A 72089-nucleotide genomic window follows, 5' to 3' on the forward strand; every position below is an offset into this window, starting at 1 on the left:
AAGACCTAAATGTAAGGACAGACACTATAAAAATCTTAGAGGAAAACATAGGAAGAACACTCTTTGACATAAATCACATCAAGATCCTTTTTGACCCACCTCCTAGAGAAATGGAAATAAAAACAAAAATAAACAAATGGGACCTAATGAAACTTAAAAGCTTTTGCACAGCAAAGGAAACCATAAACAAGACGGAAAGACAACCCTCAGAATGGGAGAAAATATTTGCAAATGGGGTATGGCCATTTAATCATGCTCTCCTGACAATGTTTATGCAAGCTAAAGGTTGAGAATTACTGTAAGAATAAGTGTACTCTTTCACACTGTATGACTTCTCCAGTGTCTTCTATAGTTGTTGCTCTCTAAATTCTACCACAGTAGGGAGACAGGGAATGTGCCATATGAGCAAGTTTATCAGAAAATACTGAGACAAAGCGCTCTAGATAGACAAGTTAATGAAGGTAAAACCAATGGGAAGAGACTTGATTTATGCTAAAATAGAACTTTCTAATAAATATATCTACGTAATATTTGCATAAATGTAAAATAATGGGGGGGGTGGCTAAAGAACTGAATAACCACATGCAGTATGATCTAGGATATACCAAACAGCTAGGTATCCCCAGAACTGGATAGATCAACCTGACATCATTGATTTCACTCTTCTCTTTCTTCAATAGTGCTTTCTCATATACCAATTCATTTTATGCTTTACACTCTCGATAAGCTATTAATATAGATAGTGATATAGGGCATTGGAAAGCACTTGGAAATTTTGCTCAGGAAACTCAGGTCAAACTTAACTAACTTAACTTTCATATAAAACACACACTGACCTTTGCAGTGTTACAGATATCCTTTGTCATCCACATTCACATAGTTGCCAATGTTGGCACTACAAAAGAGAAGGGCAAGCTCAAATTTAAGGAGTATTCCTTGATACCTTATTTTTTCGTTTTATTTTTTCTTTATCAGATGGTAAGAAAATAAAGTAGTGCGTGGACCTCAGAAATAGGAAACTTAAATAACCTTTAGAATTTAATTTTATAACCATGGGTGCAGAGTTGAAGGATATTATTCCCATCTCTTTCTTGAAAAAAAAAAAAGCCCCATAGTTGATGGGAATATAGACAGAATATCCATTATTGTAATAGACAAGAAACACCTTAGTCAATCGGGACATGTTCCCTGGGACCTCAAGGGAAAAGGAAGAATTTCCTTTGTGTATTTTTCAATCATTTTTCTTATGAAAAGAGGATATGTGTAAATATAAGGAATGGAGTTGCATTTTTTACACTTGCTGAAAAATTACTAAGAACTCCATTTCGTCAACTAGAATCTTAGCTTAGGTTCACTTCAAATAGCACATGGTAGCAGTGCTAAGATGGTTCAATCAGGTAGTCAGAAGTATCCTCACTTCCTTTTCAGAAGTTGCTTCTGACAACACCTGACCTCATCATACTTAACTTCTGCTGCCCATTACTCCTCTCCTGCTTTACCCCAAGTAAGTCCACATTTCCTGGGCAGTGACCTATGCTCTCAAGTCTAGGTCTTGCTCTGCACAGCAAAATTGACCCCAGAAGCCATATCCTAAATTCACAGACAAGCCTAATCCAAATGCTTGGTGTGTAGTTTTGAAAACGAACCTGAGGGTACATCTCAGTTCAGTAAAGGAGGAGGTAGCTGATCAGTGATGTCTGACAAAAGGATAGGGTGGGAGGACGGCAGGCCTTGTGTCATGTTTTAGTCATCTATTTCAAAAATGAAGACATAATAATATCTTAGTTGTTAACTATTATTTATGTCTTAGCCAATAAAATTAGTATCTACTATGAAAAAGAGTGTTACTGATGATTAAGATAAATAAAACTTTTTGAACTATTACTATAGGACTAGTTTCTGGCTTTATCTATCTTTATATTTGCAGTAATCTTTGAGATAAATATTTTTCCCTCTTATAAAGATGAGAACACCAATTTACACAAAAATGCTAGATATCGACTCAAGTTCACACTCCTATCACAGAGTTGGGCTTTGAAATTCAGAGCTGAGAGACTCCAAACCTGTCCTCTTGAAGAAGGCTAACCTGATAACTAGTATATCATTAGAACAAATGAGACGGTCCTTCACGTATTTACCACACAGTGTAAGTCACAGTATGACAGTAATATACCAAGTAAACAGAAGTATCAGTGAGATTTATTTATGACTATTTAGAGATATAGTGATATACACGATACGTTCAGAGACCCAGAGAGAATTCTGATTGTCATTTAAAAAAGAATGGAACATTGATTCAGTAGGAATACTCAACAGGAAGACGGCCTAAGATGATAGGAATGTTCCTACCATAATTTTATATAGTGCATTCAGCAATACAGAGCACTTGGAAAAATTAGAGAACAATATCACATAACGTGTCAAGTCTGTCAAGGAGCAATAATGTATGTAGTGTATATTTCTGATCTGTAGCTGTCTAACATTAACTTGTATAATTTCTATTTTAACCTGGTATCATTTTGCAAATATTAATAAAAAGAGATGTACAGACATGTGGCATTTGTATCTGGTATGTGCTTAAGGAGGTTTCCTTCTCCAGCTATCTCAGACAGGCTGTGTCCCTTATAACCCATCAAGTCTACAGCACATTCAGTGAAGTGCAAAGTGAAGGATCAAAGTTCTTAATTATGAAGCAGTATTTCAGGCACAGTGAGTGAAAGTGGCAAGAAAGGGCTTTTTCTCTCCCAGACCTACTGATAAAATGGAACAAGAATGTAAAAGACTGTTTCATCTTTTCTTCTTTTATTGTTGTGTCATCTTGACTGAAGCATGTTCATTTAATGATCATATCTTATAATTGTTAATTTGAGGTGAATTGATAGCGATATCAGAATCACAAATTTAGTTCTTGACAGAGAAAAAAACCTAGTATAATTGGATACTATCTTTTGGTGGAAATTCAATGAGAACAATTCAAGTGTAAAATTTAGATTATATGGGTTATTTGTATTTAATAACTTGGTGTGCTCATAAAATCCTTTATCAAACTTTTATCTGAGAATGGTATGTCCTAAGACATATTAAATGAGAGCTGAAAATAGATGAAAACCAGTCCCTGTTACCAGATATCAGCACTAGGTATCAAGAAGTAAAGAAGGGAACTTCAGGCTTCCCTGGTGGCGCAGTGGTTGAGAGTCCGCCTGCCGAGGCAGGGGACACGGTTTGGTGCCCCGGTTCGGGAAGATCCCACATGCCGCGGAGCGGCTGGGCCCGTGAGCCATGGCCGCTGAGCCTGTGTGTCCGGAGCCTGTGCTCCACAATGGGAGAAGCCACAACAGAGAGGCCCGCGTACCACAAAAAAAAAAAAAAAAAAAAAAAGAAGGGAACTTCATCCTACCTTCTCTGGGATGATGATGGTAGAATCATATTGATTGACCTGGCCAGTCAACATAAAGACATGATGCACATATAGATATTCTTCGTCATCACAGTCACAGATCATGAGTCTTTGATTCATAACATTGCAAATGAGCTTCAGTTCATAAGTTTCTTGAGGGTCTGGACCTTTGCTTCACAATCACTGAAAGTAGCATCACGTGCCGGAACCCAGCACACTGCCTGGCAACATAATATGCTCCATGAACAACCACTATCTTCCCCTTTTAATTTACATCTCAGGTCCTAGTGTACAAATCCTAGTCTCATACATGGCATGTGTCCAATAAGATCTCTTTTAAAAATTCTTCTATAAAACATGTATAATCCATAAACTCACCATTTTAACAATTCAATGCTTCATATACACAGAAATGGCCAAAAATATGTTGAATTTCCTTTAGAATAATTAAGGAATTTATTAATTGTACCATATGTAAGATTAGTAAGAAAATGCAAGCTTTATTTCTGCATGCCAGTAACAAATTTTCAAAAATTGTAGTTTATAAAATATATAATTTATAATACTGAGTAAGATTAAAGCAATAGAAATAAAATGTATGATAAAATGTACAAGACCTTTATGGAGAAAATTATCAAACATTATTGAAAAACATTATAGGCCTATATAAGTATCTGGGTATGCCACATTCCAAGGACTAAAGCATCAATCTCTTAAAGCTATTGGCTATTTCCCAAATAATCTATAGATTAAATGCTTTCCAATCAAAATCCCAATAGTATTATTTAAAGAACTTGGTAATCAGATTCCAAAGTTTATAAGGAAGATCAAATGGCTAGGTCTAACTATGGCATGCCTGAAAATGAGCAAGATGCAAGCTTCTTCTACCTGATACTCTGATTTACTATAAAGTTATAATTAATGTGGTGTGGTATGGGTATAAAGGCAGGTAAATTGAGATGTCAACTATACATACATTTGTATGTGTGTATATATACATATATATATATACACACACACATATACAGTTGCCCCTTAAACAACCCAGGTTTGAATTGTGTGGGTCCACTTATACGCAGATTTTTAAAAATAGTAAATGCTACTGTACTACATGATTCGAGGTTGTTGAATTCATGGATGTGGAGGAACTTCATTTACTGAGGGCCGACTATAAGTTATATGTGAATTTTCAACTGCTTGGAGGGTCAGAGCCCCTTACCTCTGCATTGCTCAAGAGTCAATTGTGTATAGATAGAGAGAGATATATACACATATATGCACATGTATTTGAAAAAATTTATATGTGGCAGAGGTTAACATTTCAGATTAATGGGAAAAGTATGAACCAAAGTAAGTGGTGTTTGTGATACAATTTTACACTATACACAAAAATAAAGCCCAAATGAATTAAAGACTTACATTCAAAAGATAAATCTTTAAAATTTTAGAAGGGAACATAAGAAAATATCTTTATGATTTGTCATATGAAAGAAAATATTTGTTAAATGAGCCATAAAACATGTATAATCTATAAACTTCACAAAAGAGGAATTATATTGAAATCTAAAAATTTGACTCACTAAAGATATAGTAAAAGAGGGCACAAACACTGGGAATATATTTGTACACATATCATCAACAAAACTGAAGTTCTGTTTACAATTTAGATAAAGAAAGCCTAAAGCTAGATAAGAAAAACTCATCTAACAAGATAGGAAAATAGGCAAATGACATTTAAAGATATTTCATAGAGAAAGAAATTCATTTCAAAAGGCTCAGTTTCATCAGTCATCAGGAAAATACAAATTAAAAATGATAGGGAGAAACTATTTCACACCTATAATATTGAATATAAAAAGCCTGAGTTCAAAGATTTTAGAGCATAAATGGGTAATAACTTCCATATGCTTTAGCTGGGGATGTTTTTAATTGGTATAGTCACTTTGGATATCAATTTAGTGATATATAATTGGCCACTATACAGGAATGAAAATGAGTATGTTGAGGAAAACAAGCAAGTCACTAAAGAATATGTATATTTCATGCATTTTTATGTGAATTTCAAAGAAACAAAATTATTGGGGATCCCTTCACACGATATAAAAATAAAATGACAAGCAAAGAAGTAATAAACAAATTTAGGATAGATGTAATTGGGAGGCGGATAGTGCAATCTGAAGGGACTTAGTGTTGGTTCAAACTTTTCACAGAGGGTAGGGTAGAATAGTTTACTGTGCAAAGAGAAAATTACCTACTTGCAGGAGGAAGAGAGCAGAATGCTTGTGTGTGAATAAATCTTGTCTCCATCACAAAAGCAAATACTTAAGTGATCCCTGTCTTCTGTAGGATTTTCTATATTTCGTAACTGGTATCACTCCTACTCTTCCATTTCAATAATTAAAAAAAATTACTGGATGAAGGGTTGCTACTGCAAATCTCACTACCTATCTTCAAATCTCTCTGTCCACGCCAAACTCAGTGCTTCACTGATTCTTTCTCGCAGGAGTTTGATTATCGGTTCATACTGTGACTCTAAAAAAAGCCATCCTCAAGAAATGTCTGTAGTGAATTTTAAAATTTCCTATCAGTATGCATTTTCCAAAAATGACGGTGGCATTTCAGTATAGCATTTTCTTAATAAAAGCACTTGCTGTCTATTTTTACTTGTCTTCAAATATCATTTAACTCAGATGAAACTACAGAGATTTATTCCTCTATAAATTGTATATTATTTGCCTACTAGAGAATGTTTATTAGGCATTATAGAAGAAGGATACTAATTCAACTCAGAAAAGCAACAGTAGAGGGAAGACTTTCTACAGGGGGAAAAAAATCACATAAGTAAAAAGCACATGATAAAAAAATAAGACAGACACAGAGGTAAATCCTTGCTACACAAATAAATAAATTTGTGACATTGCATAAACTACCAAACCTCCCAAAACCCAGGAGAGCTTTATACTACATCACATTATTTGGTTGTCCTAGACCTGGTTTGGTATTGGTGTTAGAGATATGTGAAACTCTCAGCACAGTTCCTAGATAAGACAAGACAGACAATAAGCCATACTATTATTATGGAGAATATTGGTCTGTACATGCTAGAAACAGTTGGAAATACATATTTAATTAAAAGTTATTTGACATTTTCTTTGCCAGAATAACTTGCATCCTGAAATTGCTTCCATGTGTTAAAAATTAGTTTCAACATGTTACGAGAACTAAAAAGAATACTAGTTTGAAGGCTAGCTTCTGTAGCTAGATGCAACTGCAGAAAAGGCTAGCTTTTTGCAAGCTGTATAACTTTAGTATGAACAATTGCCTCTCTTTTCAATGATACTGAAAAAAAATAGTAAGTATAATATGATTTTTCAATTCAGCTAAGGCAATTTGCTGATGTGAACCTCTGTGGACAGCTCTTGTCAAGAGAGCATTAGTCTTTACATTAAAATGATATTCATTTCCCTATGCCTCTCATCCTTCGCTTTTCCTCTACCTGCTGGTTCTATTAATTCTCACATATTCATTGATTCCTGTAATACCTACTGGGCACTCACCATTGGTTAAGAGAACAATTCTCTCTCTCTTTCTCAGGACAATTCTTCAGATACTTTAAGACAGCTATGAAATTCTTGCTATCCCTCTTAAGCATCACAATTCCATTTCACTATCATTCCATAAAAATTTTTGCATCTTCCTCATCCTAATCTCTCTCTTTTCAACATTTTTATATCTCCTATAATGCATGATTATAACTGGGTGAAAATTCTCCCTTTTTGTTATGTAAATTCCATCTTGCTCTTTATACAATATTATCTTAAGACATGTTTGATAATTCTACATTTACAAATGTACTTACTGGGAGGAGGATCAAGATGGCAGAGTAGGAGGATGTGGAGCTCACCTCCCCCCACAAATACATCAAAAATACATGTACATGTGGAACAATTCTCACAGAAAACCAACTGGAAACTGTCAGAAGATCTCTCATACAGCCAAAGCTGTAAGAGAGATCTATGAGAGATCTCCACATAACCAGGTAGGTTGGGGAAAAAAAAGTCATCAGCATGAAACTGGCACCCCTGGGAGGGATTTGTGAAGAAGGGAAGGTCCACATGGGCAGGTCTTCACCCTGGTGGAGGCTTGCCTGCTGTGAGGTCCACTGAGACAGATAGACGGCCTGGAGGAGCCTGGACTCTGCCTGGGAGTCTGCGTGTGTGCCGGCTTGCTAACAATCAGAGCAGAGATTGACTGGCACTGATGGCTGCCACATCACTGCACCAGGCAGAGCTGCTAGTACAGGCAGCAGCTAGGTGCTGAATTTTTGGCAGACGGGCCCTGGGAGAGAACTTGGTCTAGCTGAGTAGAGACAGCCTCGAGGGTCTGGGATGTGGTCCCGGCCAAACCTTGGAGTCCACTGTCAGCATGAACGGCAGGGGAAGGTCCAGTTGCAGTGGACTTTGTGGGCATTCACACAGAGGGGACGGGGCTGGCTTTGAGCCCATTTTCAAGTGTGAATTGCAAGGGTGGGTCCAGAAGTAGAGGATTTTCTTGGCAGGAACACCAGTGGCACCACAGAAACATAGGTTTCTGGTGAACATTCCCTGGGGAGGAGTATGCAGAAGTTCATTCCCCAGTGGGGGTGCTTTGGTTCCACCCACCCCACCCCACAGCTTTGAGCCAGATCTGGGGCAAACAGGTCTTGGGAGAGACATGCCCCATAGGTAGTCCAAGTCCCAGGCAGCTGCACAACTGCCTCATTTCTTGCAACCACAGCACCTCAGTCCCCAGGACCAGCCTAGCATTAGGTCTGGGATGAACACACAGAGAAAGGGATGCGATGTTGGGCTGCTTCTGGACAGAACCACAGATGCCTGTATGAGTGCTGCATAGGTTCACTGTGACCACCTTGGCCTCACTAGCTTCAGCACTCAACTCCTTGGAGACAGAGCACTCACTCAAGGGCAATGAAGCCTTATCAAAACCAACCCTCAGGGCTTCTACTCCAACAACTGGGGAGCTGATCCAACTCCCGACAGGGCTGTGATAGCCATGGAGCCAAGAGATGGTCCCACCCAACATCCAGTGCAGACCCTGGACACTATAACACCAATAATACCCACTATCAAGGGGATAACGGCCAGCACAATCTGAGGAAGGATGTGGCTGGCATCCATAATAAAAAGAAATCTTGCACCAAAAATACTGGACTCACACAGTCTACACAGGGATGATTCCACATGAAAACACCCCTTCAAGACCACAGTAGGTAACTGTTTCTCCTAATTCGTAGAGACAGAGAAAGTTAAGTAAAGTGAAAATGCAGAGGAACTATTCCCAGTTAAAAAACAGAGACATCCCCTGAAAGAAAAAATATTGAAACAGACCTCACCAGTCTACTAGACCCTCAGTTTGAAAAGGAGGTAATAAAAATGCTAAAGGAATTGAGAAAGATTATTGATATAAATGCAGATACTTGTAACAAGGAACTAGAAACTATAAAGAGGAACCAATCAAAATTAGACAACACAAGGGACTTCCCTGGTGGAGCAGTGGTTAAGAATCCACCTGTCAATGCAGGGGACACAGGTTTCATCCCTGGTCTGGGAAGATTCCATATGCCACAGAGCAACTAAGCCTGTGCTCCACAGCTACTGAGCCCATGTACCACAACTACTGAAGCCCACGTGCCTAGAACCTGTGCTCTGCAACAAGAGAAGCCACCGCAATGAGAAGCCTGCGCACCACAATGAAGAGTAGCCCCCACTCACCACAACTAGAGAAAGCCCACGCAGCAATAAAGACCCAACGCAGACAAAAATAAATAAATAAATAAAATAAAAAATATTAGACAACACAATTAGCAACATAAAACCCAGTCTAGAAACAATGAATAGGAGATTAAATAATGCAGAAGAATGAATAAGTGATCTGGAAAATAGAATAAAGGAAATCACCCAAACAAAAGAGCAGACAGAAGGACAAATGGAAAAAAAAAATGCAACACACATGATCTATGGGATAATATAAAGTGTTCCAACCTACACAAAAGAGGGGTACCAGAAGGAAAAAAGAGACAGAGGGGATCGAAAATGTATTTGAAGAAATTGTGGCTGAAAACTTCCCAAACCTAAAGAAGGAAACAGATATCCAGGCACAGGAAACACCACGGATCCCAAATAAAATGAATCCAAACAGACCTACAGCAAGACATATCGTAATTAAAATGGCAAAAATGAAAGATAAAGAGAGGATATTAAGGACAGCAAGAAAAAAAGTGTCAGTTACAAGCGAACCCCCAAAAGACTATCAGCTGATTTCTATGCTGAAACTGTGCAGGCCAGAAGGGAGTGCATGATATATTCAAAATCCTGAAAGGGAAAGACCTGCAACCTATGATACTCTACCCGCAAAATTATCACTTGGAATGGAAGGAGAGATAAAAAATTTCTTATATAAGCAGAAACTGAAAGAATACAGCAATACTAAACCTATCCTAAAAGAAATGTCTTTTCTTAATAGAAAAGAATCAAAAATCTATAGAAAAGCAAAAATCACAGTAGGAAAAGCAAATATATAAAAGGACTTAGGATCACTTAAATAAGCAAGTACATAGCCTAATAAAACAGTCAAAAAATTTTGGAAAAGCAATTATAACTCAATTAAGAGCAAAAGGATAAACGTGAAGATGCATAATATGACATCAAAATTACAAAATGTAGGGCTTCCCTGGTGGCACAGTTGTTGGGAGTCCGCCTGCCGATGCAGGGGACATGGGTTCGTGCCCCGGTCTGGGAGGATCCCGCATGCCGCGGAGCGGCTGGGCCCGTGAGCCACGGCTGCTGAGCCTGTGCGTCCGGAGCCTGTGTTCTACAACGGGAGAGCCACGGCAGTGAGAGGCCCACGTACCGCAAAAAAAAAAAAAAAAAAAAGAAAATGTAGGAGAAGGGGAATCAAAAATGTAGAACTTTTAGAATGTGTTTAAACTTATATGACTAACAGTTTAAAGTAAGTAGATACAGGTCAATATACTTGAAAACCAGGGTAACCACAAATCAAAAACATACAGTAGATTCAGAAAAGTCAAAAAGAAAGGAACTCAAGCACAATATAAATGAAAAGCGTCAAAATCTACCCAGACATTGTTTAAAATAAGTTGGATTCCAGATCCGGATCTACCAACTCGGAATTTCCGAGGACCAGGCAGGTCTTCACTTTCTCAGATGGCAGTTTGAGAACCAGAAACCTAAATGCAGCTTGCCCCCCTCCCAATCTGCACATCAGTTCCTTTATTCAGCTTGCATATCCATGGACGACTTTTATTTCCTTCAGCCCAGGGTTTTGGGGAAGGGGGATTTCCAGTCCCCACTGTAAACTCTCGCCCCACAGGAAAAACTTCAGGCCTCCCTGAGAAGCCACACCTTGGGTTATGTGAGGATCCGAGCTGGGTGTTTTAGGTTCCTTTTCTGGACCCAGCAGTGGCGCCAGAGGTCTGCAGAGAGAAAGATGCCACTGTGCGGAAGTGAAGGGAATGGAAACCACATTCAAAGAAAGTCAGAAAAAACGAAAAGGCAGAGGACTATGTACCAGAGGAAGAAACAAGATAAAACCCCAGAAAAACAACTAAATGAAGTGGAGATAGGCAACCTTCCAGAAAAAGAATTCAGAAAAATGACAGTGAAATGATCCAGGAGCTCAGAAAAGAATGGAGGCAAAGATCAAGAAGATGCAAGAAATGTTTAACAAAGACCCAGAAGAATTAAAGAACAAACACCTAGAAGAATTAAAAAACAAACAAACAGAGATGAATAATACAATAACTGAAATGAAAAATACACTAGAAGGAATCAGTAGCAGAGTAACAGATAAATGACCTGGAAGATGGAATGGTGGAATTCACTGCTGTGGAACAGAATAAAGAAAACAGAAGGAAAAGAAATGAAGACAGCCTAAGAGACCTCTGGGACATTAAATGCAACAACATTCGAATTATAGGGGTCCCAGAAGGAGAAGAGAGAGAGAAAGGACCAGAGAAAATATTTCAAGAGATTATAATGGAAATTTTCCCTAACATGGGAAATAGCCACCCAAGTCCAGGAAGTGCAGAGAGTCCCAGGCAAGATAAACCCGAGGAGAAACACGTCAAGACACACAGTAATCAAACTGACAAAAATTAAAGACAAAGAAAAATTGCTCAAAGCAACAAGGGAAAAATGACAAATAACATACAAGGGAACTCCCATGAGGTTAACAGCTGATTTCTCAGCAGAAACTCTACAAGCCAGAAGGGAGTGGCATGATATATTTAAAGTGATGAAAGGGAAGAAACTACAACCAAGATTACTCTACCCAGCAAGGATCTCATTCAGATTTTACAGAGAAATCAAAAGCTTTACATGCTAAGAGAATTCAGCACCACCAAACCAGCTCCACAACAAATGCTAAATGAACTTCTCTAAGTGGGAAACACAAGAGAAGAAAATGACCTACAAAAACAAACCCATAACAATTAAAAAAATGGTAATAGGAACATACATATCAATAATTACCTTAAACATGAATGGATTAAATGCTCCACCAAAAGACACAGGCTCGCTGAATGGATGCAAAAACAAGACCCATCTATATGCTGTCTACAAGAGACCCACTTCAAACCTAGGGAAACACACAGACTGAAAGTGAGGGGAGGGGAAAAGATATTCCATGCAAAAGGAAATCAAAAGAAAGCAGGAGTAGCAATACTTATCAGATAAAATAGACTTTAAAATAAAGGATGTTACAAGAGACAAGGAAGGACACTACATAATGATCAAGGGATCAATCCAAGAAAAAAGATATAACAATTATAAATATATATACACTCAACACAGGAGCACCTCAATACATAAGGCAGCTGCTAACAGCTATAAAAGAGGAAATCAACAGTAACACAAAAATAGTGGGGAACTTTAACACTTCACACCAATGGACAGATCATCCAAACAGAAAATTAATAAGGAAACACAAGCTTTAAATGACACGATAGACCAGATAGATTTAATTGATATTTATAGGACATTCCATTCAAAAACAGCAGATTACACTTTCTTCTCAAGTGAACACGGAACATTCTCCAGGATAGAATCACATCTTGGGTCACAAATCAAGTCTCAGTAAATTTAAGAAAATTGAAATCATATCAAGCATCTTTTCCAACCACAACGCTATAAGATTAGAAATGAATTACAAGGAAAAAACGTAAAAAACACAAACACATGGAGGCTAAACAATACGTTACTAAATAACCAAGAGATCACTGAAGAAGTCAAAGAGGAAATCAAAAAATACCAAGTGACAAATGACAATGAAAACAAGATGATCCAAAACCCATGGGATGCAGCAAAAGCAGTTCTAAGAGGGAAGTTTATAGCAATACAATCCTACCTCAAGAAACATGAAAAACCTCAAATAAACAATCTAACGTTACCCCTAAAGGAACTAGAGAAACAAGAACAAACAAAACCTGAAGTCAGCAGAAGGAAAGAAATCATCAAGAGCAGAAATAAATGAAATGGAAACAAAGAAAACAGTAGCAAAGGTTAATAAAACTAAAGGCTGATTCTCTGAGAAGATAAACAAATTTGATAAATCTTTAGCCAGACTCATCAAGAAAAAAAGGGAGAGGACTCAAATCAATAAAATTAGAAAAGAAAAAGGAGAAGTTACAACGGACACCACAGAAATACAAAGCAGCCTAAGAGACTACTACAAGCAACTCTATGTCAATAAAAGGGACAACCTGGAAGAAATGGACAAATTCTTAGAAAGGTATAACCTTCCAAGATTGAACCAGGAAGAAATAGAAAATATGAACAGAAAAATCACAAGTAATGAAATTGAAACTGTAATTAAAAATCTTCCAACAAACAAAAGTCCAGGACCAGATGGCTTCACAGGTGAATTCTATCAAACATTTAGAGAAGGGCTAACACCCATCCTTCTCAAACTCCTCCAAAAAATCTGCAGAAAAAGGAACACTCCCAAACTCATTCTACAAGGCCATCATCACCCTGATACCAAAACCAGACAAAGATACTACAAAAAAAGAAAATTACAGACCAATATCACTCATGAATATAGATGAAAAAATCTTCAACAAAATACTAGCAAACAGAATCCAACAACACATTAAAAGGATCATGCACCCAGATGAAGTGAGATTTATCTCAAGGTTTCAAGGGTTCTTCAATATATGCAAATCAATCAATGTGATATACCATATTAACAAGTTGAAGAATAAAAACCATATGATCATCTCAATAGATGCAGAAAAAGCTTTTGACAAAATTCAACACTGATTTATGATAAAAGCTCTCCAGAAAGTGGACACAGAGGGAACCTACCTCAACATAATAAAGGCCATCTATGACAAACCCACAGCCAACATCATTCTCAATGGTGAAAAACTGAAAGCATTTCCTCTAAGATCAGGAAGAAGACCAGGTTGTCCACTCTCACCGCTATTATTCAACATAGTTTTCGAACTCCTAGCCATGGCAATCAGAGAAGAAAAAGAAATAAAAGGAGCACAAATTGGAAAAGAATAAACCAAAATGTTAAAGACCTATACGCTGAAAACTATAAAACATCGGTAAAGGAAATTAAAGATGATTCAAAGAAATGGGAAGATATCTCATGGTATCTCATGCTCTTGGATTGGAACAATTAATATTGTTAAAATGGCTATGGTACCCAAAGCAGTCCACAGATTTAATGTGATGCCTATCAAAATACCCATGACATTTTTCACAGAAGTAGTACAAATAATACTAAAATTTATATGGAAACACGGAAGATTCAGAATTGCCAAAGCAATCCTGAGGATAAAGAAAAAAGCTGGAGGCATAACCCTTACAGATTTCAGACTATACTACAAAGTTACAGTAAGCAAAAGAGCATAGCATTGGTACAAAAACAGACATATAGACCAATGGAACAGAATAGAGAGCCCAGAAATAAACCCATGCATGTATGGTCAATTAATCTTTGACAAACGAAGCAAGAACAGAGAAAAGACAGTCTCTTCAACAAGTGGTGTTGGAAAAGCTGGACAGCCACACGTACATTAATAAAATTAGAACATTCCCTAACACCATATATAAAAATAAATTCAAAATGGCTTAAAGACTTAAATATAAGACAGGACACCATAAAACTACTACAATAGAACATAGGCAAAATATTCTCTGACACAAATCGCATCAATATTGTCTTAAATCAGTCTCCCATGCAAAAGAAATAAAAGCAAAAATAAACAAATGAAACCTAACTAAACTTAATGAAACCATCAACAAAGCAAAAAGAAAATCTACAGAATGGGAGAAAATATTTGTAAATGATGTGACCTACAAAGGGTTAATATCCAAAATATACAAACAGCTTATACAACTCAATTTCAAAAAAACAAACAACCCAATCAAAAAACGAATAAAAGTCCTAAATGGACAGTTCTCCAAAGAAGACATACAGATTGCCAAAAGGCATGTAAAAAGATGCACAACATCACTATTAGAGAAATATGAATCAAAACCACAATGAGGTATCACTTCACACTGGTCAAAATGGCCATCATCAAAGTTTACAAATAATAAATGCTGGAGAGTGTGTGAAGAAAAGGGAACTCTCCTACACTGTTGGTGGGAATGTAAATTGGTGCAGCCACTATGGAAAGCAGTATGGAGGTTCTTTAAAAAACTAAAAATAGAGCTACCATATGACTCAGCAATCCCACTACTGGGCATATATCTGGAAAAGACCCAAACTCTAATTTGAAAAGATACATGCACCCCAATGTCCATAACAACAGTATTTACAATAGACAAGATGTGAAAACAACCCAAATGTCCATCAACAGATGATTACTTTAAGAAGATGTTTATATATATACAGTGGAATATTACTCAACCATAAAAAGTATAAAATATTGCCATTTGCAGCAACAAGGAAGTAACTAGAGAATATCATCATAAGTGAAGTAAGTCAGATAAAGACAAATGTTATACTATATCACTTGTATGTGGAATCTAATAAATAATACAAATGAATCTATACACCAAATAGAAACAGACTCACAAGACATAGAAAACAAACTTATGCTTACCAAAAGGGAAAGGAAGGGGGAGGGATAAATTAGGTTTATGAGATTGACAGATATAAACTACTATACACAAAATAGATGAACAACAAAGATTTACTGTATGGCACAAGGAACTATATTCAATATCTTGTAATAACCTATAATGGAAAATAATCTGAAAAAATATATTAAAAAACAGTGTTTTTACTGCATCTACTAGGTTATTTTGTAATTGATTTAGATCATTGTTTCCTAATTTCCTTGGAGTTAAGTATCCCTTGTGGAACTTATTTGTATATAGATCACTAAACCTCATTGTTGGATATTTTCATTCAGTAATTCTGTGTTGGGTCTGATTTTCTTTTTGTTTCTTTTTTTTTGTCATTTTGAAATAAGCCTGCAGGTGATTCTTTTCTCCAAAAAAGTTTGGAAAACATTGGTATAGTGTATTATAAATATAATCATATTGATTATAATCATTAGTAATACTTATAAAGATTAAAACCATTCACTGGTTTTGTATACAAAAACATGGATTTTACATTAATGCTATATTGAATATTTCAGAGTGTTCACATCTAACTCAGTGGGCTTTAGAGGCAAGGCCTTTGAAGATACAAAAGTCCTAACCTGATTCTGTCACTGACTGTGTAACCTTACCAGCCACTGCTTTTCTCTTAGACTCTTTTCCTTGATCCATTAACAAAACAGATAGTAATACTTTTGTATATATTTCACTGAATCTTTAGAGGATAAAATGAAATAATATGGTTATAAATGTGTAATGGGATAAAGCTTTATATAAATTTAAGACTGTTATTATGTACTCTCAGTAACACTTCCAGATATTAGGTAAGGCACGATGACTTAATTAAAATTAGAGTTTTCTAATTTCTTTTTGGTGATTACTAATATTTGACATTGTAATCTTATACACATCCTTTTCTTAAGAAAGATTATAGACTAACTGGTACCAACAATGCTGATATTATTAAACACATTTTACCCTGCTTTGGAACAGGTTGAAATACATACAACTATTTGTAATATGTCTGTCAGTCAAACTGAGGTGTGAAGTGTAATCAGATCTAAGTCTTTTGTGTTGATGAAGCCAATCTAAGAATCAAGTGCACTTGACACTCAACAATGCCAAATCTAGCTATTACATATGTTGAGCAAGTAAACAGGTTAAGGTCTTCTGTGTGCATTAATAAATAATCAGCTCTGCAATTTAAATTTTATTTCAATATTCTCAGTGGAAAAAAACAACCAACACCACCCAGTTGTTTTCTATGACTTATTTGTTTTACCTTTAAAATTTTTCTTTGTGCATATCCACTTCCCTTCTTCATTTTAAGCATCATAGAATAAAATGTTGTACTTTTTAGTCAATCTTTTTTTTTTTTAATTTTCTCAAATTTTCATGGAAGAGTAGTCGTTCGTATTTCTAGCTATGTTGACAGTACCCTGCCACATCAAGGCTTTTGATTAGTGATTCACGACAATAATCAATGGTATAATATTAACTAGATTTTTCTAATTCATTCTAAAATAAGAATGAATGGAATATACTGATAACCTCACAATCACTGAGGTATCTTATTGAGACATTCACTTTGGATATACAGTTTTAGGCAACTTGTTGTAAACTGCAATACTCCACCTTGATTTCAATTGTATTAAAATGCTAGACTGGCAATTACATCACAAAGATAAGGCATAGACTATGAATTATTCTAGGGACTTATAAAGTAAGAAGATGTTCCTGTCTTGGAAGACTTCTTAATCTAAAAATAAAGCAAAACAAAAACTGTGGTTTTTTTGTTATCCATTAAACCTATATTTAACATCTTTATTCTGAATTCTTCAAATAGTGATAATTACCCAAATATGAGAGATAAACAGAAGGAGTGATGTTATTTGGAAGAAAGCAAATGGTCTGGAAAGTCAGAGCCAGATGGATTCACCCATGAATCTGGTACCTACCAACTCTGGCTTTTTTTTTTTTTTTTTTTTTTTTTTTGCGGTATGTGGGCCTCTCACTGTTGTGGCCTCTCCCACGCGCAGGCTCAGCGGCCATGGCTCACGGGCCCAGCCGCTCCGCGGCATGTGGGATACTCCCGGACCGGGGCACGAACCCGTGTCCCCTGCATCGGCAGGTGAACTCTCAACCACTGCGCCACCGGGGAAGCCCCCAACTCTGGCTTTTGATTAAATCATTTAAATTCTTTGAACCTCAGTTTCATCCACAGCTACATCCTAAAATATTACACAAGAGAAAAAAATTCACGGATACCCTTAAATATAAGATAATATAATCCTAGAAGGAAATTTGCGCACATTTTGAATTCTTGGGGCAGAGGTAGGAAAAAGAAAAGTAACTGTCTTCCATTTATAGTAGACAGGCAAGAGATGAAGAGTAGCTATTTAGCAGAGAGTTATTTCAGTAAACCAGAGCTTGGGTAGTTGCCAAATACCATCATAAGTTTAAAAAGATTCAAAGCTTTCTCCTGTCAGCCAATCCTGGTAAATTGTCTGTACAAATTAGAGCTGCACCATCATCGGTCTCAAGCATCTCTCAAGAATCCAAACAATTTTCTCCCCACTGTTTGGCTATGTTTGACTTACATTTCAAACAGAAGCAAAACATGCTTTTATAAATTATAAATTAGAAGTTTACAATATAATTACCGGGAGAGGTAATTTTGTGCAAATAAATGAAGATCGCGCAAAGAGGACAAGCAGAAACTATTCATTATAGCTTTTGCTGTAGCAAGGGAGTTGGACACCAAAGCTTGCATTGGGCAGAGACTCAAAGGTAGGTACGAAAGACTCAAAGGTAGTAAGAAAGCTTTATAGTGTAAAAAGGGGAAGCGTTTAATGCTCTAAGTGGAGGTTGCTGGCATGAGGAAACTAGAGTCAGGCTAAGAGAAGTGAGCTATCCTCTTTGATTGGTGGGGAGACAGTGGGCTTTCTCTGGTTGACCCTAAGTTATACAAAGGGGATGGGGGCCAAAATTAGGGAAGCTGACAGTTACTGATGAGGTCCTAATCATTCCTGGATGATTGCTGTGGTGACTGTGGTTTGACTTCCCAGGCTGGTTGCTACAGAGGTTGTGGGTCAGAGTTCTATTTTGGGTATGAACTGGTCATTGTCCATTTGTATATTCAGTCTCCCAATACACAGGGACACGTTGCCAAAGTAAAATCTGCCAATTATTCAGCTAGTATAACTTCCTGAGAGTAGATTCTGATTCAGACTGATTAACTGGCATGATTAATTGAAGTATCAAAAGTGAAAAGTAAGAAAGGGAGGGCTTCTCTGGTGGCGCAGTGGTTGACAGTCCACCTGCCAATGCAGGGGCCGCGGGTTTGTGCCCCAGTCTGGGAGGATCCCACATGCCGTGAAGCGGCTGGGCCCGTGAGCCATGGCCGCTGAGCCTGCACGTCCGGAGCCTGTGCTCCGCAACGGGAGAGGCCACAACAGTGAGAGGCCCGCGTACCACAAAAAGAAAAAAAAATTTTTAATAAAAATAAATAAAAAAAGAAAGGGAAAATCAGCAATGAAAGTTGGAGAAGGAGATGCCAGCTGAGGCAGTAAAGAAGAGCTGGCAAATCAATGGCAGCAAGTAGGAATGAACTCGTGCATAAATGAACTGTTACAACTCAAGCTTAGTGACCACAGTAGCACTAGCACATACTTTCCATCAGCACATATTCATTGATTTTTTTTTGTGCTTTGTACATTGGAGGCAATTAAAATGAATGTCCATAATATAATACACAGATATAATCATAGATAGATGTTTGAAGATGAGTATGAATAAAATAAAATTACTCAGGCTTTTGCAAATTTGCAACATGATAATACTTTCTAACTATCGCTTCCAGGCCATAAGATCATGCTAAACCTCTGCAGTGGGGTTGGGTTTTCCATGGAGTATGAGGGATATTCCTGGTCTCAGTCATCCTTGAGAGAGGTTAAACCAAAGAAAGACCATGAGAACCTGGGAAACAGAAATTTAGATACATTTCCGGAAAATATCCTCTCTCTTTGTGGGCAGGAGCTGTGGAAGGTCATACTTTGAATTGTGGATGGCGGTAAGTGGTTCTAATGCTGGGGAATAGAGGGAAGGCAGGAAGGACACAGCTGAGGACTTAGGCAAGGAACCAGTTTAGCAGGTGAGAGTAGAATAGCTCTGTTATTGCTTGAGTTACATTCCCCTTCCATTATTACTTAAATTTTAGTGAAGCCCTGTTATATATATACATTGTTTGCTATCAGTTGTTTGTGTCCACACTTTGGAAATGGAGAAAAGGGAAAGGGTTGGCAGGAACTTCACAGGAGAAAACAGTGTTCGCTCACACAGGGCCAGGGTCATGGGTCGAAGTGGAAAGGAATGAAAGTCACCTGCAAAGTGACTGTGTCACCTGCAGTCTCACAAAGAAATAACTGGTGACACTCGGAAGAAAATGAACACAAAAAATGGGACAATGGAGCATAAGCCCTTAATAGTCTACTTCAGTGACTATTAGAAAATGCAGCTCTGGACAGAGTCTTTGATAACGGTGTATAGGGTTGCAGTGTGGGCAAGTGGTTCAGTGCTCTTAAAAAGCGGTCAGGCAGTTTAAATTCAGAGAATATTTATGGAAAGACATGAAAAGAGAGTAGAGAAAAAATAGTACCTCTGGACTGCAAAACTGTGTGTAATTAAAATAAGACTTATTTTGGTTGAAACGATATGTAGAGCAAATACATGGTAGGAAATATGCTTCAGTTTCCTTGTTTTCTTGTTGAAATCACCAGAGGACAATGTTGAGCTGCAATAACATACTTCTAAAATGACTAGTCATCTATTAATTGAAATTCCAACGTTTAAACCAGATTTATTTACATTTCTATCATTTTTAATCAATTATAAATGTCATGCATGTGATTATATATAAGTATTAAGGATCTATTGAAAAAAATCAGATGTATCCCCACACTTCTCTGTTCTTTTCTTCATTCAAAGGAAAAAAGAATAAAGAAAATGATTATTTTTTTTAACAGTTGCAAATCCTTCTCTCCCACAAGTCTTTCAAAATTTTGCAAAAACATTGGGGAATACTTATTGCATGCCATATATCTCAACATCTGAGATATGGCATACATTTGAAAAAATAAATGCTTGTGAGCTCCCATTCAATTTGAAAAGATGAGTTATTTATGCTAAATAATCTTTAAGAAAATAAAATCAATTTTCAATCTGAAGACTTCTGAAAAAAGTAATAAATGACCCATTTTCCTTGAAGTGGACTCACTAAGCTATTCATTCATAACTCCTCTCTTTGCAACTGGAATGAACATGAAATTTGAGGTTAAATACAAAGAAGGAAACAAACTAGCCATAATGGGTAAACCATTGACAATTGTGGGATCTCCAGTCCCCCAGCGGCAATAAGTAATGAATATCTACCTCGGTAGTATCAAAGTTAAGTTCATGCACAAAAAATTCTTCAGAAACTGTGAAACCCTATGGAAATAATAGTTCTCATTGCATTGACAAGTTGGCATAATCATTAATGTTCAGTCTAGTAATCAGTATGTTAATGCCTACTAAATGCTGTTTTCTCAGTTAGATTTTCTTTATAAAGAAAACGGCACTGAAATGGTATGAGTCTTGGGAATTCCATGGCAGTCCAGTGGTTAAGACTCCAAGCTTTCACTGCCAAGGGCCTGGGTTTGATCCCTGGTCAGTGAACTAATATCCCACAAGCTGTGGGGCATGGCCAAAAAAAAGTATGACTCTTTAAGAACATAAAATAAAGGGGAAAATAAATCTCTTTTATTCAACAAGCATTTGCTCTGCCAGGTATTCTGGGTTCTGGAGAAATAAAGGAGATTTTCTTCAAGCAATTCAGAATTAAGCAAGAAATCAGGAAGACAAACAAGCAACTAAAATGTAGAGTGGCAAATGCAGCGATAGAGAGAGGCAAGTACAAAATCCAGAGATAATGCAGAGAAAGAAGTAGTTAATCCTGTTTGAAGGTTGAGGCTGAGTTAGAGTTTGTTGCAAAAAAGTGAACATTTAGATTGGATCCTGTTGGAATTCTTCAGACAGATAAGAAAATGAGAGTTTAAGCATAAAACGATATGTACACATACATGGGTGAATGAGACAGTGTTATATGCTCAGGGCATTTCAAGCATTGTTGCAATACATGAGGAACAGAGAAAGTGATAGGAAATGCAGCTGAAAAAGTAGTCCAGGACTAGCACGTGACAGTTCAGCCATGATAAAATATCTGGCCATTTTGCTGAAATGGATGGGGATCTAAGACAGAACTATTTCCTCCTCATGTCCAGTCTGTCACAAGAGAATATAAGGGAAGATGCAGCTTTGTGATCTTAAAAATTCATGCACACTTAAATAAATGACAAGGATTGTAGGAAACAGAAAATATAAGGATGCTTGACAAATGACTGGATGAAACATATGCACACAGCCCACATGCAAACAGATCCCTAGAGATAATGAGCAAGCTAATTGCTGGCTCCAGAATCCTACACGGCACAGAATGTACAATTAAATTACTGCTTAAAGATCACGATGTATAAGTCTTCATTACAAAATTAAGAGTAAATCATTGAAAAGGAAAATACCTCCAATATTCTTGGCACTCTTCACATAAAACTTTACATCTGGATGTTTTCTTAGTCATTTTAACACCGTATACTTTGTGCTTGGACTTTGAATAAGGTCAACGTATGATATTTTAGAGAATTCTATTTCTTTCTTTTTTAGGGAAAAATGAAAACGTAAGTAGGTTGCAAACATTTTGTGAAAGTGTGCCTTGTGATGTAGGTACTATACTTGAAACTCATTTCAAGGGGCACATATAATTGATTGGTATCCACCTTCCCCCCAAGAAGAAGATCAAAAGCTGTAAGGTAAAATAAGAAGGTGACTCTGAACCAAATCTAGATTCTGACCCCATCTTTGCCAATAACATACTTGATAATCTTAAATCTTCAACTCTCTGAGCAACAAAGATTAAATCAAATATTCCCTATACAGTGCTTAGCACAATGCCTAGCACATAGTAAGCACTCAGTAGACAATAGCTGCTGCTGTCAGTTTCCTCAGTCACATGCTGTAAGGTTTAGACTGCATATCTAAGGTCCCTTTTGGCTCTAATATGTGATTTTTAACACTCAAAGTGAAATATTTACTGATTTTAGGTCACTTATTCCTTTTTAGTCTTTGATGGTTATTCTTATCCTTCTGACCTTAATTATAGAACACTGTTGATATGGTGTCGTCATTTTTATTGTCCTGAAACACAATCTTTCCCTTACCCAAGGATAAGGACTGTCTAACTAGTGGCATAAGGATCACCTTGGGAGGATGGAAAATGTCCAAGTTCATGAGCCTCACCCACAAAAATTGTGGTTCAGTAGATCTGGGGTTTCGTCCAGATGATTCTGACCATCTGGTCTGAAGAACACAGTTCAAGAAACACTATACTAAAGAACTAACATTGATAGTGTAACACTGTATTCAAGAAAAGCAATTTTGGAGCTGTTATAAAGATGGGATGTTGCTGTTATCATTGGGTTTTTTAATACATCTTTATTGGAATATAATTGCTTTACAATGCTGTGTTAGTTTCTGTTGTACAACAAAGTGAATCAGCCATATGCATACATATATCCCTGTATGCCCTCCCTCTTGAGCCTCCCTCCCACCCTCCCTATGCCACCCCTCTAGGTCATCGCAAAGCACCGAGCTGATCTCCCTGTGCTATGCTGCTGCTTCCCACTAGCTATCTATTTTACATCTGGTAGTGTATATATGTCGATACTACTCTCACTTAAATAACCCATATAACTTTTTTTTCCCTAACAGAATAAGCACAAAATCAAAATTCAAGCCTAATTCTTGTATAAAGTAAGCCTATGGCCTTGCAAGTGCTTGTACCATTATTCATGCTAGTGTAACTAGACTTACTGAATGCACTGCAGAACCTAGTAAAGGACTGCAGATCCCTGCAGTTATAGCGCTTTCTACCGAACCACTACTGCTATACTCTGTTGCATTATTTGCAGAGGTAGGGAAGTGTAGCCAGAGAACTGCATGGATTTTGTATGTGTTTTGCAGCTGGAAAGCTGCTTAAGAAACAAAAACAAAGAAACCAAAAAAAAAACCCTCTTCAAGTATCATTTCAGTGCTCTAGCCATGCTAATCTTAATTACTTCTTATGGGGCATGCGCAGAATTTCAGGTTTTATCAGGACTATTCTTTTTTAACAAAAAACACAGAGAATATAAATGATCAGAAAACAATAAGAAATTATAATTTATGTGACATGCTGTTTCTGGGCAATTTCAGGTTATCGTCATATAAAGGTTCACTATAAAAGTCTCCAGAAGTCTCTTGACTAAAAAATAAGAGGATATCAGAGAATATATACCTAAAGTGCAAGGCCAAAGTATTGAGAGGATCAATGGGGAATGCTTACTTGAGATTTTAAAAGGTGTTTTAAAGCTTAAAAAGAGAGTAACAAAATAAATCGTGTAGGAAAGGTTATCTGCTTAAAATATCACACTACTTCTATTTTGTCATTCTACGGGGATTTGAGCTGAAGTATGATACCTATCAGTTAGAAATAAAACACTATTATGTTAGAAGACTAATTTCTAAAGTCACAAATTAAGCAAAGAAAAAATTCCTATATCCAATTTCTTCAAAACTCCTTGCGCAGCAGAAGAGGCAAAATTCTAGGCTATCACAGCCTAGGTAAGATTTTGAGTGGATAGACCTTTCTGTGACCTGGCTTCAGGAAATTGATTGTAACTCATGATTGAACACTTACATTTGGCTGGTAAATCAGAATTTAATCTGTGGGATTGTGGAGCCAGAGTGTAAGAAGGACTCTGTCTTCTGAGACAGCAAGTGAGTGTGTAGAGTTGGAAGTTGAATGGGACACAGAAAGCAATACATCAAAGAGGAGCATTAATACTACCCCAAAACCTAGTGATCTAAAAACAGCTGTTAAAGCTAGGAGTTTGAGAGCTAGAGACATGAACATAAGGTAAGGGGTCTAATTTAAGTGAGAGTGATCTTAGATGTTTATACACCATCAGCAACATGGCACGTGGATGATGTCATCCCTGGGTAACAGGCCGGCGGGGATGCGGGTAATGTCTGGAGAGGTCATTAGGGCAGAGAAAGATAAAGCCAGGTGGCTTAGCCATCATTTACCACTAAGCAAAAAAGCAAAATTTGAGGTCATTTCCTAATTTTATAGGTATAATATAAACTTCCCAGATACTTAAATTGGTCTGCTGGAATGAGAAGGAATCTAGACAACATTTTTCAAGTCAACTAAACAATAGAACATCAGAATTATTTTTCATTTTTTTCACTGTTTCATAGATTGGATATTTCCATCTATAGGTATATCTTCAAGTTCACTGAATTTTTTTTAATTGAAGAGTAGTTGATTTACAATATTATATTAGTTTCAGGTGTATGACATAGTGATTCAATGTTTTTGTAGGTTATATTCCATTTAAATTTATAACAAAATAATGGCTATATTTCCCTGCGCTGTACAATATATCCTTGTTGCTTATCTATTTTATACACAGTAGTTTGTATTTCCTAATCCCCCCTATTTTGCACCCTCCTTCCTCTCCCCACTGGTTACCAATCATTTGTTCTTTATATCTGAGTTCATTGGATCTTTTGTTCTATCATCTCTCTTCTGATATTACCCATCCTATGGATTTTTTTAAGTACTTTTTTTTAGAGCAGTTTTAGACTGAGAGGAGGGTACAGTGATTTCCCATATATTGCCTGGTCTCACACATGTATAGCTTTCCCCATTATCAACATCGCTCACGAAAGTGGTATATTTGTTACAACTGATGAGCCTACATTGACACATAATAGTTACCCAAGGTCCACAGTTTACATTAGGGTTCACTCTTGGTGTTGTATATCCTATGGTTTGGACAAATGTACAATGACATGTAGTCATCATTATAGTATCGTACAGAGTATTTTCACTGCCCTAAAAATCCTGTCCTCCACCCCAACCCCTGGCAACCGCTAATCCTTTTATTGTCTCCATAATTTTGCTTTTTCCAGAACATATAGTTGGAATCATGCAGTGTGTAGATTGGTTTCTTTCATTTAGTGATATTCACTTTAGGTTCCTTCATATCTTGTCATAGCTGGTAGCTCATTTCTTTTTAGCACTGAATAATATTTTATTGTCTGGTTGTACCACACACAGTTTATTTATCCATTCACCTACTGAAGGACCATCCTATGAATTTTTATTTTGGTCCTTGAGATTTTTGGTTCTAAAATTTCTATTTCATCCTTTTATCTTCTATTTCTTTGATGAGATTTTTTATTTATCCATTGGTTCAACAGGTATTCACAATTGCTTGCTGAAGCATTTTTATAATACTTGCTTCAAGTCTTTGTCAGAAAATTCCAATATCTATGCCACCTTGGTGTTAGAGTCTATTAATTGGCTTTTCTCATAAAGTTAAGGTTTTCCTTTTTTTTTTTTTTGGTTTGCTTGTAAAATAACTTTGAATTGTCCCTGGAAATTTTAAATACCAAGTTAGGAGAACCTGGGTCTTGTTTACATCCAATGGAGAATAGCTGGTAGTTGGTTCATTCAGTTCTCAATGCCTTTGATATGCAGAATAGGATCAGATTCATGCATGAGGAGGTTGGGGATGCTCAGGAGTTAAAAAGAAAACTTTATGGAGTTGCTTTATTGAGCTTCATCCTCTCCATGATTTTCCCAGTACTTTCCAGTTCCCTGAAGATCTCTTTTGGTTCACTGGTAAAAAAAATCTCGGGTTTTAGTTACCCAACTCTGCTATGAACTTCCACAACTGTGCCAGTGTCTGGGGTCAAGCAGTAGGGAGACACGGAGAGAAAAAAGCAATGGGGTTCACACAACACTTTTGTAATCAGACCTTCCTTGAACACAGAGAAAGGTTCCTTTTCCTCAGCATTTTCCCACTGTCTGTCATCACCACCATGGGATTGCTTGAGGGCTGGGGCATGATAGAACAGACAAAAGGAAGAAAAGAGGCGATTTTCACACTTCCTTTGAGAATTAGGTGTTCCCTTTCCTGTTTTTCAAGCCAGAACTAAAGGGATTCTTTGTGTGTGTGTGGTACGTGGGCCTCTCACTGCTGCGGCCTCTCTCGTTGCGGAGCACAGGCTCCGGACGCACAGGCTCAGCGGCCATGGCTCACGGGCCCAGCCACTCCGCAGCATGTGGGATCTTCCCGAACCGGGGCACGAACCCATGTCCCCTGCATTGGCAGGCGGACTCTCAACCACTGCGCCACCAGGGAAGCCCTAAAGGGATTCTTATGTCATAGAATTTGAACTTCAGGTTTTTTTCTTCTGTTTTCTATGATTTACTTTGTAGAGTTCAAATAGCTGCTCTATTCATACTGCCCATATTTTATAGCTGTATTCAGCAGGAAAGGCTAGGTGGAACCAGAGCACTCAGAGTTTATTTTAAAACAAGTCTTTATAGGGAGGGTGGGAGGGAGGGAGACGCAAGAGGGAAGAGATATGGGAACATATGTATATGTATAACTGATTCACTTTGTTATAAAGCAGAAACTAACACACCATTGTAAAGCAATTATACCCCAATAAAAATGTTAAAACAAAACAAAACAAAAACAAGTCTTTAAAGCAAATTTGGAAAATTCACAATTTCTAGAAAAAGTTAAATGTAATTTCTTCGACAAGTGGAAAAAGAATGATTATACATGGTGTGTGTGATGATATGTACATGTGTATTTTGTACACAAACACGTTCACAAGCAAATGTACATATAAAAGTGCATAGCAAATTTCATCCTTATGAAATTAGAAGTTTCACAGTCTGAAATTACCAGCAATAGTTATTTCTTTGGATGAGCAGTTTGAAAGCTGATTTTAAATAACACATATTATATTGGAGAAAAAATTGTAGTCAATATTAGTCATTTTAATTTTTTTCTCAAGTTCAACAGAGCAAATAGTCATTAATTTTAGAATGGAAAAAAGTGAATACACAGAAGAATGCAATCAAAGGAGCCTGCTATTGTTCATGTAATTTTCTTATAGACACACACTCCCCAACAGATTACATTCATGTTTTCAGCAGGCATCAGTAGAGGGAGGTTCATCATGATCACATCAATCACTAATGGAATGACTCCGTTTTCTCTTGGGTTGCCCAGTTTGGTGTATCAAGTTATAGAACACCTGTAGCTAATAAGAATAATTACTTTCCTATAGCTACTTAAATCTATACTTTGGATTATTAAAACAAATATTTTCAAATGTAGTCCTCGCTAATGTACCCGTCACTTCACTTGAATAATGAGAATCGCCTGGACATTTCCCCTGTGTTCATAATCAAAATAAATCTACAGTTTTGTAGAAAACCCTTTCTTAGAGCTGATTGTGACAAAGACAGGGAACTTGTCAGTAGATATTTTGAATATAATGGAGTTACATATAGAGTGTTATGTACAGAGTCTAACTGCAGGGGTTTTAAATGAATAATTTTGGATTTTAGAAAGAGAAAATGAAAACTATCTTTTCTTCTAATTCTAGTTAATTTATGACAGTCATGACAGGGGGCTGGTGGCCTCAATGGCATCCTGAACACCTGGACTGAGGATACATAACGGAGGAGCAGACAGAGCTAAATCGGTGTATTTGGGCTCGAGGCACTTTTGTTCCATTTCTACTCTTGGCCAGTGTGTGGATCATTGAGCTGGAAAGATGAGTTGGTATTATGCTGCAAATGTAGTTGAGTTTTATGGAGAAAAAGGAGGGACCAGATATGCCAGACACCTTTCAACTCTTCAGAAGAGGTATTAGAAAAATGTCTCGTGGTGAGGAATTTGAGGTTAGGGATGAGATATTTGTCAAAATAGGCTAAGAATTTTTTTTTTTTTTTTTAGAGAGATAAACTATCCTTTGCAAATGAACACAGGTGCAAATTTATTTGTAGGAGAATACAACCTTAGGGCTGACTTTTAGTGGGCAACACTGGGATAACTGAATAAATACAGATTCAATTTTTCATGCTTAACCATCCATTTGGTCCATCTAAAAAGGACAAGGATTTATCAATATCTTTATATAGAAAAACATATACTATACAAGCGGATTCAGTTCATAGACTCTGGGGCCGGACTGCCCCTGTTTGGATCTGAGCTCCACTGCTTGGTAATCATAAAGCACTGAGTCAATTGCTTAAATACTCTATGCCTCAGCATCCTCATCTGTAAAAGGTGGCAATAACAGGGTTGCTGTAAGAATGAATGAGCTAATACATGTAAACTGGGATCTTGTATATCACAGAGTATGTGCTCAATAAAAAATACGTTTTACTGTTGTTATCTAACCTATTCATAGCCAATAGTCGCTCTGAAAATAGAACAAATAATCAACTAAAGTGGGATATTATAATAAAACAAAAGTATATAACACGTAAGTATATATTTAAATACATACAATGATACATACATAATGCCACATTAATATTTTATTTTATGTAAATTATATAAATATACAATCACTTGCCAATTCAGCTGAGGTCATTTTGTATGTAAGTCCTCTACACAGAGTCCCACATCATCTTCTTTCAGAAACTTGTGATGTATTATCTATGATTTCTAGTCTTAGTTTCTTTGAAGTGGAGTGAAAAGTTAAAGGCATTTTTTAAGCAATCTGAGTATAGACTCCTTCTAGATTTTTACAATTTCTCCCCATCTTTTTTCAATTGTCTCTCTCTACCTAACTTGGCAGTAATTTTTATAATATTAATTTTATTTTAACTAATTCACATTAGTATAATTCACATTATTAAGTTAAGTTCACATTATCAAGTTTCTCCCATGTTCAACATCACTTTCAAGGAAAAACTTTTTTTGCACTATTTCATTAGTTTATTTTCTATCTTATTAACATTTGTATTTATAGTAACTGATACAACTTATCTAAAAATGTTTGAAACCAATCCAGCTGTCACATGTTAAGCACTTAACTTTCCCCTGGCGAATAATGTGGATTGAGAGTGGCGTGTCAGCTTGGTACTGTCCCCGTACTGTTTGCAACAGTCAGTGTGGAGGAAGTGGAGAGTGAATCTGTTTGGTAAAACTAGTTAATAGTGAGTTAACTAAGTGAGTTTCCACTATATCTCTCTTGATTTACCAGATGCTCTTCTCTTCAATTTACCTGTTTGTAGTAGGTTATAAATTTGACCTCTCAGATTATTAAATAATAAGACCAAGTCGACGCCAGAAAAATATTCATACTATTCCTATTGATTCTGAATTTAGTGGCGAGCAGGAAAAACAATTTTGAAAACTCTTTTTGGATGTTGGTGGGGAAATTCTGAATTGAAGTTCATTAAAGAGTATCTGGTAACCCCTGGAATGCTTAAAAGTGATGTGAAGGGAAAAAGAGCACAAAAATACTGGCTCCATAGAACTGCAGAACTGAGCAAGATTTGGCTTTTATTTTACAAAATAACTAATTAAAACATTTTATTAAGTCTGATAGAAACTTTTTCATCAGATAGTATTCCATTATATAACAAACCCACAACCTTTCAGCATGTATTAACATATCCTCAAAAGTTAAATTTAAAAATGAAATTTACTTTCTGTCAAAAATAAATTTTAAATATTTGGAAGGTTCGGAATCAAATCAAATTGTTTACTCTTAGAACTGTCACTTTGGTAGCAGTACTAGTAACCTGGCGTAGTGGAACTTCGATCATTTACAAAATCCAGCCAGAGGGAACATATTATCAAACCTTCCAAATTGCCCAGGAACCTGAATAAATAATCCTTTGACACTGGACTCTTTCTCCCTTTCTAGGCTTCTAAATATCCTTCCTCCTTCTTTTGTTTGCATAAGATCCTTATTTAAGAGTATATTTAAAAAACAAAAGTCTTTGATATGCTGAGGAACAAAGAGGCCCAGGAGGATTTAGTAAGAAGAAGAAATGACAGTAGCCAAGAGCGGAAAAACAGATAAAAGAGAAACTTACCATGGTGACCTACAGAAAAAGAGTAAAATTTTCTCCTGTGCTGGGGAAATTGGAGGAGAGTTCCTGCAGTTCTCCTGTCACTCATGGCCCTCCTAGATAAGTTTCTGAACCATGGTGTCAGAGCCAGTACTAGCAGAGTGCAGAAAAAATCTTTCTCCAGTATTCTAGATATTTCTAGGTATAGGAGGACAGGCGAATATGCCACCTGGTAACAGTAAATAAAATTAAGATGTTATATTACATTCCTTTGGAACTCAAAGAACATTGCAAAACTCATTGCCGGACACAGATTGACTCAGAAATAAACCTGTAATACATTTGTTATTGTTGCTTTCAGGGCTGTCTTGATCCAGTTTTGAGGTCCTAAGCAGTAGTAGATCAGTTCTCTTTCTTGAGCAGCTGATTAAATCCATACCCCAAATTTCCATTATCAGGCTTTCTCACTCTGAGGCCACTGTGAAACTGCTCAAATCACCCCAGGGCTAGAAACAGACAATTAGGGAAAGTCTCTACCCATGGAGCCCATGAAATTATTCAAACTAGACTATCCACAAAGAGACTTCAAAATTTAGGTAAACCCACCTCTCTTGCCATACTTAATTTAAGCTACCACCAGCTTGCTGTTACCCTGTTCCTGGATGCAACCCCCCAACAGCCTTCACTCATTTGGAGCTGGAAGTGATAAAGAGTTCTGACTTCCATCTATCTCAGTATCTTTGTGTTGTGTCCTGCTATTCAAAGAACCTATAATATCTTATTATTATGAAACAATGCCCAGTTCAGTGAGATATCTAGGAATGTAGCATTTGACTACTCTTGAATATAGGTGAAGCTGCTATTGATAAAGTAGGGCCTTCAAGGCACAAAGATGGTGTAAAACACTAAGTACCTAAGTGGGAAAAGACTGTGAGTATTTAAGGAAAGGAAAAAGGCCAAAATATACAGCCCAGAATAAGGGGTAATAAGAATTATAGAAACATTTCAACCTGTGCTTAATTATCAGGATAAAAAAAAACCCATGATTTTTGTTTCATGACCAAATAGAACTAATATGGAGATAATTATTTATAAACAGAAAAATCACTACAGGAGTAGTGCTTTCAGAAGACTAAACTGGAATCAGAGTATTAGATATATTAGAGAGAAGGCTACTAGTTAGAAAGAGATAAAAATTTGGGAATCATTTCTTAAAGGCAATGACATCTTCAAGGAGTTAAGGAACCCTGAGGAAGTCAGGAAGTAAGGAAAAAACTAAACTTTTAAGACACTGTATGTCCAACTAAGGAGAGACATGGGTTGAGTCAACGACAAACTTTTAAAGACCGAGTGGGGAAAAAAATTTTAATTTTCTTTGTGGTCATGAAAATAAAAATTTAGGAATAGCTCAGTGAATATATATTTCCAGAAAAGGTACCCCCTTACTCATATGTTTCTAAAAGAAAATCTCTACATTGTCTTTCATCAGAAGAGCTAGATTTGAAAAAACTCCCTCAAACTGCACTCCATTCCCTTCATATCCACTACTGTGAAGACACCAGAAGGATAGACAGTGCTGTGAATTCTGAAAAGACCTGTGTTAGAAATTTAGTCCCTATACATAAGACATCTATTACTTGGGACATATCACTTAACTTATATAAACCTTAAATTCTCTCTCTGTATAATAAGGTAGTCATGTGGATTTAATAAGATAATTATTATGAAGCACTGACACAATTATTGGAATATAATAACTTCCTAATAAATGATAGTTTTTATTATTGAGAGACATACAACATAGTTTCACCTTTTGGTTCTTTGCACTTACACAAGACAGGAATTCAGTTTCCCAATTCTTATAAATGAACGTGATAATGACATCATTTTATACGATACTTTATGTGTGTGAAACTCTATAAAGGATTAGCAGCATTAATATTATCTAACTCCCTTCCTCTATTGTCTCAGAAGACAAATTTAAGTGATACACAGAACTCATTCAATTAACATTTTGGCCTCTACTATTTGCCAGGCACTATTCTAAGAACTACATTCTTAGAACTATATTCTTCACTTAGAAAAACAGTGTGAGAGAGAGAGAAAATTGAAACAAATAGATTTTAAAAATTAATGCAAGCTTGAAAAATAGTGTGACCTTTGCAGAAAGATAAGCACATTACTTTTATTTGGCTTTTTAATAACAACTTTTAACAAGAGGTACTATTTTAAGACACTAAATTATAAAACATATCCATAAAGTATCTTAGTAAAGTAAAAGTTAAAAATAAGCTTGAGTGTAAATCTAACAGAGTTGTAAGTCTGGTTAAATGAGCATGAGGAAATCATAAAATGTTTAAAAACTCATTTAGTATTAACTGGGACAAATGAATTTTATGACTTTTAGTTCCCTATATTCCAAATCTACTTTGCTCTTATCTGCACTTAAGAAGGCAACATTTAAGGTTTTTTTACTTCTTCTTTTCCCTTTTGTATTCACTTATATATTCTTGACCTGATCTCTGATTCCTGAGTGTATAAGTAGAATGGAAATTAGGCCTTTCATTTATATATATGAGAGACAACTCCTGTGATTCTGAGTTTTAGGCCTGATGTTCAAAGTTCATGTATACCTAGAGTCAGATAAGGGCTCTCTAATGGTGATTGATATAGAGTTCTTGGGATCAATGAATGAGATCAAAAGTAAACACTGGAACTCAGAGTTAGTCACATTTCCAGAATTATGTCCCTGAATAATACTTCACTGCTTGAAATGTGATGTGGCTGTCACGGGTGATGGCAGGGAGCTGAACTAGTCATCCTGTTTGAGCAAGGGTATACACTATATAAGCCTTGTCAAGGCTTATAGCAGAGAACTCACTTAAGGCACTGCCTGCTTACATAATCTCAATGGGCATTATAAGAGCAGTAATTTTTCCCAAGATAATTCAAACTAAGTGGGCACTGTCTTCTTTGACTCACTCAGGAGTTTGGGAACCAGAGCTATCATAACATGATATGGTGGAGGAAAGAGGGGATCTGAGTGTCAGGAACTGGCTACGTTTCAGTAGGTGAAGACTGGTGAAGAGATCTGCTTAAAATATCACTGTAATTGTTTAAAATGATGAATGTTGTTGTGTTATTATAACTTTTATTGCATTTTATCAATGAGAAAATAGAAATTTAGAGAGTTTAAGTCACTTGTTCAAGGTTGTTCAACTGATGAGTTGTAGAGCTGTGGTTAGAATGAGGTCTCTCTCAAGTGGAATGTGAATTGGAATGTCAAGAATTCTTCTGAGTGTTTTTGCTGTCTATTCCTGCTTGAGTCTCCTGTGGACTTAGTCATCTATGGGCAGAAGGTAATTCTAATGAAATTTTAGGGATACCTCATTGATAATAGCAGCAAGTCTATTTCAAAAGTTGTGAGTCATATTTTATACATATACATATATATAAATTTTTAAAGAAAGATATGTGATTATCACAGCATGTAAAAGATATCCAAATACAATGTACCTGGTAATGATCTATTATTTTCATAATATGAATAGTTTTAATATATTTTATAATTCTAAAACAATACCTGTAAGGTGGGCAGACAAAACTATTCTTAAATAGAAGTCTTTCTAGAAAATGTACATTTTACAAGATATGAATAATATTCAATGTATTGCCATCTTATTATTCATTGCAAAAATTACCCTCAAAGGATATGTTATCTCCACAAAATTTGATATTATTTCTACAAATAAAAATAAACATAGTTTCTTTGAAAATAGGATGAGAACTCAGTCAATAGTGAGGGACAGATTTAAGTAGGAAAGTAGAAAACAGGGATTTAATATACCCAAGGGGGATAAAAAATGTGACAGGTGCCTGTTTATTAGTGAGAAAAATACTCATCTAGAGAGTTTTCTGTAACCATCTAGACTGGGTTAAGAGTTCAGAGCGCCTTATATGTACCATGATATTTTAGCATATATGACACCCTAATGGTCTGTTTACCTCTTTGTCTTTCCCAGGGTATTTTGAATTTCATGAGAACAGAGCTAATTTCTTTTTCGCTAATGAAAACTCTGAGCCTGACATGCAATAAATATTTAGTAGATAAATAAATAAATGAATAAATAAATGAGTATAGCCTTTGAAATGCACAGTGACAATTTCCATCAAGTCAAGCTAATTAAATGGTGGGAATCTTCAGTAGATTGAATTTGTTCCCAATTCTTTATTTCCTACCTTCATTGTTATGAGTCATTTTGAACAGAGTATACTTTTCTGCCTCTTAGATATTAGAATTGGCTATTAGTCTTGTTTGGACAAAAGAATATGGGATGAAATGACAATGAGCTATTTCCAAGATAAAACCTTAAGAGACATCGTGTGTTTTCACTAGATCCTCTTATGCTTCTGCCATTTGGATGAGAGAAACACAGAATGCGGAGAAATGTGAACCCAAACCACAGCCTGAGCCAAGCCCAGCCAGTCCCAGACATGCTCTCCAGGGTCACAGCCTCTAGCAAACCTGTGACTGAGAAATAACTACTTGTTGTAATAAGTCACTGAATTTTGAGATAGTTTATTACACAGCATGAGGGCAGCAATAGCTGAAGAATGCAACGTCAGAGAGCTCTGGTAAAATATAACGAATCTGTGTCAAATTCACTTGCTGAAGAATTACAATAGAACAGGCAGTATGTAGAGATCCAGACAGGACGTAGATGGCTGGCATGACAGAACTGTAGTAAGAAGCAGGGTGCCCCCTTTCGGGACTGGGGCGCAGAAGAATTTAAATCTTTTGGAAATTGAGAATGTTCATGGGAGGGTCTGAATGTTGCAGAAGATAAACATATTTCTCAGGAACAGACTGAGACTCAAGTCAATGAAACAGGGTTCTCAATACTTGAAATGGAATACTAGGTTAAGCCCTAGATGCACAAATAAAGCAAAGGCATAGTTACCTCAATACAGCTATCCTAGGAACAAGGATGCTTTAATGTTAAGCCCCTTGCCCTTCAACTAGGGTTCTCAAATTCTCTTCAACAAAGGATAAAGTTGACCCCAGCGTTTGCAGTTAAGATGCAGAAAGGATGAGCCTTAAAGTTAGCTCCAGATAAAGGTAAAGAGCTAGTTTATGCAGGGATCTGGGAAGCAGAAATCTCAGTACAAAACTGGTGAAGAAGAATGCCTTAAAAATCGCTATCCAAAGAATTTCCCATGTATCTTGAATCAAACAGGTTTATAATGCAAACACTCTAGTGGCTGGAGATTCTCTTTAGTAATAATTCAAATTATATGTTTGATTACATTTTTAACAGATTAAATGTTCAATCATCATTATAAACATTGTTTAAAAATACCCTGATTGGACAACCAGCCTTGAAACTGAGCAGGAGGTTTTCACTGATAGTGGTAGAAGTTACCAGGAAATTCAGTAGCTTGCTATTTCACTCAGCATGGAAGCACGCACTAAAGTAAACAGAAGAGAGACATGTGTATTCACTAAGGGGGCAGAATTTTCCTCAATTATTAACACAATTAAGAGGGAAACAGAAAATTCAGAAGACTGAGGAACGGTGGGGAAAGTAACTGCCCGAACTGAACAACATGCTATGCTGAGCTAAGTAAGGAAAATTAACCATACGTAGTGCTGCTCTTTCCATCTCACACCGAATTCCCGTCCTCTAATTTTAGACCCACCGTTTACTGGTCCTTTGCTATCCCCAGATTACAATCTATTACTGTTCTCCCATTCCTAACCTTCAGCTATTTAAAGCTTCTTGTTTTACGTCTCTCCTCAAACCTATATTGTTTGTTTTCCTATTTTTCTTTTTTTTTTTTAAGTATAAGCTCCTGCTATGGCACTTTTCTGCATGTTTTCAGCTCAGAAAACTCTTACCTCTCCCATGTGTCATGTCCTCAGCATCCTGTTTCCTGATACATGGTTAACTTAGCTGATATTTAATTTCTCACTAATGTTGGAAACAGTAGTTTTAAATAGAGGGAAGGGAGAAGGACAAATTAGAATATGTCCAAAGAATTCTCAAGATATAACAATGGGCATAGGAAGGGAGTAGTCCTGACACTCAGTTGATTAAGAACAGCTCCTGAAAGGGTGCTAATAAAGTGAGAACTATAGAATTCTCAGGGTGATCAGGAATGGAAGATCATCTAGGTAAGATCATCTAGGTCAATTTCTTTATTTAAAATATGGGAAAACAAAGGTCCAGAAAGGCTGTGACTTCCCAAAGACATAGGACTATTTGTCAACTTTTGCTCTCATTCATCTCAATTTATATAGTTGTATTTTAACAAGGGACTTTGATATCATTTCCTCAACTGAAGGAATAAGGGAACTTCTAGAATAGTGTTAGGAGAATGAGGAATAGAGGTAATTGGTCACAATGCTTATAACATCTGTTGAGATGATTTACAACAAATTATGCCAAGTTCTCTATAGGGTCAACAGATTTTATACCCTAGGAATTCCTAAGAATACCCCAATGAATACAGGATAAATATTTACAGCAATTAAAAACAACAACAATAATAACAGTACATACACACACACACACACACACACACACACACACACACAGCCAGCATAGTGTAGCGCAAAAGAAGGGTTACGGATCTATTTTGAGCTTGCCCATTTACTAGCTGAATATTTGTAAATAACTTTGAGTGCAAGTTTCTGCACATGTAAAATAGCCATAATATTGTAATCTACGACCATCATTGTAAGAATCATTTATTCACCCATTCCATTACTACTTACTAAGCCCCTATTTGGTTGGAAAGTTTTCTAGGTGATAGAATTAACAGTCAACAAGAAAGAACTTTCCCCGCTCTGGCTGAACTTACGATCTATGTATGCACGTATGAGTGTGTTTGTGTACATGTGTATGTGTTTTCTAGAGGGAGGGCTACAAAAATAAATAAAAGATAAATAAGAAAGATAATTTCAGATAGAGGTAAACGCCACAAATTACATAAAACAGGAGGTACAACAGAGAAGGAAGTACAGATGGTACAGTAATTTACACTGAGTGGTCAAGGAAAACGTCGCACTTGAACTGATACCTGAATGACAAGAAGGAGCTAGACAAGCAAAGATCAGGAGAAAATAGTTTAGGGGGTGAAAATAACAAGTGAAAGCTCCCAAGTTAGACATTAATACAGAAGAAATAAGAAATGGAAAGAAGATTAAAATTGTTGGAGCCCAGTGAGAAGGCAGGAGATAAATTTGGAAAAGTTGACAGGGGCAATGCAGGGTCTTTCAGACCAAGGTTAGAAGTTAAATTTAATTTTTAAGTGCAATGAAAAGCCATTATAAGGTGTTAAGAAGAAAGAGAAGTTCTTATCTCCATTATAAAAAATACCATCCTCACAGTTACATATCAAATAGCTTGCAGTAGAGTAGGAAGAGGATTTAGTAAACTACTGTACAGTCCAAGCAAGATATTTTGTCAACTTATGGTAACTACCTCACAGAAATGGGCTGATGCAGGAAAATGGGCACATTTGGGATGTATTCTGGACTTACTGGTGGACTGAGGATGAATGACTTTATAAGGAGAATCAAAGATGATTCTGATGTCTGGATTGCCTCTGATCAGTGATACCTTTTACTGTAACTGAAGAGCTTGGTGGGAGAATAGATTTTTATGAAGAAACAGAAAATTCTGCTTTGACCTTGTTAAGTTTGAGATATCTGTTAATGTTCCAAGAGTAGATAATAAGTAGCACCTGGGAACAGGAGCCTGGACATTAGTGGAAGAGTCAGGACTACAGATATACTCAAGTGAGTCAACCAAATGTAAAATAGATAGCCAGTGGGAAGCAGCTGCATAGCACAGGAAGATCAGCTCGGTGCTTTGTGACCACCTAGAGAGGTGGGATAGGGAGGGTGGGAGGGAGATGCAAGAGGGAGAGGATATGGGGATATATGTATACATATAGCTGATTCACTCTGTCATACGGCAGAAACTAACACAACATTGTAAAGCAATTATACTCCAATAAAGATGTTAAAAAAAAAAAAAAGTGAGTCAACGTGGATGGCATTCAGACCTATGGGCCTGAATGAGATAGCACAGTGAGAGAATGTAGACTAATTATTAAGATATGGAATTGCATTTGTAAAATATCTATCACGGTGACCAGAAATGAATGCTTACTTACCATCTTTCCTTCTCTTCAAATTCTTTCATCTCATGGGTGCAACAAGCAATGAGGTTGATCATATCTACCAGCTCTTTAGAGCTGTCAAAATGGATCACCATTCTATGAATTCTATCCTACAAAGAAGAGTACAATAGAAGTTATAGGCATAGGGCAAGAAAATAGATTAAAAAGTAGGTGTGTATTTAACACATAGAACCACCCAATATTTTTTAAAACTCTACATACACTATGGTAATTTCCACATTTTGTATTCCATCTTCCAAGACAGGAACAGAAAAACTCTTCCTATTTCCAGATTTGCTTCTGTTAAGCTGCTAGGATCTGATGCTAGCTGGATCTGTCAATTAAGTGCTGGCAAGTTCTGCTAATGAGATGCACTTTCATGAAACTTGAATTTTTAAGTTAAAGCTAAAAATTATTTCATTAGTACCCCTTAAAAATTTTTTCTTGATCAGCAGTGTATCAGAATGATTCCCATCTTAGGCTGGGTGGAATATTTTGAAAAATTCTTTGGTACAGTAATACGTTCCTCTCTTTTCCCTCCTAATTAAAAAAGAATGTGTTTAACATTAGCAAGAAATTAAACATCAGCTGAGCTAACCGTGTATCAAGAAGCAGGATGCTGAGGATGTGATACATAGGAGAGGCAAAATTTTCAGGTTATACATGACCTACTTAAGGGGGTGGTCACATAGGGAGGTTGATTATCTGGCAAGTACAATCACAAAGGTATTTGGTAGGGCAGGGAAGCAGTGGTGGGATTCCTGGTATCCAGTCCTGAGTGTCCTCAAAGCCAAATGGAAGCGGCAGGAATACTTTCACTAGAGCTGTCCCCATGGATGATTGAGTACTTCTGGCTGTGAAATTTTAAAGCCTCGTTCTCTGGCCCTCCCAAATGTGAATGTGAGCTAATTATTATCATTTAATAAATTTATTAACAACTTTAGCTGGGAAAATAGACTTGGCGTTTACAATTAAGACCAAATCAATTCAGAGATAAGCCACAAAGAAGTCTAGTATCTCCTTATAATATTGGCTTTTGAGATCTACATCTCTTTAAAGTTTTACATGGGTTTTAATTATTAGCAATTCAGGAGAACCAGATTAATTATATATAAATTCATAACTGAATATGTGCATTTATATCTGCTTCTACATGATACTGAAGGAGAAGATTAAAGTTGGAGGACAGATACTACCTGATTTCGAGCCTTATTATACAGTGACAATAATAAAGGCAGTGTGGTATTGGCAAAAGAATTGTCAAATAGGCTGATGGAACGAAATATAGAGCTCAGAAATAGACCCATACAAATATAGTCAACTGATCTTTGACAAAGAAGGAAAGGCAATACTATTGATACAATGAAGAAAAGAGTCTTTTCATCCAAGTGCAAAAAATATATCTAGACCCGAACTTTACACCCATCACAAAAACTAACTCAAAATGAATCACAGAGCTTAATGTAAAATAAAAAACAGAAAACTCCTAAAAGAAAACACAAGAGAATATCTAGATGATCTTGAATTTGGTGATGTTTTTCGGATACAACACCAAAGTCATGAACCATGAAAGAAATAATTAAGTTGGACTTTATTAAAATCTAAAATTTATGATCTGTAGAAGATACTATCAAGATTATGAAAAAACAAGCCACAGACTGGAAGAAGATAATTGCAAAAGACGTATCTGGTAAAAGACTGTTATCCAAATTATACAAAGAACTCTTAAAATTCAACAATAAGAAAGCAAACAACTTGATTTAAAAATGGGCAAAATATCTGAACAGTTGGCTCACCAAAGAAGATAAACAGATGGCAAGTAAGCATATGAAAAGATGCTCAACATCATATGTCAATAGGCAATTGCAAATTAAAATAACAATGACATACCACCATGTGCCTATTAGAATGGCAAAAAATCCAAAACACCGACAACACCAAATGCTGGCAAGGATGTGGAGCAACAGGAACTCCCATTTATTGCTGGTGGGAATGCAAAATGGTACAGCCACTTTGGAAGACAGTTCGGCATTTTCTTGACAAGCTAAGCAGCTGATTACCATACGTTCCAGCAATTGTGCTCCTTGGTATTTACCCAAATGAGTTGAAAACTCATATCCACACAAAAACCTGCACATCTATGTTCATAACAGCTTTATTCAGAATTGCTAAAACTTGAAAGTTATTAAGATACCCTGTAGGTGGGTAGATAAATAAACTGTGTACATCCAGACAATGGAATTTTATTCAATGCTAAAAATAAATGAGCTATCAAGACATGAAAAAAACCTGAAGGAAATTTAAATGCATATTCCTAAGTAAAAGCCAACATGAAAAGTCTACACACTATATGATTCCAACTATATGACATTCTGGGAAAACCATGGAGAGAATAAAAAAAATCAGTGGGTGCCAGTGATCGCAGGAAGGGAAGATAAACAGAGAATGGAGGATTTTTTTGGGCAATGAAACTATTCTGTATGATACTATAATAGTAGATAAATGCCATTGTACGTTTTTCAAAATCCATACAACGTACAATATCAAGACTGAACCCTAATGTAAACTATGAACTGTGTGTGATGATGATGATGTAGTAATATGGGTCACAATAACAAATCAGGGATTTCTTGATAACAGGGGAAGCTATGCATGTGTAGAGTTAAAGGATATACGGAAACACTATACTTTGTCCTCAGTTTTATTGTGAGCCTAAAACTTCTCTAAAAAATAAATACTAAATTTTTTTAAAGGTAGAAAATATAAGAAAGGGGAAGAGACAATAGCAGATATATGAGACACTTAGAAGATTCTGCAATGTAAATAAAATAGGTGAATAAGTGATAACTACTGATCAGGCAAGAGAAAGCTGAATCTGAATGTTACAGTGTAACTTTCAGAGTAACTCAAGGTACTCCCCAAAAGAAATCTCCAGGATGAGATGATTTCAATGGATATTCTATAAAATATTTAAAGATGAAATAACAACAATTACACATAATTTCTTTAAAAAACAAAATGGAGGGAACACAGCACAATTTATTTCACTAAGCTAGTATTATCTTGATACCAAAACCATACCAAGACAGTACCAGAAAAGAAAATTAAAACTACAGACCAATATCGTTCATGAATATAGATATAAAATTCCTTAAAAGAATGTTAGCAAATAGAATTTAGCAATATATATAAAAAAAAGATTATACTCCATGACCAAGTGGAATTTATTTCAAAGATACAAGGCTGGTTCAATTTACTATATTAACAGGCTTAAGAAGAGAAGTCACATAATCATATCAGTTAATGGAGAAAAAAATTTTGGCAAATCAATATATATTAATGATAATAAATTTCAGAAAAAATACGATGGGAGAGAACTTCCTTAACTTTAGAAATTTTTTGTAGAAAAAATTATCTACAAAATACTCTATAATTGACATTATACTTTATAGTGAAAGACTCATTGCTTTTCTCCTTATAATCAGAAACAAGCAAGGATGTCTGCTCTCACCACTCTTATTCAAAATATTGCTGGAAGCTTGAGCCAGTGTAGTAAAGCAGGAAACCGGAAACAGAAGACATATAGCAAGAAAGGAAGGAATAAAATTGTTCTCACTTGCAGATGACATGTTTGTTTAAATAGAAATTCTCAAAGAACCTACCAAACTAACTCCCAGAACTAATAGGCACAACATCACAAGTTTCAAGAAAACATTAAAAAGTCAGTTGTATGCCTGCATACTGGCCGTGAACCAATCCCTTGGTACTGTGTTCAATATACTCTTGTTATGCATCTCATGGTCACTGAGACATTGATGCTTTATTGACTGTTTTCCCTCTACTCCTCATTCCAACTTCCTCTCCCATATTCATGTAGGACCCTTATAATGCTCTGGTCTTTTTGCTCTTCTAATTCAAACCCAGGGTATTTCACTTCTAATTTATTTCAAAAATCCATTTTCTCCTACATGGTTTACCATTAACACAGAACACTTTCATCTCTAAGTCATAATATTCAGCATTTCACTATGTAAACATCAACTTCTAGCTTTGAACGTCACTTATTATTTATTCACAATGTCCCTAATCTTTGAATACAATGATGTATTTCAACCACGTTTCCCTCAAATAATCATGTTCCTACTAATTTTTCCATCTTCTCTCTCTGGTCTGGATTCTTTTAACAAAAGAGTAACTGAAATGTTTGCTGTTCACAGCCTAGTCATATTCCTCTCTACTTATATCTGGTTATTATTCAGGTTACGAAAGTTTGTGCAAAAGGGAAATCATCTCAAGAACAAAGACACAGGATAAAAGATGGCATACTTTGAAATACGTTAATTCGGAATTTATCATATTTCACATCTGGGGTGTGTCTTTTGTTTATGCAGATGCACATTCTTCCTGTTTCCTAACAAAAGGTGAGATTTGGATTGTATGGAATTCTAAATTCACCAAAAATTATTCAGAGTAATCAAATATCTGGACTGTTATATATTCATAAAGGCAGTAGATCTAAACAATCCTATTGTGCATCCCCATTGCACTCTGTTTATACTTTTTAAAGTAATTTATTTGATTATTCATCTTTATCCTTCATCATAATGTGAGCTCCCCAAAGGAAGGAATTACGTTCCTCTCTTGTCTCATTTCATAACTCATTACTAATTTTCTCATTTCCTATGTACTACAGTTTAAAGAAATCAGATTAAGCAAGTACAACTCTTGTTGTACAACTCTTGTCTCACTTTCAACCAATTATACCTTGGAACTCAATAATGATATCTTCTTGAGAACTCATGACCTCTATATATACCCAAACTTTTTTTTGGTCATCTACGTCTTCATATATATTGATAATACTGGCACCAGGCCAATCATGATGTTCCATCCCGCTCCGCGGCATGTGGGATCTTCCCGGATCCGGGCACGAACCCGTGTCCCTTGCATCGGCAGGCGGACTCTCAACCACTGCGCCACCAGGGAAGCCCCAATAGACTCTTATATATCTGTGTCACCCATTCATACAACAACCAAATCACGAAAATTCCTCAATACTAATGATTTCCCTTGTCAAATCACTCATCAGTATGAATAATCATTGACATATCAGATCAAAACACTAATATACAACTGTCTGATAAAAACTTCATATTATTCAAATTTTATTACTTTACTATTGACAATACATTTATTCTTTCACCTCACTGAAGCAATGAACACTTGGATAACTGAATTTTCCCCAATTCATGACTTTTCTTCTGATATCACTTTATTCCTATCTAAGAACCAACCCATAGGCATCCAATTTGATAACTCCCTTGCCATTGTTCTTCACTCACTTGCCAATTAGTACTTTTCACTGTACTGTCAATTAAAACTCCAACTTTGGGTTAATTAAATGTTTTGAAATTCTCCTCTCCTCCATTCAGACTCCTGTACATAACTCTAAAAATTATGCAATTGCAAGAACAAGTGTTGTTCTGACTGTATTCTCTCCAGCAATAATTTCATTTATTAGAAATCTTGTATGTCCCTCAAGCAAGTCTTCTTAGACTTTAGGGGCTAATATTTGGATGGGAAAATATTAAATTTTCATTTTCAATAACTTTCAGATGATATTTAATGTTTCCTTTAATTAAGAACAGAGGCAATATACAATGGTAGTACTGAGTTCCCGTTCTGTTCCACTATGGACTTTAGAATAAAAGTCATATCTGAGAGCTCAAGGTTCTCAATGAGAGAACTGTTGCACCTATTTAGCTTCATTTCACCCACTTCCCCACATGAACTCCTTGAGCCCTTCATATAAAGTACTCTGAACTAATAAACTGATGTTAACGGCACTGCACTTTTCCTTTTCCTTATTCTTCTCTCTTCTCTTGGCCTGCTCTTTCCCACTTTTTTTAAATTTAATCAATACTGCACAATTCAGTTCTGTAATCACTGTTGTTTCTCAGAATGTAAGTTTCATGAAGGTGACAATCATGCATTGTTCCACTCTGTCTCAACCAGCACCCAGAAAAATGCCTGACACACAGCAGTTGCTCAAAAATATTTGCAAAATGCCTAAATGAAAGAAATGGTTTGAAGTAACTATTACTGCCCACTTCCAGCCTGTTTACATCCACTGCAACCTCTGATAATAAACTCAGAATTCAGGATAAGACTGGGCAGTAGAAACCCATTGCTTCAACTGATACCGATGGGCATCTGAATATGACATTCACCCTGATACTTGAAGGAAATTGTGTATATAAAGTACGTTTGGAGCACTATTGTTTACTAGCCACCTTATTTCTGGAATTCATATGCCCAGGGGCGTTTGTTAAATTTTGAAAATCATAGGAAGGCACTTTTAACTTGTGGTAGTACCTGTCATTGAGATTTAAATACCACAGACGCACTCAACAGCCTGTTGAAGGCATCTCTTCTTATGTTGCACAGATGTGCCTTGAGTCTGCTCTTTTGTCCTGGTACCCTTTTCCATGATGCAGATGACTATGAAGAGTTAATAAGGAAGCAATCCAATAGCACAGATCAAATGAATCTTATGTGACATTTATGAAACCAAAGAAATACGGCGAGTGAGACTAGCTCAATACACATTATAAAAGTTAAAAGAAATGACTTACAATGTAAGTGCTGTCTATAAGCCTCCTCTGACTCCAGAGGCAGTGAGCTCTGACTAACAAGGTTAAAAGCTGCAGACAGGGCAAACCACAGAATGTTTACTGTACAGATACTACTCAGGAATGCTCGGTAAACAACGCTGTTTTGCTTGATGACTCAAAGATAGGAATTACTATCCTGAAAAGTTCAGACCCAGAGCGGGCTTGACAGGCTTGGCATCAGCCGAGGAACTAGGGCGAGGTTGGTTCTTGCTACAGATGCTGCTGACAGTGGAGAGAGCAGGAGGTGCTTTCAGGGACCAGCATCATTTCAGTAACAATGAGCTGCCTTCCAAGAACTGGAGGGAATCATGAAGAGAAGGTCAATATTCAGCAGTATTATAACAAAGGGTAATTACGGATGCAGGAGGAGAGGTTTAAGTACAGGATCCATGAGCTGGAATTTAAGGACTATCGCAGAATAGCAAGGATAGAGTGTGCTGGTCACCTGACCACACACAGTATCTTGCAGATAGATGGAGGGCACTCCATTTACCCATATTCGTTTACCATTCAGCATATCCCTCCCTCATGTCTCAAATGGTATGTGTCCCGACTGAAAGGGAATCTTTTGGGGAGAGAGTCCACCACCTATAAACGTGACAGACAGAGGCTACCACTACTATAGCACTGAGACAGCCACTTAGAAAGAGTCTGAGTTGGGTAAAGGGTTATTCACTGGTGAAAGAAGATTGGTTAAGGGCATGGACTTGGAGATTAACCAAGCTTGGGTTCAAATAATGGACATGTCACTTAAACTACGTGACATGAAAATGTTTATTTAAATCTCCTACCCCTTAGTTTCCTTTGTTGTGAACCTGACATAATGCCAACCACCTCATAGTATTGTCAAGACGCTTTTATGAGGTACTGTTTATTAAGCCTTTAATACAGCACGCCACCTACAGGCCAAGCCACCGCACTACAAATCATCTCTTGGCAACTCCATTCTGTCAACAGCTGATCAGATTGAATATGGACCGCTGACTTAAGGGAAACCAGTCAATAGGGTAGAATAAAACATTCTTTCTCCTCCAGTAATTTGATCAAAGAGACATCGGCACTGTTGTCAGTCTGTGCAGGGAGTACAATTGAAATCCTGTAATTGTAATGGAACAGCAAGGGTTGTACGGGAATGGCCATGCCAACTATGTGTAAACAGAGAAAAACAGTCTAGAAAAGGAAATGGGGAGACAGATACAGCAAAAGTATAAAGAGAAATGGAGGCGAGAGAGATTGCATAACATCTAAGGTACTGAGAAATTACCATCTTCTTGCTTTATAGTTCCAGCCCCATGTACAAATTGGCTATATTATATTTCTTGCCCTGGGTTGACTATAAGAGTTTCTGTTTATGACTGTGAGCCATGTGAACTGTAGCCTCTTCTGTAAAATGTGCTATCAATTTGAGATTGTAATAATACCTATCATGTTTCAGAGAGAGAAGCATAATAATTATCCCATTTGGCTTGAACTAACTTAGATTGGTCTCTCTTCCTTGCCACCTAAATTCCTTAATTAGAAGAGAAATAAAGACATCTTTATACAGTATCAGAACCGGTCAATGCCAAAGGTGGGCATTCTCTGACTCCTAGTGCAATGAGTCAGAATGAGTCAGAACTTTCTCTGACTCCTGGTACAGTGTCCTTTGTACGCCATCATCCTGCTTCCTTGCCTTTGAAAGTCCACTATTCACCGAGTACCTTCTAAGTACCTCTTGCCTTGCATTATCTCATGATGCTCTAATAGCAATTTTATATTAATTGATATCTCAACTTTGTAACTGAGTTAACAGGCCCAGAGAAGCTAAGTGGCTCAAGCCCAAAAAGATGAACTCTGATCTATTTGCCTTTAAGGGCTCTTTACTCTCATACTTCCATTTCCTTTAGCCACCTTGTCAGAGGGGATGAAGGGAATAGTAAGAGACAGGCCTCCTTCACCGTCGTATTTCTGCCAAAGCCTTGGGAGAAAGACAAGTCACTGCATATTTTTGTCACTTTTTGGCTGTCTCAGTCTTGACGTCCAATTGTTACCTGAGGCAATATAAACAAAACACCCCTAAAGAGAATATGCATTCACCAGACTGTTAATTATTGATTCCGATAATTCAATAAAATGTTGTAAGTGTTTGCCATCCAGGAGGAACCCACCTCAGTCCAGTCTGGCAGCAAGGACTTGTGTGAAAGCTACATATCTCGAGCATTTCTGTTGCCAAAACTTTCAGGGGCTACAAAAGCTGGAGAGTTCTCATCAGCATATAGCAACGAAAGATGTCCTACTTCATCATATCCTCAAAGCACTGCAGCCTGCCTTATGGTTAAACAGAGTCAGAAGCATGAATTCATTAGTCAGTGCCATAAAACAGCAAGGGTTCCATTAATCTCTAATTGGTTGTATAGGATCCGCTCCGTAAGAGAAAATAGAACCAGAAACCCACTGTGTGTCTTTCAAGAAAACTAGACCACAAATAACTATTTTCAGGGGAAAACACAATGCCCTATATATTTTTTTCTGATGTTACAATATAATTTGTTAAATTTGCAACTGGTGCTGCAACTCGGTCCGGAATTGAAGTCAAATTTATTCCATTGGAGAAAGGTAGTCAAAGATACAAACTTCCAGTTATGAAATAAATAAGCACTGGGGATGTAATGTACAACATGACGACTATAGCTGACACTGCTGTATGATATACAGGAAGATTGTAATGAGAGGAATTCCTAAAGGTTCCCATCACAAAGAGAATTTTTTTACCCTTTTTTTTCTTTTTATTGTATCTATATTGTGATAATCATTTTACAATATATGTAAACCAAACAATCATGCTGAATGCATTAAACGGATACAGTGATGTGTCAATTATTTCTCAATAAAAGTGAAAAAATCATTCCACTAAAATAATTATTACTCTAAAATGTTAAAAATTTCCGTATGACTTACTCTTTGTGGGAAAACCGGACACATACAGCAGCAACTTGATCTCTTTCTGCTCTCCCATCTTTACTCCAAATATGGGGCTCGGGCTTCCCTGATGGCGCAGTGCTTAAGAGTCCGTCTGCCAGTGCAGGGGACACGGGTTTGAGCCCTGGTCTGGGAAGATCCCACATACCGCGGAGCAACTAAGCCCGTGTGCCACAACTACTGAGCCTGCGCTCTAGAGCCCGTGCTCCGCAACAAGAGAAGCCACCTCAGTGAGAAGCCACGCACCGCAACGAAGAGCTCTTCCCACTCGCCGCAACTAGAGAAAGCCCACGCAGCAACGAAGACAAACACAGCCAAAAATAAATAAATAAAGCAAATGCAAATATGGGGCTCAAGTAGGAGCCAATCAAATCAATAGCAGGACTTTGAGTTTTCTGAGATGTTGTTGCAGAAAGAGGCTCTCATAAGGCTAAAATTTGGCCTGAAGGATCTGGTATATGTGTCAGTGATGACAAAATAAACAGAATAATTTCTGAATCTCGAATTCTCTTTGGGCTTTTTGGAGTTCCTACAGTAGTTGAATTTTAGAGTATTTAGGTGAACAAGATTTGAATCTTTTCCTTCATGTACAGAATATGAGTGAGATCAATGAGAAAAGAAGTGAGGGAAATTTTGTGGTTTAATAGAATGTCAACCAAGCAGGTGAGCCATTATCAAATGCTACTCACAGAAGGAGGGCTTAATCCTCTGCATAAGCAGCGCAAAATATAGGACTCAGCTATGGGCCTTTCTAGAACTCTTTGTTGAGATTTGGTAAGTTTATGACAGGTACTTGCTGGTCACATTAGGAATCATATAATAATTTAATTTACATCTGAGGTTAGGTCCATCACATATGTTAATTTTAGCTGCTGGGAATATTCTCAGTGAGAAAAACCTGCTATTAAAATGCAGACTTACCACAAGTCAGAGGCAAAACAATACCATGCCTTTCATTTAAAGGTCATTGTAATCCCTGGAAAAAGTGAAACACGGGTTATGCCCATGCTTCTCAAACTTGTAACATCTACAGACCAGTTAATGTTCTTTCAGAATAGCTAGAGACCATTGATTTTAGCTAATATTTTAGAAAGATGATGACATTTCTGAAAATAATGTTCTTTTTCACATTGAAGAAAGGGATGAAATTATTATATTGATAGTTTCACCAAGGAATCTATATGTAGCTTTTTAAGAGATACTTTGAAGTATAGTTCAGGTTCCAGGAACATTTTCCTTCTCACAGTTCAGTTCTACTAAATTATATTGTCCTAACTAACAATGATAGGTCATTATTGAGAACAAACATCAGAGAAAAATTACAAGTATATTTCCCAGAATTGAAAGACATATGATTTTGTATACAAAGGACAAACCAAGGGCCAGAGCAATCAGAATATTGAATGATAAAACACACACACACCCCAACATCATAATAGTTTTCAATACCGAGAAAAAAGAGAAGATTCTAAACACTACCAGAGAAGGAAAAAAATACGTCCTACAAAGAATCAAAAGCCAAAATTGGAATTTTCAGCTGTATCACTAAAAACTGAAATACGATGGAATAATGGTCTCAAAATTTTGAATGAAAATGGCACCAAATCTAGAATATTATTTACAGCCAAACTGTCCATTAGGGTATCAGGATAAAATGAACATTTTATGAGCTATACACTTGTTTTTAAATGTACCTGCCATGAACGCATCCCTAGCAATCTACCAGAGTCTATGCTCCACCGCACTAGGGAGGAAATGCCAACAGAGGAAGAGCTGGGGTCCAAGAAATAGGAGAAGCTGTGAAAGAGAGAAAAGAAGGAAATGCCCAGGGAGACAGTGAAGTTCCAGAACGATAGCTCAGTGTTGGGGCTAGAGAGCTTCCATGCAGACTGGAAGACAGAAGACTCCAGAAATTATGTTTCTAATGTATTTTTTGGTAACAGCTTTATTGATATATAATTTATACACCATACAATTCACACATTCATATCATTAGATATTAAATTCACTTTTTTGAATGTATTCATAGATTTGTGCAACCATCACTGGCATCAATTTTAGAACATTTTCATCTCCCCAAAAAGAAACTCTTAAAGCCATCATCCCTCAATTCCCATAACCCATTTTAACCCCAGGCAACTAAAATCTATTTACCATCTCCATAGATTTGCCTATTCTGAACATTTTAGACAAACTAAATCATATGGTAAGTGATCTTTTGTGATTGTTTTCTTTCACTCAGCATGTTCTTAAGGTTCATCCGTGCTATAGTGTGTATCGGAATTTCATTCTTTTCATGGCTGAATAATATCCTATTGTATGGATACACCACATTTGGTTTATCCATTTATCAGTTAATGGACATTTGGATTGTTTCCACCTCTTGGCTATTATTAATAATGCTGCTATAAACATTTCTGTAGAAAATTTTGTATACATATCTTTTCATTTCTCTTGGATATATACCTAGGAGTGGAATTGCTGGGTCAAATGGTAATGTGATTAACTTTGGGGGAACTATAATCTGTTTTCCAATGTGACTGTGCCATTTTATATTTCCACCAGCAGTAAATGAGGGTTCCAACTTTTCCACACCCTCACCAACATTTGTTATCATCTGTCATTTTATGATAGCCACCCTAGAGAGTATAATGTAATATGCTAGTGTGGTTTAACTTTGCATTTCTCTGAAAACTAATGCTGTTGAACATCTTTTTATGTGCTTGTTGCCAATTTTTGTATCTTCTTTTGAGAACAGTCTGTTCAAATCCTTTGCCCATTTTTTAAAACATTATTATTTGTCTTTTTATTATTGAGTTGTAAGATTTTCCTTCTGTATTCTAGAAACAACTCCATTTTCAGATATGTGATTTGGAAATATTTTCTCTCATTCCTTGGGTTGATTTTATCCTTTCTTGACAGTGTCCTTTGAAGTACAAAACTTTCTAATACTGATGAGCTCCAATTTATTTATTTCTCTTTTGTCACTTATACTTTTGGGTCATAGCTAAGGAACCATTGCCACATCCAAGGTAAATTAAGATTTACCCTTGTGTTATTCTAAGAGTTTTGCAGTTTTATCTCTTACATTTAATTTTTGATCCAGTTTGAGTAATTTTTGTATATTGTGTTTGTATGTTTTTTAATATATTAAAGCACATTTGAAGCAGAGTTTGGGAATTAATTATTGATAGTTGCATAGGAAAGGAAGATAAACAAAAAGGAGGACATTATTAACTAGAATAGAAAAATAGAGTTGCACAAAGAGGAATTTAGTATAATATCTTAGTTGTAAAAACTAGTTAGCTTTTAATAATAATAATCTAAACCATGAATATTTATTTAGGCAAAGAGAGTAAAATAACTACATTAGGGGGTAGAGGAAAGGAACAAGTGAGGGCATTTATATGTGAGGGCTAAATTCTCATCTTCTGTTTAGGAAGTCAGTTTATAACACCTACAATTGAAAAAAACATTTTTTAAGTACTATAAGCATGTTATTTAGAAAATGAAAAACAATTCTGTAAACTAAAAGAGTTAAAAGTTATTGCCTGTTTAGGATATGAATTGTGACTCTGGAAGGGTAGGGGCAAGATCTGTGTTTTACACTTTAAATTCTGTTGTTTGATTTTTAATATGTATTGTTGAATTTAACATAACTTATATTGACTAAAAAATGAATTCATGCAACAGTTTGAGTATCAATGCTAAATGTTTCCTATGAGAGAGAAAAACCTCAGTGTAAGTGTAAAGGCTTGCCTGGAAGTATCCCATAACATTCTGACAGACAGTTTTGTATTTGTTTATATGAAACAGGCACCCAGATATAATACAGCTATTATTAAGAGAAGACTACATTTAGTAATGCGTTTCACATATAAAAGTTAGATGTTGCAATACTGTAACTTGGGAAGTAGTGTCAAATTGTTTCCCAGTCCATCCTTTGTTTGCCATTTGGCTTTGCAAAATATTTCAACTCTGTCACTACGTTTGGATGTGGTTTTTAAATGTGTCCTGAATATGTTGTTGATTTCCTTCTCCAGTGAATGAAAACAAAGACCAAATATTAAAAAGGAGTCAAGTTCCCTGGCTATGCTATTTTCACTAGAATTTAGTCTTAAGAAGTCATAGTGTCCTATTATTTCAACATTTAAAACTTGATATTTCAGACTTGAAGTGATAAGCTTGAGCTTTTCAAAATAGATTGCTAAAATATGTCATTTGGGCACTCAGAAATGATTTTCACTGGCAGTATCAGGGTTACATACATAGATTTCAATGCTATCATCATTTCCAAAGGTTAAATAAGCCCTGTTCCCTTCAGTAGACAGCATAGAAACTGTCTTACATTCTGTATTGGTATCCTATTTCTCCTGTAACAAATTAGCACAAATTTGGTAACTTAATGCATATTTATTACCTTACAGTTCTGGAGGTCAGAAGTTTGAAAAGAGTCTTATGGAGCTAAAATCAACATATCTTCAGGGACACATTCCTCCTGGAGGCTCTTGAGAAGAATTCATTCCTTGTTTTTTCCAGCTTCAAGAGGCCACCTACATTCCTTGGCTCATGGACCCTTCCAGCAATGACATCACTCTAAACTCTGCTTTCATTGCCACTTCTCTGACTTTCACCACTCCTGCCTTCCTCTTATAAGCACACTCGTGATTACATTGGACCCACCTGGGTAATCTCTCCACCTCAAGCTCATTAATTCAATCACATCCATAGAATCCCCTTTGCCATGTAAGGAAACATATTCGCAGGTTTCAAGGATTAGGGCATGGACATCTCTGGGGTCCACAGGTCAGCCTACCATACATTCATTATACATTTGTTTGCCCAGAACGTAGAATGCATGTTTACACAGTGGCTCAGCTTTGATCATGCTCAGTATTTTCACTTTTTTTAATTATTGACAACAAACCATTCTCTGTGAATAAAGCAGTGTGTAAATTAGCACATAAAGTGTCACCTCTTTTAATTGTATATAATCTCCTTTCTTTGCTGTGCATAAGGATAACATTCCACAAATGAAGCGCCCAAAACAAGTTTTCCAGTCTTATTAACAAAGTGATATTCTTAGGTAGAATGAATTTTTCTCTAATAGAAAAATAAAATGTCATTGATTACTTTTATTCACATATGTACCAAAAATACATCATGAATTGATTCAGGATTTGTATATCAGTGGTTTTATATTTTTTTTAAAAATATGTGCTGGTTTGCAAAACTTGCTCTTTCATACAGCATGCCATTGATCAAAAAAACTCATTTGATAAAGAAATAATTTGATACTCCTTTTCCTCTAAGCATAGTACCTATCACTGTCTGCATCTAACTCCAAAGCTTCTTAACCATAGTATAGCTCCTTTTTCTCCTTTTCCCCTCTGAGAAAATGTAAATTTGAATGCTCTCTCTGTGGTTTTAGTCTCTTCTTATCTTAGCCTTTAGTAATTAAGCTCATCAATTTTGTACTGGAAAGCATTATTTTGTGCTTTTAAAATAAAAACTCAATTGATTTACCAGAGAGGTCACCACATTTTTTTCAAATATGATGTCAATACGTCATTGGTTTCATGTCATCTTTGATAATGTTTCATAAGAGGACCTTCTCTGGGGACAAAGTTTGAATGTAAACCAGTCCAAAACAGCTCAGCTTCCACTTTTTATCAGTGAACTTCGCATTTAACCTTTGTATTTTTCTGCTCTTTGTCCTAAATCATCGCACCATCAGATTTGCTTGTTTCCCCAACACGGATATAAATTTTGTATTTGTACTAATGTTTCTGTTCACACTTTACATGTGTATCATTTCAAGGTAACATTCTAATCACAATTATCATCATTATTCTTATATATCAAAGAACCACTCTTAAGAGATTTCTCTAATTATGTGATTGAGGGATATTATGAAATACAGAAGTAACAATGAAAAAAGTAAATTGAACATATCTTAATAAAAACATACAAATGAAACGAAAATATGTGCACCAAGATAATGTCCATCCTATAAATTAAATGTTAACCAGAAGATGAATTAGCTAGCGAAGCTCCAGAAATTGATGAACAATTTTAAGAATATAAAAGTTATTAAGAATATGCTAAAGATAATATTCATTTACTTTTCAAATTTGAAAAATGTACACAAATATAACTCTTCTGTAAATCTGCACTTGCAAAGGACTCCTTGATAAACTGCTGGAATCATCAGAGTCCAATATTCTCTTTGAAAATGGCTGGTTGATTATGGATTCCACTTTCAACATTTACAATTTCACTTTTCACAATAAATACAGTGGCCTATGAAATCCTGTAAATCTTTTTCAATATCTCACAGTTTGAAACCCCTCAAGCACTCCCCTTGATGCTGGCCAATCGCAGTGTCCAACTTTTTAATCCAAGGATTTTAAAGATATCTCTATAAATATTTGCTAAAAATAAATTTGTGTCAGTCAAAAATTCTTTATTCAAGGATTATTTTTAAAAATCCAGTAGGCTCCCATAAGCTATTGACTTCCAACTGATGACTAGAATATATAGCATTCTCCAAAATAGTTGTACGAATTGTTTTCTCCACTTTATTAAATCAGAATGTAATCAGAATTATATACTGTTCCATCGTGCTCTGCCAACAGTAGAAACAAAGGCACTAAGGTCTGCATTAGGTAAAATCGCGTAAATTAAGGTGGAGGAGGCAAGTACACTTCATTCATGTCCCTGAGGTTCTTGATTTAATTACAGCTTTATAAGGCAATTAGGTCTTCATTACAATGATTCACCAAGTACGCCAGCATTTGAGGTTAGAAAGCACATCCAATGTCAGAAAAGCATTTCTTTTCGTTTGCCAGCTTCCCAACTGAGATTGTTAATACTCAGGGAACCCCTTCCCCTTAAAAGCTCTTTTGTGATTCCACTTTGAACCCTTGCCTCTGGGTTTTCTCTTGATGCACATCCTCTCCAAGAGATGCTTTAAAAATCTTTTGCTGGTGCCTTGGGAACCGCCTCTCAATAAAAAGTGGTTTTGAGAAGAGGTCTCGTGGCCTGTGGAGAGAGAGGCCACTGTAGCTACACAGCATTTCAGCCATAAGTTTGCTGCAAACTGGCTGTGATATATCAAACCTGTCCATGGGCAGTATTACGTAATGCATTATTAAAAAGAAACTTACCCGTTTAGAGTGCTAAACTCATACTAAGTATTAGCATTCTCTAAAATTATCAGGTTGGGAATAGCTAGGCTACTTCAAAGTTAAACTTTCTTAAAAATATAATGAAAATGGTTATGTAAAGATTAGCACTTGCTTTCTAAATATATATTTTAAAATATATTGTAAATATATATTTTATATCACTTTATATAGACATAGACATATATACATATATATGTGTGTATATATAGAGAGAAAGAGAGAGAGAAAGAGAGAGAGAGAGAGAGAAAGAGAGAGAGAGAGAGGAGACAGGGAAAGAGAAAGATCTTTAAGACAAAAAGCAAAGTAAAAACATGATTCTGTGGAGAATTCTGCCTCTGACATGCTAGGTTCTGAGGAATTACATAAAATTTTTGAAAATGAATGGCTGGGAGTCCAAACACGTCTAACACTTCTTAAAGTTAAAGTACAAAACACTTTATTTTTCCTTAGGAATATGATTGAGGGGGCTCAAGAAAGCACATAAGACATGTGGATTTGGAATTGGACTTCTGCCAACCAGTGGCTGATGCCATGTTACACTGTGTCAGTGCTTCTGAAACTAAATTTGCAACTGAATCTAATTTATTAAACTAAAAAAAAAACTTTATTTTGAAATATGTATAGATTCACAGGAGTTTACAAAGAGGCTATGAATAGATCTCATGCCACCTTCACCCAGTTTCCCCCAGTTCTTATATCTTAGTTAATTAAATATAATACAATAACAAAAGCAGAAATTTGACACTGGTGGGATGTGTGTATTTCTGAATGACATAGAATTTCAATAATTTCCAATAATTCTAATACAGAATTCTAGATTGGCAGATATTTTATTTTTTTCAACAGAAAAATATTGCACCACTTCCTTCTGGTCACTATAGTTTCTTCTTAGAAATTGGCTGTTATTCCAATCGCTTTTCCCCTCCAGGAATGGGTCATTTCTCTCTAGCTTTTTTAAAACTTTCTTTGTGTTTAGTCTTCAAAAGTCTGACTAGGATGTGTCTTAGTGTGGATAGCTTTGAGTTTACTTTGTTTGGGGTTTACTTAGCTTTGTTAATCCATAGGTTTCGGGGTTTTGCCCTAGTTAAGCAATTTTCAGCCATTACTTCTTCCAATACTTTGTGAATCCCATCCTTCGACTCCTTTCCTTCTAGGATTTTGCTGACTCAAAAGCAATATTTTTGTTATAGTCCTACATGTCCCTGAAATTGTTTAATTTATTCAATCTATATCTCTCTGTTGTTCAGATTGGGTGATTTCTATTGTTTTATCTTTCAGTTTTATTTCTATTGTTTTATATTTATTGACTCTTCTGTCTTTTCCACCACGCTGTTGAGTGCCTCCCTTGAGTTTTTATTTCTATTGTATTTTTTACTTCTAAATGTGCCACTGTGTTCTTCTTTATAACTTCTTTTCTGAGACTTTCTATTTCCCTGCTGAGGCTAATTTTTTAGACTTTTTAAAGACACTTTTTAATCGGTTTTAGGCTCACAAAAATATTGAGGGGAAGGTACAGAGATTTCCCTTATAACCCTTGCCCCTCTACATGCATAACCTCCCCAACTATCAGCATCACCCATCAGAAGGATACATTTGGTACCAAGGATGAACCTACATTAAGTTATATTCACCCAGAGTTCATAGTACACCTTAGGGTTCACTCTTGGTGTTATACATTCTATGAGATTTGACAAATGTATAATGACATATAGCCATCATCATTAAATTGTAGGGAGCATTTTCACTGCCCTAACAGTCCTCTGTGCTCTGCCTATTCATCTCTCCTCCTCTCTCAGCCTCTGGCAACCACTGATCTTTTTATTGTCCTCACAGTTTTGCCTTTTCCAGAATGTCATAGAGTTGAAATAACAGATGTAGCCTTTTCAGATTGGCCTTTTCACTTAATAATATGCATTTAAGCTTCCACCATGACTTTTCATGGCTTGAGAGCTCAATTACTTTTAGCGCTGAATAATATTACATTGTCTGGATGCTCAACAGTTCATTTATCCATTCACAGAAGGGTATCTTCAAACTACTGAAGAGTATCTTGGTTGCTCCTCAAGTTTCGACAATTATTTATGTGCAAGTTTTAGTGTGAATATAAACAATTTCTTTGGGTAAATACCAAGGAATACCACTGATGGATTGTATGGTAAGAATATATTTAGTTTTGTAAGAAACCACTCACCAGTCTTGCAAAGTAGCTGTACTATTTGCATAACCACCAGCAATGAACAAGTGTTCCTATCGCTCCACTTTCTCAACAGCTTTTGGTATTGTCAGTGTTCCAGATTTTGCCATTTAACACATGTGTAATGGTATCTTCTTCTTGTTTTAATTTGCATTTCCATGATGACATATGATGTAAAACACTTGTATATCTTCTTTCATGAGGTGTCTGTTACAGTCTTTGACCCATTTTTAAATTGTGTAGTTTGCTTTCTTATTGTTGATTTTTAAGAGTTCTTTGTATATTTTGGATAACAGTCCTTTATTAGTTGTGTCTTCTGCAAATATTTTCTCCTAGTCTGTGGCTTCTTATAATTCTCTTGACATTGTCCTTCACAGAGCAGATTTTTAAATTTTAGTGAAGTCCAGCTTATTAATTATTTCTTTCATGGATTATGTATTTGGTATTGTATCCATGTAGTATAGATTAAGCATGCAAGATAAATATATCTATCACAAATCTGTATATGTTTAGATATTCAGTATATGTCAAAAACGTCCAAACTATGTTCAGTAGGTGTTCAATAAAGCACTGACAGTCCAGCAGTACATCAAGATCATGGCAGCTTAATGACTGAAGAGCCTCAGTTTCCAGTGCAGCACAATTTAAGTGGCAAAAAGCAGATAAACAGCAACATCCCTTAAAAGCAGCAATATAAGGTTAAAACAGAGATCAATGGATAGGGGAGGGAGGAGACTAGGACACTGGGGTAGGGGAAGAGTAGGAGAGGCACAATTCAAAAGTGTGGCACAAGGAGTCTGAACAGTTCTTATGAGAAAGAGTGGAACTTTTTCAGGTAACATTCAATTCAACTAGCTATTCTCTTTCCCCCAGAGCTACGGCTGGCTATAAAACCTTTTCCACCACAGCAAGGTTATTATGCAGTGGTAGCATCGGACATATTTGTGGACTACATGACCAGCATATATTATCACTGGAAAAATCACTATGTCCTAATCCCCAGAGTATGATTGATAATTCAGTAGAGAAATGGATACACAGCAGAGCAACAGAAACGAGGCAGGTGTATATCTTTAAGACTATTTTAAACAACTGAATAGTCTCTGTAATTAGCAATCAAAACCAATTCAAGAAAATGCCTAGACAAATGTCAAATAATATAATAATAAAAAAAACCCACAAAAAACCCAGCAACAAAGAGAGACACTAGGCAGGGAGAAAATAGACACGGTCCTCTCCCTTCCTAAGTTTTCACAACTGAGTTTTGGAGAATACAACCCATCTGTTCATCCCCTCTCCTGGCTTTTACCGACTGAAAACAGGTCTGTTAAAATAAGGTCTCATTCCCACTAGAGCGAAAGGGAGTGCTTTCCCTAGCCTTCCGTTCCCAAAGGACCTCAATTTGAGACTTCTCCAACACAGGTACAGAGATATGCTGACAGGATTGAAAGAAGGCGGATTCAACAACCTGAAGACTGTTTGCATTGCCAGTCTACACAACATTTGTGCATCATGAGTTAATAACTTTTTAGAATCCTTTAATTGTTTTGTAAAGAGTTAAGTTTATATCACATCTGTATGTTTATAAGGAGAATCATTCTATGTAAATGCTTAGAAAGTGGTCTTCTTAACCTGCTCAGTGTTTGGTGGTGGAAAGCCCAAGGGCTTCTTGCTTTTCATATCTAGTCATACATCAGGAGTCCAACAAGATTACTGCCCACATTTCCATGCGGTATCCCCACCTCTGATTCATATAGTTCTATGGCTGTCAGAGCTTCCTATTTTACTAATAACTGCTTAGGGGTGGGGGTAGTTACTGAAGTGGAGTGAGTCCCTTTCTGGGTAAGTGAAATGAAAGCCTCTTTTCTTCCATAGAAAAGATAAAGTGGGGGGCAATTATTTTACCGCTCTAATATTTACCAAAAACCTTCAGAAAAATAATTTGTTATAATATTATATATGCATGTATGTATATATCTACATACACACACACACACACACACACACACACACACATATATGGCATTGGTAACTGTGATGATTTTGTGAGGAGAGTGCCTATCTCAGTATCTGGCCCACGAAAGTCCTTAATGAAAATTCCTTCCTCCCACATGGGTATTTGTGTTTACAAGTGCAGTTTCCTTACACTTCCAGCACATATACATTACTGTTTGGTTTCATGAACTTCATAAATGCCATAATGTGGGGTTTAATCTTCTCGGATAAAATCAGTTGTCACTATGAACTCTCAAGTTGTATTATATTAGTACAGTGAGCTTCCTGAATGAGGTAGCCTAACTCAACAATCAGAGTAAATATTTTTTGTGCTACTGCACTGGAACTGGTAATAACCAAGTTTCTAAAAATGCTGCCCAGGTAGAGTGCATCACTTAAACTAGAATGTCTTCAGGAATCAACCTGGCCTCAAGTATCTGTCACTTTCGTAAGGCAAAAATTGGTAAGTTCTAACTGTAATTATATTTGGAATGGGGTAAACTGGTGGCAAATAAGCCCTCAATGTTTATTCAGAGATAAGACAGACAGACAAATGTGCAGAGATAGAAAACGATATCTTCTCATTTCAAATCAAAGACAGAATTTAAATGAAAAGAAGCAAACATATATTTTATTCTATTCAACCGTCCTGCAAAATTTGAGTTGCCCCATGGTGATACTCTGAACTACCGTGTTTGTTAGTCTTGCCTTGTAACATTAAATCTAGATTCTTGATGGTTAGGAAACAGGTTTGTTTTCTGAATGCCTCTGATTTTTAGGTTATCAGGGAGATTCTGGCAGTTGAATGTTGTATAAAATGTTGGCATTTTTTAAAACAGACCTTTATTGGAGTATAAATGCTTTACAATGGTGTGTTAGTTTCTGCTGTATAACAAAGTGAATCAGCTACATGTATACATATATCCCCATATCCCCTCCCTCTTGAGCCTCCCTCCCACCCTCCCTATCCCACCCCTCTAGGTTATCGCAAAGCACCAAGCTGATCTCCCTGTGCTATGCTGCTTCTTCCCACCAGCCAACTATTTTACATTCGGTAGCGTATATATGTTGACGCTACTCTCACTTTGCCCCAGTTTGCCCTCCCACCCCGTGTCAAGTCCCTTCTCTATGTCTATGTCTTTATTCCTGCCCTGCAGCTAGGTTCATCAGTACCATTTTTTTTTTTTAGACTCCATATATATGCGTTAGCATACGATATTTGTTTTTTTGATTTACTTCACTCTGTATGACAGGCTCTAGGTCCATCCATCTCACTACAAATAACTCAGTTTCGCTTCTCTTTATGGCTGAGCAATATTCCATTGTATATATGTGCCACATCTTCTTTATCCATTTGTCTGTCTATGGACATTTAGGTTGCTACCATGTCCTGTCTATTGTAACTAGAGCTGCAATGAACATTATGGTGCATGACTCTTTTTGAATTCTGGTTTTCTCAGGGTATATGCCCAGTAGTGGGATTGCTGGGTCATATGGTAGCTTTATTTTTAGTTTTGTAAGGAACCTCCATATTGTTTTCCATAGTGGCTGTATCAATTTACATTCCCACCAACAGGGCAGGAGGGTTCCCTTTTCACCACACCCTCTCCAGCATTTATTGTTTCTAGATTTTTTGATAATGGCCATTCTGACCAGCGTGAGGTGATACCTCATTGTAATTTTGATTTGCATTTCTCTAATAATTAATGATGTTGAGCATCCTTTCATGTGCCTCTTCGCCATCTGTATGACTTCTTGGGAAAATGTCTATTTAGGTCTTCCACTCATTTTTTACCTGATTGCTTGTTTTTTTGGTATTGAGCTGTTTGTATATTTTAAAGATTAATCCTTTGTCTGTTGTTTCATTTGCAAATATTTTCTGCCATTCTGAGGGCTGTCTTTTTGTCTTGTATATGGTTTCCTTTACTGTGCAAAAGCTTTTAAGTTTAATTAAGTCCCATTTGTTTATTTTTGTCTTTATTTCCATTACTCTAGGAGGTGGGTCAAAAAAGATCTTGCTGTGGTTTATGTCAAAGAGGGTTTTTCCTATGTTTTCCTCTAAGAAAGAGTTTTATAGTATCTGGTCTTACATTTAAGTCTTTATCCATTTTGAGTTTATTTTTGTGTATGGTGTTAGGTAGTGTTCTAATTTCATTCTTTTACATGTAGCTGTCCAGTTTGCCCAGCACCACTTATTGAAGAGGCTGTCTTTTCTCCATTATATGTTCTTGCCTCCTTAGTCATAAATTAGGTGCCCATATGTGCGTGGGTTTATTTCTGGGCATTCTATCCTGTACCACTGATAAATTGATAAACCTTTAGCCAGACTCATCAAGAAAAAAAGGGAGAAGATGCAAATCAATAAAATTAGAAATGAAAAAGGAGAAATCACAACTGACACCACAGAAATACAAAGGATTATAAGAGACTACTACAAACAACTATATGCCAATAAAATGGACAACCACGAAGAAATGGACAAATTCTTGGAAAGGTACAATTTTCCAAGACTGAACCAGGAAGAATTATATAAACAAACCTATCACAAGTAATGAAATTGAGACTGTGATTAAAAATCTTCCAACAAACAAAAGTCCAGGACCAGATGGCCTCACAGGTAAATCCTATCAAACATTCAGAGAAAAGATAACACCCATCCTTCTCAAACTCTTCCAAAAAAATTGCAGAGGGAGAAACACTCCCAAATTCATTCTATGAAGCCACCATCACCCTGATACCAAAACCAGAAAAAGATATCACAAAAAAAGAAAATTATAGACCAATATCACTGATGAACATACATGCAAAAATCCTGAACAAAATACTAGCAAACAGAATCCAACAGCACATTAAAAGGGTAATACACCATGATCAAGTGGGATTTATCCCAGGGATGCAAGGATTCTTCAATATACGTAAACCAATCAATGTGATACACCACATTAACAAATTAAGGAATAAAAACCATATGATCATCTCAATAGATGAAGAAAAAACTTCTGAGAAAATTCAACACCATTTTATGATAAAAACTCTCCAGAAAGTGGCATAGAGGGAACCTACCTCAACATAATAAAGGCCATATATGACAAACCCACAGCAAGCATCATACTCAATGGTGAAAAACTGAAAGCATTTCCACTAAGATCAGGAATAATACAAGGATGTCCAGTCTCGCCACTCTTATTCAACATAGTTTGGGAAGTCCTAGCCACAGCAATCAGAGAAGAAAAAGAAATAAAAGGAATCCAAATTGGAAAAAGAAGAAGTAAAACTGTCACTGTTTGCCGATGACGTGATACTATACGTAGAAAATTCTAAAGATGCCATCAGAAAACTACTAGAACTAATCAATGAATTTGGTAAGGTTGCAGGATACATAGTTAATACACAGAAATCTCTGGCATTCCTATACACCAACAATGAAAAATCAGAAAGAGAAATTAAGGAAACACCCCCATTTACTATTGCAACAAAAAGAATAAAATACCTAGGAATAAATCTGCCTTAGGAGGCAAAAGACTTGTACTAGAAAATTATAAAACACTGGTGAAACAAATCAAAGATGACATAAAGAGATGGAGAAATATACCATGTTCTTGGGTTGGAAGAATCAATATTGTGAAAATAACTATACTACCCAAAGCAATCTACAGATTCAGTGCAATCGCTATCAAACTACCAATGGCATTCTTCACAGAATTAAAACAAAAAATTGTACAATTCATATGGAAACACAAAAGGCCCCAAATAGCCAAAGCAATCTTGAGAAAGAAAAATGGAGTTGGAGGAATCAGGCTCCTCAACTTCAGACTATACCACAAAGCTACAGTAATCAAGACACTATGGTACTGGCACAAAAACAGAAATGTTGGCATTTTTATATAACTTTGTTCCCATGGTCTAAGGGTGTGATGCATTTATAATTTACAACAAGCATAAATATTAACCAAATAATCATTTCAGGGAAGAATAGTGCAGGCCAATTCACCTCCCAAAGTCCATTACTAGACCTAGATAGTGGAGATGAAACTCCCCGGGATATTGTGTGAAGAGTGATATGGAGCCAGGTATGTAACCACTAACCAAAAGTCAAAATAGCTGCTGGTGACTGACTAAGAGAAAACACTAATGGTTAAAACTTACTTTTATATGTAAAAAACAGAAAATAATGCAGTAGGTGCTTTATTGACTTGTAAGCAGGAATCTCTTTAAGCTATGTCATAATATAGCTTTTAAATGTGTGTGCAGTCAATGCTAGAACCATAACAAAGCCAGTCAATTTTCATGAATGTAGTCATTAATTAAAAGAGAAAGTAGGTGTACTGGCAACATAAATTCCATATAATCCACTTGTAGGGTAGGGGAGTGGTGTAGAAGAACTGATATTAAGATAAAGAGAGTAGCTCTGAGAACCTGGCTTAGGAGAGAAGAGATTTTCCAGCACAAAAATGTAGAAATGGTATTTCATTCAATGAAGCCAAAGATGGAAGAAGAAACCCCAGTAGAATATTTAGCATTGTGTATATTTTTTACATGATGTTATTTCTATGTCTTATTGTGCCTTATACTTTTTCCTCCATTTTCCACTCAAAATCTAGCATAACATTATGTACAGTTTGACTGTCATTTACAGTAATATATTAAGAGCACTGGCTAGTGGGGCAAAGATTTGGATCTCAGCTCCCAACTTATCACTGACTTGGTACCTGACTTTGATATGTTTATACATAACAGTGCCTCAATTTCAATCTCTTCATTTGCAAAAGCAAAAAGACTAAGAACTAAAGGATTGGTTACACTCAATCCTAATAATTATGAGACCAGACAACTGAGAGGACCCCATCAGACATCTTTCTTTCCTAATCAGAAGAGCCTTCAAGTTTTATAAAGAGAAGAAGGCATGACCCACTTATCTAGTTTACCTCTCTTCTTTAATACAGTTCTGCAATTAGATCCTATAAATCAACACCTCCAGGAGGAGAAAGTGATTATAGTCCTTGTCCTTAAATATCTTTCTTAGGAGCTAAATGACAACATGAATTCAAGGAAACTGTAGGTTTCCTTCCATACAACTGAGATTGGGATTATGAATGAAGTGAATTTTTTAAGTGAAGGGATTTTAAGGAAGTAAAGCTGAGTCGCTGGCTTTATCCTCTGCTCTTTGGTATATGTGTCCTTACTTTGAAGATAAATAATGTTAAACACTCTGTTCTCTGGCTTTTTCAGGTGTAGCTCTGCCTCCATGCTTCTACTCCTGAGAGCTCCTTTACCATTCCTAGTCTTTTGTTTCTTGAATTTTCTTGATCCTTTAGGACTTACATCAAGCACCAAGTCCTCTTTTATCTCCCACATTTTGGCCTGTACTGGTCTCCACCTGTTGAACAGCCTTGAACACTTACATCTGTATCATTCTGCTGATTTATATACCCTGGGGTCTCTGTTTGCAGCTAGGCAAAGTTATCTTCCAAATTATATAGGGGGTCCTTCACTGCAGAGAATATATGTTAGATATTTTGTTTCTTTAATTTCATAGTACTTAACTCAAAAATGGGGATATAGTGTTCAAATACATAGATTCTTAACCTTTAGACCTAGAACTGGCTTAATATAGTTACATACCCCAATATATATATAAATTTGTTTATATGTTACATACCTGTACACTATACTTTTATGTGCATTATAAAACATGCAAAAATTGAAATCATATTAATGCTGTTCAATATAAATGGAAGTTCTAAAATTTTGTTTCCAAACACTAATAAATCACCTCTAGCACTGGCTTTAGAGATCACTGATTTACAAGAGATCTTTTCAAAATAGGCTCTTAGGAGCTTAGAGGTTTGTACAGAGATTCCTTAGAGACTGTTTCGGGGTGAAAAAAGGCAGCTGCAGAGACAGCTCTGATGTTTTCCACTTGCTACCCACCCACACTCATTTGCTCCAATCAGGTAACTTCATTATTTACTTTTTTCATACTAGGGATTTATGAAATATTGTTTATGAACAAAGAGTTTTACTACAAATCATGTATTTTAAAATCATAATATGAATTATTATTTCATTTTAAAATATATACACACAGTGAATAATTTATCAAGGTCATGCCAATTAAAGGTTAATAACAAACTCTTAGTTGTTTGCAATAAAGCCCATCGCATTTCATTTATTTAAGAAATATTTTCCAAGACCTATTATGTATCAGCGCAGAGACTCCTAATCTGTTGCATTTTTTACTACATCGCTCCTTCCCTAAACACAAGGAAAAATAGTAAAGGTTATGGAATTGCGTTTAGGAAATCACTTTAAAGTTTCAAAGTGGGCTAATACTACTGTTCACTCAAATAGATACAAATTAAAATACTGATTCTATTTACAATTCAGAAAAAGTAGGGGAACCTTAGCACCTTCCAACGCTAAAGCTAGAAGTACAATTTGAGAGAGTTTTAAAGAGAGAATTTAGAAGTGTCAATCAAAAATTAAAATACGCATATCCTTTTACCCAAGAATTCTACTTCTAGTGATGTACACTGCAGAAAACTAGACATTTGCACACACCACTCTTCATCAGTGAAAACTTGGAGAAATGTGCATATAGAGAAAAACTAATAGATGCATCAATTTTCTGGACTAATGTAACAATAAAAAATAACATTTCTTTAGGTTTTAGGAAATGAAAAAAATAATTAGCCAGTGAAAAAAGGAAGACATGGCAATCTATGTGGTAGGGTCTCATTTGTGTACTCCTCCACACTGAAACAACACAAGAATATAGGGTTAATTTTTGTAAACGTGAGTGTGTCTGTGTGTGTGTGTGCACATACACCAAAATTTAACAACAGTGACCTACAGAGAGAAAAGTGGAATGATTTGGAGCAAAGAGAAGCTCTTGCTTTTCACTCTAATTTTTCTTTTTGTTTGAACTATTACAAAAGGCTGCTTTCTTTTCGTAATTTAAACAGCTAATAGACACACTGAAATATACACACTCATGTTCTCTCTTTCTGTTGTGCACATACACACACAAAGACATAATTTTAGACCTAAAGATTGAGTGCAAAATAATAAAATGATTGGTTTGGAGTAAAAACCAAGAATTAATAATAGCCATAATTGCGAAGGTGGGGATAAAAAAGGTCTTTGAAACTTTCCTCTCCTTGACAAAATCTTCCTTAGCCCGTCAATTCTTCACGGATACCAACCACATAAATGGGTGGGAAAGAGAGGCAAGAAATGAAATGGAATGGTAAGTACTTAACTATGCACCAAGCAACATGGCTAACACTTTACCTATATCATCTCATTTAATTCTCATTCCTTCACAGTGAGGTAAGTTTTACTATTTTCCTTTATAGATGAGGTATTTGAGACTCAAAGAGGCTAAGTAACTTGTTCAAGGTTACAACTAGAAACTCCTGAAGCCAGAATTTCAGGTGAGCTATAGTCTAAAATCAGCCTTATTAGTCAAGGTCTCAACAGGAATGATACCCTTGAATTGTATAATTTGCAGAAGACTTTAGAGAAGGGTCTATTTATTAAAATTTGGGCATGATGTAGGGAAGCCACAAAGTATAGTGCCTTTCCCAGGACCGGTAACCTCCAAAACTGAAAGGCCAGAGAGTAGGAGTGGTTATGGGAATCTGGAAGCCCGTCTCTTTGGAGAAGCCAGCTATGGGAGCTGTGACCTTCCCGCCTCTCTCAGGAAGTTCTAATCACTTAGAGTAATAGAATGTCAGTGTGTTAAGGGGTTCCTCTTGTAATTACCTCTGACTTGGCATAGCCTTATTTTAGCACAGCCTAATGAATGAGGAATTAAAGGGCTCAGGTCACCAATCTAGGTTCTGTTGCTAATTTACAAGTATCACTCTCTGAAGATTTCATTCCCTTAGACAAGATATTTCAACCTTCTTTTAAAACCGTTTCCTTTTATGAATCTCCACAGTGATATTGTGAATGCATTGGTATGGCCTGTTCTCTAGAACCATCCAGTAATTGGATAAGCCAAGAAATTGGTTCTGCCCCTTTCTTGTTTCTATTTCCTGATTGAGAACAGTCCACTGTTCATTAGGGTCTCTTCAGGAAGGGAAGCCCAAAAGAAAAGTAAGTAGGAAATCACCCACTTATTTGGTCCTCTTATGAACACAGGAACTTAAGAAAGGGACCTAAAACAGTAGAAAAATAAAAGTATTTAAATATGACCATGGCATCACATGAACAAAGGATAAATTGAGTATTGGCATACATAGAAGCTATTGTGAGGGGAAGAATCCTAGACCAGCAGACAGAATTTATGAGATTAAGAAAATGTTTTATTTAATGAGAGATTATGTGTTTGAAGTGAGGGTGATTTATACTAAAAACTTGTGTACATAATAGGAAAATGAAATGAATGAATTTGAGTTTCTACTTTAGTTAAATCAGAAAAAAGAGAAAAGCACAAAAGGCTAAAGTTTGTGAAAAATGTAAGACAAAAAGGATTTTTTAAAATAGGAAGCATTAAACCACTAGAGATTAGGAAAAGAAATTTCTCATTAGTATCCAACTCAAAGAATTCAGAAGAGGGATCATAACAATGTACTGAAAGGACAATGACATTTTAAAGAGTAGAGTTATTTAAACACAGGTGAGCTAACAAAAACTGTTAAGAAAATGTTCTCTCCTTTGAATTCTAAAACTATACCTGAATTGGTAAAACTTGCAAAATGGTTTTCAACCACATATAAGTAGAATATAGAATATCCGTTTATAGTATTGAATACTCCCCACAATGGTTTGCACTTTTCACAGTAAATATACCTGCAGTTGAGTATGTTTACGTATGCTCTGAAAATTGTCCTCAGTTCTCAGTATGCTCCGCACAAGTGGCAAAGTAAACAATCCTACCCTTTCTTTGAGGAAGGCGCAGGCAGACATTTAACATGAGTCTGGTCATCAGAATTTCCTTTAATGCCAACAGACAAAAGGTAGCAAGTGCAAAATTGTGACGACCTTGGTATCTCCATGGCACCGCCATCCCCACAGGCAGATAAGAGAGCATTATGCCTATAAGTCAGAATAGAACCTCCCATTGATTGACTATGACTGTGAGCGAGTTACTTAAACTCTTTCATTCTAGTTTCTGCATTGACAAAAATTGGAATAATAGCACTTTCCAAGGCTGCTGCACACAGCTACACAGGCTGTGCACTGCACAAAACCAAAGGATGCCACCAGGCAGGCATATATATATATATATATATATATATATATATATGTGTGTGTGTGTGTGTGTGTGTGTTTGTATATATAGGTATACATATATACCTATATATACATTTGTATATTTTATATATATCTATGTCTATATCGATACCTATCTCCTATTGTTTCTTTCTCTGGAGAACTCTTATACAACACTTGACAAGTTAAGTTGATTTAAAAAAATGATATTGAATTTGAATGAACAAAAAAAGAAGTCTGGTGAAGGAGTCAATCACTATATCCCTACTCCAAGAAAAAAACAGTATATATTTAAATGTTTTATGTGCAAGCATAATGTTTAAGTGTTTATCATAAGTTCTGACTCTAATTGACTTGTTCAAATAACAAAAGAATTCAGGTCCAAATTTAATAAGAGAATGTAGGGTTCTTCTGTGTATACCTAGTTATCATGACCTGCCAACCTGAAGTTTATCATAAAATAGTGACCCGGAGCTTATTTTTCAAAACTTTCATAGCAGAATTCATGCATCCAATGCCCAAATGATGAGTGCATTTTGCACAAGCTATAAATCTATCTAACTTTCTATCTTCAAGTATATAGCTATTACTATGAAAAGTTTTATGATGAATCTTTGAGATTTGCTTTGTGAATCACTTTGAAAGACACACAAAATTTTTATTATATTATGACCATTCTATGTTTTGTATCTAAAAACATGTACAAGCCTCGGAACTCCCCCTCCTCAGATTCTCCAAATCTGAATACAAATAATTAGAGCTGTTTAAAAAAAAAAAACAAACCACCATTAAGTGATATTCTTGCACATGCTCTGGAGAAAATTCCAAAAGGAATTTATTAAGATTATGTTTGCAAAGAAATTTGTGTTTTCCTCATGTAAAACCTGTCAAGGTAAGTATTTTGTAAGGGCAGCATTTATTAGCTCAATTTGCTTAGAATAAAGTCACAGTCTCTTATATTCTTCCTAATTCAAGTATGAATTCAAACTATTATTTGCTTAGAATAAAGTCACATTCTCTTATATTCTTCCTAATTCAAGTATGAATTCAAACTATCTTCTATTTTTGAAAAATATATATTTCAAATGAGCATTGATCTCTTCGCTTAAAGATGGCTTCAGCATTGGGGGGACATTAACTCCTCACCATAGCCAGCAGAGTCCTAGTCATATTTTGGGCTTTTGTTGATACATATGAAAGGAATTATCCTGTCTTCACAGCCTAGTCAATTCTACTTACCTGTAAAGTATCAGTTTAAGGTCACAATGCTGTCTCTGACCATTCTGCCCCATGGTTTCCATACTGACTACATAGAAATCACATGTCCTTAATTGTCTAAATAGTACTTATTTCACTCTTTTAACAAAATCAGCCAAATATATGATTAAAGGTGGTGAATATTTTTGTCTTTAGAAAGCTTTGCTACACAAATAAATTGAAGAAGAAGTTTCTTAGACTCCATCGTCTTATCTTTTTGTTTGTTTGTTTCAGGAAAATATTGTCACAAGAGCCATAGTATGTATTCAAATCTAGCCCATTAGGAAAATAACCAGGTGATTCAGGATTGGTCTTGGTTGTAAGGAACAAAACGCAATTATGGCTTAAGTAGAACGATTATGTATTGGAAGAATATCAAGTAGCTCATAAAACTTATGTGCAGATTGGAGAATCTCAGGATCAGGAATAAAAAGGGAGGCTGTGGTACAGTGTCCGTGCTTGGGGTCAACACATCTGTTTAGGATTCCACATCTGAACACCCACTGCCATCCCTGGACTTTTAATTCCATCACTGTTGCTGGACTTAAAATGCCACCAACACTGCAATGAATAACTTTTTAATTCTTCCTTAATTTTTGCATCACTCGTCTAGTTTCAGTAGTTTCACTCTTCTAGTTCCGGGCAGAGATTTGATTAGCAATGCCTAGGTAATTTATCTGTTTCCAATTATTTGGGGGGAGTGAATGGGGAATATGCAACCCCCTTGGATCCTGTATCCCACCAGAATTTATTCAATGGGAGATTCCTTCCAAATAGATTTCTGTGCTTAAAATAATGAAAAATATCCAGTAGCAAGACCTCATTTCTTGGACATTTCGGCACAGTAGGTCTAGGATTGAAGACCCATCAGTATATCATGGAAACTATGAAATTAAATAGTCCTAGGCTCAAATCTGTCTCTTACTCTTACAATTTGTATGCTGTTAAGTAACTAATATAATCTTCTCTGTAGCAGAATTCTCCGTGGGAGTAAGTCTGTTATGAGTTCCAAGCATCCCTGTACATTCTTCTAAATGTACCAGATTGCAAGAAGTGACCATCCTTGACACTGAGCCGTTTCTCTTAGACGGGAATTAAGCAGCCTAAGGCGACCACTACATAACTACCATGCAGGTGTTCATTCTCCATAGGAGAGGGACTGACTTGTTTTCTGGTAGATAAAATGTAGCTGAGACCTTCATCCTGTTTTCCCTAGCTTTTTTAAAGGTATAACATTTGTGACTTAAAAAAAAGACGGTTTAAGAAATTATGGTCATGGTAATCACGACCATGCTGCAGAGTCAAGAAGTAATACAGAAACCTGTAATACTCTCAGTTTGGGCCTGAGAATGGAGGAACAATCTGAAAGCAGAAAATAACAAAATTGTCTGTTTATCTGACAATCAAGAAATGCCTTTGAGAAAACTTGTGAAAGGGGAAGAGAGAGTGTGACAGAAGAAGGAGGAGGAGTAAAAAGAGAAGGATGTATGAAAAAAGGAAGAAGAAAGAGTGGAAAGGAAGAAAAGAGGAGCTTATTTCCATCATATGTAATTTTATTTAAGTGCCTCAAAATAATAAATTATGCCAGATGAGTATGTGACAGAATGCATACAGTAATCAATTTATATATTAATAGATGAATCACAGGGTAGGTAAAATTAGAAATAAGATGTTATGTTATTAATAAATAACTATATTTCATAAAAGAAAGTACTTTAAGGTAGGCATTGAGAGATAAATACTTTTGGGAGATTGACTACAAGGAATAGGGCTTTAAAAAAAAGATTGAAAAAGAAAAAAAAGTGTTGGGAAATTAGCGCAGTGTTAGA

The sequence above is a fragment of the Delphinus delphis genome, chromosome 12 (assembly GCF_949987515.2).
Source record: "Delphinus delphis chromosome 12, mDelDel1.2, whole genome shotgun sequence".
Lineage (NCBI taxonomy): Eukaryota > Metazoa > Chordata > Mammalia > Artiodactyla > Delphinidae > Delphinus > Delphinus delphis.